Source organism: Coptis chinensis, chromosome 7 (genome assembly GCF_015680905.1).
Source record: "Coptis chinensis isolate HL-2020 chromosome 7, ASM1568090v1, whole genome shotgun sequence".
NCBI lineage: Eukaryota > Viridiplantae > Streptophyta > Magnoliopsida > Ranunculales > Ranunculaceae > Coptis > Coptis chinensis.
In genome coordinates this window covers 25,107,727-25,179,815 of record NC_141462.1, presented here as the reverse complement: position 1 = coordinate 25,179,815, position 72,089 = coordinate 25,107,727, and the positions used below count along the sequence as shown (strand labels likewise).

General features: G+C 37.5%; 4 protein-coding genes, 2 long non-coding RNA genes and 1 pseudogene across 6 annotated transcripts in view; 2 read left to right on the top strand and 5 right to left on the bottom strand.

Moving 5' to 3' along the window:
* Window positions 1-36,754: 36,754 nt before the first annotated feature.
* LOC147486777 (uncharacterized) lies at window positions 36,755-53,604 on the bottom strand. Its single transcript, XM_086574930.1, has 9 exons — window positions 53,538-53,604; window positions 52,890-52,951; window positions 42,469-42,577; window positions 42,197-42,375; window positions 41,768-42,061; window positions 41,115-41,219; window positions 40,962-41,036; window positions 40,593-40,868; window positions 36,755-37,539 (listed from the first exon to the last, which is right to left on the bottom strand). The coding sequence occupies exons 5-9, from the start codon at window positions 41,882-41,884 to the stop codon at window positions 37,276-37,278; spliced, it is 837 nt and encodes a 278-aa protein (XP_086431056.1). The 5' UTR covers window positions 41,885-42,061; window positions 42,197-42,375; window positions 42,469-42,577; window positions 52,890-52,951; window positions 53,538-53,604; the 3' UTR covers window positions 36,755-37,275.
* LOC147486779 (uncharacterized) lies at window positions 39,213-40,739 on the top strand. The gene is made up of 3 exons (XR_015202976.1): window positions 39,213-39,345; window positions 39,432-40,498; window positions 40,601-40,739. It is a non-coding gene; the product is annotated as an uncharacterized LOC147486779 (long non-coding RNA).
* On the bottom strand, window positions 42,748-43,526 carry LOC147486778 (uncharacterized). Its single transcript, XM_086573416.1, has 2 exons — window positions 42,803-43,526; window positions 42,748-42,770 (listed from the first exon to the last, which is right to left on the bottom strand). The coding sequence occupies exons 1-2, from the start codon at window positions 43,400-43,402 to the stop codon at window positions 42,765-42,767; spliced, it is 606 nt and encodes a 201-aa protein (XP_086429542.1). The 5' UTR covers window positions 43,403-43,526; the 3' UTR covers window positions 42,748-42,764.
* Window positions 53,605-54,850: 1,246 nt separating the features above from the next.
* LOC147486776 (protein FAR1-RELATED SEQUENCE 5-like) lies at window positions 54,851-55,537 on the top strand. The gene has a single exon (XM_086573849.1). It carries the CDS (start codon window positions 54,851-54,853, stop codon window positions 55,535-55,537), a length of 687 nt encoding a protein of 228 aa, XP_086429975.1.
* Window positions 55,538-58,155: 2,618 nt separating this feature from the next.
* LOC147486775 (uncharacterized) lies at window positions 58,156-60,845 on the bottom strand. The gene is made up of 2 exons (XR_015203162.1): window positions 59,896-60,845; window positions 58,156-59,282 (listed from the first exon to the last, which is right to left on the bottom strand). It is a non-coding gene; the product is annotated as an uncharacterized LOC147486775 (long non-coding RNA).
* Window positions 60,846-63,846: 3,001 nt separating this feature from the next.
* Window positions 63,847-66,675, bottom strand: LOC147486774 (eukaryotic translation initiation factor-like; annotated as a pseudogene).
* A 5,297-nt stretch (window positions 66,676-71,972) lies between these two features.
* Window positions 71,973-72,089, bottom strand: part of LOC147486773 (ATP-dependent DNA helicase PIF1-like) — a 1,596-nt gene continuing 1,479 nt past the window's right edge. Inside the window, exon 1 of the mRNA XM_086573848.1 lies at window positions 71,973-72,089. This exon is cut by the window's right edge and continues 1,479 nt beyond it. Within this exon, the coding sequence (XP_086429974.1) occupies window positions 71,973-72,089 (117 nt within the window).

Here is a 72,089-nt window from a genome sequence, read left to right as displayed (position 1 = left end):
AATAAAAACATTAACAATGAAAACATGCTCTTAATACCGAAATAGAAATTTGAAAGAGAAGTTGGAGAGTTAATCCTCCTCATGTGAAACTATCATTAGTGTTGATTTGAAAAAGGTTTTGATTCTTCCTAGACTCATAGACAAGTCCCTAACGGAAAAATAGATTTGATCCCTAGCATGCATGGCTCACTAAAGAGCTCATACATGCTAGCAAGTGAAACCAAACAATGACTTATCTCTAAGCTCATTGCTTGATTCCTAACTAAACTCTACACCAACTACCATTTTGGGGTAGGATGTAGAGTTAGTTGTTCTTCCTAAACCTACCAAACCAACAACAATTGGTTTACCCTCACATGAGTTAGATTAACTCCCCAAAAGGGAAGTTAGCTCATGATCCTTGGGACAAGGACTTATGAACTAATAAAAACACAAAAGAGAAAGAGAAAGAGAAAGAAGAAAATCCACAACCAAACTCACTTCTATTATTTTCTAGAAGAATAAGTGTTCCTCCATTAAAACTATTACAAGCTTTTTAATAAAAACCAAAACTCCTTCTCATTTTCACTAAGGAACTAAAATAATGTCATGTGAGGAAAATAAGTCAAGGGAGTAATTGGAGTGTCCCCACATTTGTCTAATTTCTTCTCCATTTTGAGAGAAATCTCATTTCCTCCCCCGTGAATTATCAAACCACATTGATTCATTTTTATCTACCACATTAAAACAAAGTGACACCTTGCCTTTTTTTCACTATTAACACCTAATCTAATTTATTACAGGCAAGGTGTCAACTTTGCACCAATAATTTGTTATCTTTGTCTTGACATGCTCCATGATTGATGACTCTCATCAATCTTGTGGCCCCCAAGATAGTGGGTCCATATGCGATCAATGGCAGTCCGGTATTTTGGGCAGTTTTACAACTTCCCGCCTATGCGTAGAGTTCATCGCCCTGATTGTCTGAGCAGCTCTCTTGTCGCATTCGGAGTCCTGGTTCGAGAGGTAGGAGCTTTGGAAGTTTGATGCTTCTACGTGGATTTGGGAGAATTCATATATACGCCGTTCCTCGTGCTTTATTGCAGGTTTAACCAATATTTCCATGTTTACTGCAAATACCTGCAAAAGTATGAAAACATATTTATTTCATGATTATTAAACACATAATGAACCAAATTTATATGTCTCAATGGGGTTTCATAATACACTTTTGGGTGCTTATCACACTACCCCCAAACAGCACTTTGCTTGTCCTCAAGCAAAGAAGAGACACTAAAATAGATAAGTGGCCAAAAATGTGTAGTCCTAAACTAATTCTCGTTTCGCAGAGTGCGATTGCATTGACCATATGCAACAAGGCCTTAAACCACTAGGAATTCCCTAGTGGACGAGTTATAGCCTCGTGAGAGTTTTCCAGAAAAGATACTCACAAACTTTATTTATACTACAACGACTCAGTGACAGAAACTTGTCTCCTAAATTAATCTCAGATATCCATACATCTCCTTAGCAGGGAACGAGGATTTATTTCTTTGAAACTCAAGTTAATATGTATTCAATAATTAAAACATCTACATATGATTATTCATGCAGTGAACTTTTCATTGAAATATACTAGCAGGGTTGTTTCTGGATCCTTTGGAGAGCATACCTAAATGGGTTCTCACAGGTATGTGTTGAAACACAATTTCACTCAAAAATTTTCCACTCAGGTTTTGTTAACTCCAGTGTACAGTGGGCACACTTTTCCTTACATCTCAATGACAGTCAGAGGAGCCGATGTCGATCAATTACGTCTACTACTTATTATCACACCACCCTACTCCTAATTGAGCTAGAGGTCTTTATTAGGTATTGTGGGGCTTAGGTGATAGTGTACAAGAAAATGGAAATAGATAATCAAAATTTACGAGTATGAGAGAATAGGGTCTTCATATATTTATACTAGAGAAATCCTTTTTTCTTTTCCTTCTTCTAACTGAGTTTTTCCAACCTTGTTCTTAAGCCTCTGGATACTAAGGATTTTTTTTTTTTTTTTTTTTTTTTTTTTTTTTTTTATAAGGCTTAAGAACATGATTCTATTTTCCTTTTCTGAAGCAAGTAACTGACTTATATTTGGGACAAGTCTTTCTCTTTATTCTTTCCACATTTCATCCTATTTCTCATACTCATCACTTAGGTAGGTTCTTTTATTTGGTTTAATAGATGGGTAAGGAATTTTTGTGGTGAAAGTGAAAGGTTTGATGAAAGGTTCAGTGGAGTGACTAGCGGTAATATTTGTAACAGGTAAGAATTTTTAGCTATGTCGATCCAAAGAAGGCCTAAATTCTCGCCTAGGGTTCGGGTGGTGATCAAGTAAGTAGATGTATAATTTCCTCTAATCGGAAAAACTACTCATCTGTGTCATCACACACAAATCACTCATATCAAGGCTTTTGGTTAGATTCTCATAGGATTTATAGTTTAAGTAACTAACCGTTGGTTTCAGAAACTTACTGCTATGTACAATCAATGATACTCAGTACATGAATATTCATGAAAAGATGTATAAACTATTGCGTACATATTATCTAAAATTTCTTAAAAACAAATCCTAATTCGGATACTAATGTGAGATTTCTAGACAATTTTCATCATTGAAAAGGAAACAAGACTTTGTCACTAAGTACAATTATTAATATGAAAATAAAAACTATATATAGGCTACAAGATGCCTAATTTTTTGCTTCTGGTATAAAGCACCCCAAAACGAGAATGATGCTTAGTCCTCGAAGGATCAATAATTAAAGAGAGAAAGTACACGAGAACCGTGGAGCAAAATTAGGGCTAGATTCTTTGGAACAGAGGTTGGAGATCATAATATATTATTCGAAAGAACAAGAAAATGTTCAATAGCACACTAAACATAGCACCACGATATAATAAACCACAAAGATATCTAAACATGAAAAACAATAGCACACCAAACAAAAGGTTTAGCTAGATATATGTACAATGGCAAACTCAAGTTTACCATCCAGCAGGACGTGAAGGTCTGGCGTCCTCTTTAAGGAAATGCATTTCCTTAGCATCACGCCAATAGATAATAGTCTGCCAAATTTCTGCCCATTCTTTGTCTCCGGATTCCCTCAAATTGGTCTTCATCTTTTCGTCCTTTGGGTAACATCGAACATGCCTCGGTATTATCGGGGGACGCTTCCATTAATGAAACCTTAATGGCGAATGATTCTGTTTCTTTGGGCACATGGAATCCACCTTGACCCAGTCATGAAAAGTAGCTGCAAACTGTGGGAAATGTGTCTTCATGATTCGGCAAGCGGTGACTGGTAAAAGTATATACTTATCCTGAAAAGTGCGAGCTCGTTTCAGGCTGGAGACAACACAACCTAAAATGTTAAATAAAGCATGACCGAAGCTAGTGCTTTGAATGAATATGACGCTGACCTCATTGGCGGTAGAAATGCCAATCTCCCATAATGTTCAGAGTACAAATAACATTGCAGTCCCCATGTTCATGGTCATGCTTGCTAATGGAATGGTGATGTTGCGCCATGGTACATGGCCATCTCCTCTCGTTTGATCTCAAGACCATCACCATAAAGAGTCGCTTGAAATGCTTGCCACTTTGAAAAAAGCGGTAAGAATTATGATAGATGTAATGCCAAGATCTGGCGAGGTTCATGATATGGAAGGTCCAAAGTTAGAGCAAGTTGTTGTTCGAAAAAAGATATGAGGTGTGTCACCAACTTTCGGATTGTGAATCCGTCTAAGTAGAAACCATGCGCATGGTTGAATGCTGGTGTGTCATCCATATTAGCATAAAAGTATGCAGCCAAACTAGGAGAATAAGTTTGGTCGGGTTGAAGAATTAGGGAAGACCACCCAATGTTTGTGATGTAATCATGGAAGAGATGGCCATAGGCATTGGAATCCATCATAGATTGAAAGGATTGCTTTCGGGGAATGAGTTTGGGAGGTACCATGGATGATGAAGATGCAATGTTTGATGAAGATGCCATAGTGGATGAAGTAAAGAAATGGGTAACGATATCGGGCGGGCTGAATGGAAAAATGAGTATGTAAGAAAATAGACCCTCCTCAAAGCACATGTTAAAATTATATTAGTCACAACGAAATGATGACAATCCTACTAAGCATTTCATACAAAATAAAACAAAAGATAAGATAAAATACATAGTATGACGGAAAACGTAATAACATATATGATTATATACTTATTGACGTTAGTAATATCATGGATTACGATATTGATCTAGGAGATGCATATTTTGCACCGCCAATTTGTTTTAGGTCATCTATTTGTTGGCGAACTGCATCTGAATGTCCCCTTGGTCGGGCAGAGAGTACAGTTTGATTTTCCATTAGGAGAGCATGATTTTGCAAGAATTGAGAATGATTTTCCAAGATCTCTTCCGTTTCAACATCATGCGTTGCTTGACGATCTTGGAAATCTGAAGAGTTATGATGATGATATTCTCGACGAGCGTGTAGTTCCCTCAAAACCGATGAAGAAGTTTAATGCCTTCCATGGGATTACTAATATTGACATGGCATTTTAGATCAAATAAATGGTCGAGAATTGGAGCTTGAGGTGTTACGCTCATCTATCGAGCATCGGGGGTCCAAAACCAACGGAGTAGTCTGTTTGAAGTACCTTTATATATGCTCTTTGAAGGGGTGTCTACGGAGATATTATTGGATAACCCAACGCGATCATAATCTGCGTAACCAAAGTGGGTAGAAGCTGGCGACCTTCTTGTTTTCTTGGTGATTACGTTCGGAGGTGTTGGATCGAGAGAAAAAACCATCTCTTTGAGTTTGCAAAATCCAAAGTAGGTGAAGTTGAGGCTTTGTGACTTCAGTTTGGTGTGATGTACCTACCACATTATGTCCCAACCGGTGGAGCACAACACGTTGATTCTGTTTCAAAAGCGTTGAAGAACCATGTGATGTGTATGTTCGACGTCGCCATGAGATCGGTAGCTCGCAGTAAAGTTTTTCTTGAGAATCGAATGATGACTCTTGAACAAAGGGACTCTGGGTTTTATTGGGATTTGAAGTATGTGGGAGATCATTTCCTTATTCAATTCAATCGTGTCCATAGGCATTGAAGTAGAATTTTCCATCTTCATAACCGCTAAATTGGTAGAACATCAAAACCAATTCGGGAATAACTAGCTCTTTGAATGATATAGAAGAGCGTCCATCCTCGGCGATGATGATTTGAGTGTCAAAATAAGGAGAAAACCGGCCTTCTTTGAAAGTTTTAGGTAGTCTTTCTCTACCGTTATTTTTTCTTGGTTGAGCCATTCTTTGAGGAAGGATAGTGAAAATTGTATGAATAAGAATGGCTTAAAAAAGAAGAGATTTATAGGCAATCTATGAGGCTATACCAATCTGGAGTCCAAGTGTATTTAATGACCCATGTGATTATGAACAGCATCATAGGGGATCCACAGTAAGTCTTTGTCATGTCAGATATCCAAATACAATTAATGAGATGGTTTAATGTTTAGAAAATACGGAGGAAAGTTTCACAGGGTAGTTAGACTTACACGTAATTTCAGAAATGATGATCATAACTCAGTAATAGAATATGGATAGAATAATCGAGCTGCATGTGTGACAAGTGTTATGTGTACCTTGTAGCATGCTCGATTTTCTCTGAACACTATGTGTATCCATTAATTATTTCGGTGAGTTCTGGATGGCCTTTCTTTGTTATGGTTTGTTTATTTATTTCCTTATTATTATTTTTTTTTTTTATTTTTTTTTTTTTATTTATATATATATTTTTTTTTTTTTTAATTTTTTTTTTTTATATATATATATATATATATATATATATATATATATATATATATATATATTTATTAGAGAGGAAAAGACAACTAATATACACAACTAATTAATCTGGAACTTCTCCATTTAATAATCGTAACCCGCATACAAATGTGTGAGAATTATTTAACACACCATACTACTATACAAAATGAAAAACAGAAAAAGGGAGGGTTACATAGATCTAGATGTTACGGATCAAGTTATGCATGAGTGACAAGAGAATAATGATAAAAACTTGTTATCACGATTAATGTGATAGCCCATTGGCGTTGCTCCTTTTCCCATCGCTCTAGTTTATTCATTATTGTCAAGAAATTGAAAATTTGTGAAGAAGAAGTTGTGAAGATTGAGAGAAGGGAATGAGTGAAAGAGGAAAGGAGAGTTGTATTTATAACTTGGTTTTCGACCGTTGGGCATGTGACCGTTTGGATCGATCCGTTGGGTTCGACCGTTGGGCTTGTGAGAGTAGGCCCAATGAATCAAGGAGCAAACTCATATTTTTGAAAGTACTATATTAAGCATAACATAAATAATTTCTCATTTAAACCGTCACGGAGATACAAAATTATGAGAAATCAACCGATATATAATAATTTAGCACTAAAAATAAAAATGCAATGCATTAGGGAAATAAATGACATAGTCATTTTTAAACCAAAGAAAAATAAGCTAGTGGGAATCCTCGGGTTAGCGAGGAAGATGAACCGGGTTTCTCGTCTTGACCCACGACGAACTTAATTTGAGTTATTTGATCAAGGGAATGTGGCCTATGATCAGCAAGCCCGATCTTGGAATTCTGGCGATTAGCCATCATCATTCTCACCGGAATTGGCCTTGGCGATTTCTCATTTCTTCTTTGGAATTCATTACGGGAAGTAATCATCTCTTCTGGCGAAGAAACATCTGCGATACTAGAATTCATGTTCCTCAAGGCATCCATAGGAGTATTGATTTAGCATGGTATCTTCATTAAAAGCGATCGGTGGTGAAGGAGGGGGAGGAGGCGTTATCATGCTCAATGTCATCTCTAGCTACTGGGTCCCAATGGTCTAAAAACACAAGTCTCAAAATTCCAAAATTCTCGAAAGACCTTGTTTCAATGAAAGGAGTAGCGATTTGGAACCCTAAGTTAAGCATGTTTGAGTAACAAATCTGACAAGAGGGTGACCTATTTGACGATGCGTCGTAAGAATATGGCCCGGAGTGGACCATCACAGAAAGTGTGCTTCCTCCTGTAGGATCCACAGCAGGTGCAAGAAAGTCTTGTTCACGTCGGGCGTCTTTGAAGTTCAATGGCGTTGTGCGCCAACCATTAGTGGCGGCTAATTGGTTACGTCGGCGAATCTTTGGTACACGCTTGATTCGAGCGTGTTGTACTCCCCTCGAGAAGCGTGTCAAACATCAAATCCCTCGTGGTCGGATACTCGACAATAACAAGGTCGGGCTATCGAGTTAATCGGAATCTGCGCGGTATTCGAAATCAACTCGGCGTGAGTTCACGTTCCATCCCATCCGCCCGTAATCAAAATTCGTCACCCGGAAACCTCCATTATTATAAAATTTCAACACCAATTCTTGAATATTGGCTGGGATTCGATGCAATAGATATTCCCTCTCTACTTTCAATTTCTCATCAAAAATGGGTGAAACATCCGGAATTATAGAGATTTGTGAAATTTCTCGGCCCGTAATTCGTCTTCGTGCTGCCATAAGCGTAAAGTATAATTTAAATTTTGATGGTGAAAATAGCAAGAGGAGGTGGAGGAGGTGGTCTTTGGAGGAAGGGGTTGAGGTTGGTGGAGTTTGGCCGCGTCTTGTGGTCGATTCAACTTCTGGTATGCAGCGTATGCCAGCGAGTGGATGGTGAGGGGACCAAGATCCGTTTTTGTGGAAGAAGAAGTGGGGGGGGTGGGCGTGGGCCCCCTTGGCGTGGGCTTTTATACCGGATCTTGGGTTTTGGGTCGGGTCAAAATTTTGGCCCAAGTACAAATGAATTACAGAAATTCCTCTTATGTCGAAAAGTTACGAAATTTCAAGCGTGGAAATTGATTCGTTTCAACTCCGAATTTAAGCGGATGAGATATCGAAGCGATCGATTATTAAAATGCCATCCACTAGAATATGAAAAATCACATTCAAACATCAATTTTTTTTTATTATTATTATTATTATTATTATTTTTTAACAATCTTTGGTTTTATTTATTTATCCTTTATATACAAATGTACAAGTCGAGAAAAAGCGTGTCAACAACACCGGAAATCCAAATAAAACAACACATCACAAACAACTTAACTTTCAGGCAACTTTCATGTCGGCTCGGGGTGAACCCAATCTAGCAGATCAGTAGCTTATCCTTTATGTTTTGGGGGCCTAGGGTTTAGGGCGGGTACCATCCTTGACCAATTGTGCAATGGTCTAATAATAATATTACCCTTAGTACATATGGTATAGCCTCAAAGGCCCGCCAAAACAGTCACATAGAAAACTGAGCGGGGTTGGTGCAGGGGAATCCATTGCCGTCTGAACTATGAAATGTCGATGGTGCATATCGACTCTCTTTGGGCACCATCTTTGGGTGCTAATAAAACAAAGCGTGTATATACATGTTGAGTCTTTTAACGTCGGATCCTCAAGACGAAAGTGAGTCTTTTAACGTCGGATCCTCAAGAGGCGAATGTGAGTCTTTTAACGTCGGATCCTCATAGCGAATGTGAGTCTTTTAACGTCCGATTCTCCAAGGCGAATCCCAACACAATGGGAACGGCGGGACTGACGGCGAAGTTTATCTGTTGCTGGTGTCGGACAATAAATATACCTTATACCGGCTCATCTCGGATAAAAGATCAAGACACAGACGAGAAAGGAGTTTGGCCGGTTCATACACCACCCCATCCTTTTTTTTCGTTGCTTTTCGAGCAAAAGTACTCTGACCATTACCAATTCGAGATGGGTGAGATTTGGACAAAATGATGAGTTGGAGTTAGCGAGGAAGAGAATAGAAAGGGAGGAGAAAGGAGTTGAAATTTTTGGTACCCATTGTTTTCCTAGAGGCGCGTTTGCTTTCGATTATCGAAGACATTTATACTTCGTTCACGAAGTAGAGTTTTCGTGGACTAAGGTTCAGCTTGCAACCACACACTCTAGGAATTTTAGAAAAGAAAATAAAGGGGCCGGCTACCCTAATGGCATACTTTTCTGTTTAAATACATGAAAAGAAGTACACCGGCGAATCTATTAGTGCGGTGTAAAGGCTGGATCATTGAAAAGAGTCTCTTCGACATCACGGAGAGCAACTCATGATAATAATTTTTAAGGCGTTGGCCATTTACTTGGAATTACCATCATTTACGTTTTCCACGAGATAGCCCCATAAGGGGTGGCCAGAGACAACGATGAAAGGACGGACCATCGAGTTTTAATTTTCCGGAAAAATGTGTAATCTTGAGTTGTACATCAAAACTTTTTGACCGACTTTGAACTCTTTTCGCAATATGTGCTTGTCATGCACTCTTTTCATGTTGGCTTTATAGGATTTGAGAGATCATAGGCATCACTCGAATTTCCTCAAGCTCGTTTAACTCCGCAATTTTCTTTTTCTTTTGCCATGTTAGTGTTATAATTGAGGCTTTTGATGGCCCATAGAGACGGTGCTCAAGTTCAACCGGCCGGATGACAAGGTTTTCCAAAAGCGAGGCGTCTGGAGACATCCACATAGGTGTCTTAAAAGTTATTCTGTATGCCCACAAGGCATCGGATAATCGTAGAACCAGTCTTTTCTAGATGGATTGTGAGTTTTTCAAAATGGATTTTATTTCTCGATTAGAGACTTTCTTGACCTTTGGTTTGAGGATGATCGGAGTTGCCATTTTGTCGTGACTCCATATTTCTTTACTAATGATTCAAAAATTTTATTGCAGAAATGTTTTCCCCGTCACTAATTATAGCTTTTTGGAACACCAAATCGAGAAAATATTTTCTTTTACAAACAAAGCGACCGATTTTATGATCGTTAATACGACATGCCAATGCCTCAATCCATTTTGACACATAGTCAACTGCTACAAGTATGTATAGGAAGCCATGAGAATTTGGAAATGGACCCATGAAGTCGATGCCCCATACATCAAAGATTTCCACAATTAGAATGGGATTTAAAGGGCATCATATTACGTTGAGTAATCGCGACCTAAGCTGGCGGCGGCGATTGCATGCTTTGCAATGCTCATGTGCATCTCTAAACAGTGTTGGCCAATAAAAACCACATTGTAGAACCTTGGCGCGGATTTTTCTTACCACTAAAATGACCACCACAAGATTGTTCATGGCGGAAGGATAACACATCGTTGTGTTCGGTCGGGAATGCAAATGGCGGATAGTTAATTGCGAACAATACTTGAAAAGGTAGGGATCATCGAAATAGAATTTCACGGTGGATAAAAACTTTTTCGGTCATTCTGAGACCAAGATAAAGGAACTTCCTCGGTAACTAAGTAATTTACTATGTCGGCATACCAAGGGGACGAAAAAATAGAGTACAAGTGTTCATCACGGAAAGAAAGGAATCCGCGGATAGGTTGATATCGGTATCAACATCAGCGACAAGTCTTGATAAATGGTGCGCAACCACATTTTCGCTACCTTTTATCTCTAATTTGAGAGTAAACTCTTGCAAAAGGAGAATCCATCGGATCAACCTTTGTTTTGCATCTTTTTAAGCTAATAGATAGCGAAGTGCGCGGTCAAGATAGACAATAGTTGGAGAACCCACTAGGTATGGACGAAACTTATCTAGCGATATACAACGGCGAGAAACTCTTTCTCGGTGGTGGTATAGTTACGTTGAGCTTCATTAAAGGGTTTTACTCAAGATAGTAAATGACAACCGGCTTATCTTCGGCGTTGCCCTGATACAGCTCCTCCTATAGCATAATTAAGCTCCGTCACACATTAATTCAAAAGGTTTAGACCAATCGGTGGTTGAATTATGGGGCCGGTAGTTAATGCGGTTTTAATACCTCAAAGGCTTGTTTGCAACTGAAACTGAAATAAAAATGGCATCTTTAGCGAGGAGATTGGTTAAAGGTCTAGCAACCTTTGAGAAATCTTGAATAAATCTCCTATAGAAACCCTCGTGTCCTAAGAATGCGTGAATGTCTCGAACTATTTTGGTATAGGAAGTGAAGCAATTTTTTCTATCTTAGCTTTGTCGAAGCGATTAGATCCTTTGAAGCGATATGTCCTAAAACTATTCCTTTAGTAACCATGAAATGACATTTTTCCCAATTAAGAACAAAGGTTTTTTTCTCTTCTGGCGTGTAAAGACCTTTTCAAGATTTGATAGGCGACTATCGAAAGAATCTCCATAAATTGAGAAGTCATCCATGAATACTTCCATAAACCGTTCAACCATATCTTTGAAAATATGAAGCATGCACGGCGTTGAAAAGTGCGGGTGCATTGCAAAGGCCAAAAGGCATTTGTCTATATGCAAATGTACCAAATGGGCAATTGAGCGTTGTCTTTTTGATGTGTGAGGTCTATGACTATCGAAAATAACTTTGAATAACCATGAAAGCGGTAATAGGCATGGCCGGCTAAGCGTTTGAGCATCGATCGATGAATGGAAGTGGAAAATGATCCTACAGTGGCGGCATTAAGTTTCGCGATAGTTGATGCATATTACGCCATTTCTTGGGATATGGCGGAAATGCATTCATCTTTATCATTTTGCAACTGTAATGCGATTTCTTTTGGAACTACGTGTATGCGGGACTCACCCAAACACTATCAAAAATAGGAATTAAATAATACCATCTAGTAATTTTAACATCTCTCTTCCGGACCACATCTTTCATGGTAGGGTTTAGGCGGCCGTAGTTCCATAGCGGCGTCTAGCATTTTTCTTCAGTGTATCGATGGGTGCACACATTAGGTTGATGCCTTTAATGTCATCGGGGATCATCTGATAGCGAGCGATGTTGTTGAATGACATTAATTAAAGCGAAAAGAGCTTCACGATCGTCGGTTAATTGTGAAGAAATAATAGCGGGTGGCGACCATGACATCAAGGCATGCGTATTTTAATTCAAAGGAAGTGGTTTTTAATTAGGGGGTGGGTGGGTATTAAAGATTCTTGAGGAAGGTCATCATACATATAGTAAACAGATTGATGATCATCAAGTTACTAGACATCCTTTGTTGAAGGGTCAAATAATGATGCGACTCTAATAACTCATTTTGCTTCTTGTGTATAATCATCGTCCTCAAACTCGGAGATAAAGCTAAAGGAAAGAAATTGGTACACTTCATGCCGGGGAAAAGAGTTTGTAAAATACTCTTGCGGAATCTTTATCAAAGCCTTATGACCTCGCGCATCGATGTCGGGCTCACGGAAGTTGTTTCATCAGCTTGAACACATTCACCTCGAATTGATTTCCGGAAGGACATGGTCATGGAACCATCTCGACGGTTAATAAGAGCATTAAGCGGTGGCGAGAACGGACTGACCTAAGATGATTGGAATGGAATCACATACAATACGTATCCAAAATAACAAAGTCTACGGGATAGAAGAAATCTTGGACTTTTACAGGGCGTTTTCCACAATTCCTTTTGGATACTTTATGGAGCGATCTGCTAATTGTAGAGTCATGGTGGTAGGTTTAAGTTCATGAAGACCTAGTTGTTTAAAATAAATAATATGGAAGTGAGTTCACCCTTTAGCTCCCAGATACAGTAGATGATGTAGTGTATTTGTCACCTAAGGTGCATGGAACCGTTAGTTACCGGGGTCCTTGTATTTTACTATACCATTGTGTTCGGTAATGGAAGCTGTTGATGAGAGCGGCTTGTTGAGAGCGTTAGTTCTTCTTTTGTAGTGCACATATCTTTCAGAAATTTTGCATGTTTTGGTAATAATTTTAAAGGTGAGAAAAGGTAAGTTTATTGTTAAATTTTGAAAAGTCGAATTCGAATTTAAGCAAAATTGTCATCCGAGGTTTATTCTTTGCCAAGCGTGCGAAGAAAGCGGTGCCTTAGAATTTGGAATTTGCAAAAGGGTCTACTTGCTTGTTTTCTACACCGAGGAGGTGTTGACTCTGTTGAATCACGGGGAATCTTCCGTAGGTTCATTCTTAGAAATAGATTCCTTGGAACCCTCTGTTCTTTTGGTTGATCATCGGCATCACGTATCGATTGCCGGCCGGTTTGCGAATCGTATTAAGTCGTGATTGCATGGACCTTTCACCTTGGGTGGGGTGCTTATACCCGGGGGCATTGAAAGTTGAGTTCAAAGTACGTGTTTCTTTGGTTTAGGGTTTGGGCTGCTTGAGGAAACCGCGCCCAACGACTCTTTTTCTTGCGTAATTGCTGAAGTGATTGTTGGATAGGCGTTAAAATTTGAAATTTGTTGGTTCGAACTCTCTAAATTAATGTAAAAGCAATCAAGGTTCCTTACTACCCATCTTCGCTTCGTAGAGTTTGAATAAGGATTCAACTAACCTAAAGCTTAGAACAACTAAAAATTAGATGTTACAATAAAGGGAAATTAAGGAGTAAGGATATAATATAAATGCTAGATTTTTCCTTCCTACACAAACATTAATAAAAACATTAACAATGAAAACATGCACTTAATAACTAAAATAGAAATTTGAAAGAGAAATTGAGAGTTAATCCTCCTCATGTGAAACTATCATTAGTGTTGATTTGAAAAGGTTTTGATTCTTCCTAGACTCATAGACAAGTCCCTAACGGAAAAATAGATTTGATCCCTAGCATGCATGGCTCACTAAAGAGCTCATACATGCTAGCAAGTGAAACCAAACAATGACTTATCTCTAAGCTCATTGCTTGATTTCTAACTAAACTCTACACCAACTACCATTTTGGGGTAGGATGTAGAGTTAGTTGTTCTTCCTAAACCTACCAAACCAACAACAATTGGTTTACCCCTCACACGAAGTTAGATTAACTCCCCAAAAGGGAAGTTAGCTCATGATCCTTGGGACAAGGACTTATGAACTAATAAAAACACAAAAGAGAAAGAGAAAGAGAAAGAAGAAAATCCACAACCAAACTCACTTCTATTATTTTCTAGAAGAATAAGTGTTCCTCCATTAAAACTATTACAAGCTTTTTAATAAAAACCAAAACTCCTTCTCATTTTCAAAAAGGAACTAAAATAATGTCATGTGAGGAAAATAAGTCAAGGGAGTAATTGGAGTGTCCCCACATTTGTCTAATTTCTTCTCCATTTGAGAGAAATCTCATTTCCTCCCACGTGAATTATCAAACCACATTGATTCATTTTTATCTACCACATTAAAACAAAGTGACACCTTGCCTTTTTTTTCACTATTAACACCTAATCTAATTTATTACATGCAAGGTGTCAACTTTGCACCAATAATTTGTTATCTTTGTCTTGACATGCTCCATGATTGATGACTCATCCAATCTTGTGGCCCCAAGATAGTGGGTCCATGTGCAGTCCAATGGCAGTCCGTATATTTTCAGCTTTTACAACTTCCCGCCTTATGCAGAGTTCATCGCCTGATTGTCCGAGCAGCTCTCTCTTGTCGATTCGAGTCCCCGGTTCGAGAGGTAGGAGCTTTGGAAGTTTGATGCTTCTAATGCGGATTTGGGAGAATTCATATATACGCCCTCCTGCTTTATCATTGCAGTTTAACCAATATTTCCATGTTTATCGCAAATACCGCAAAAGTATGAAAACATATTTATTTCATGATTATTAAACACATAATGAACCAAATTTATATGTCTCAATGGGGTTTCATAATACACTTTTGGGTGCTTATCACACTACCCCCAAAACAAAGACTTTGCTTGTCCTCGCAAAGAAGAGACACTAAAATAGATAAGTGGCCAAAATGTGTAGTCCTAAACTAATTCTCAAGCTCAAGCAGAGCGATTGCATCAATTATGCAACAAGGCTTTTTAAACCACTAGGAATTCCCTAGTGGACGAAGTTATAGCCTCGTGAGAGTTTTCCGAAAAGATACTCACAAACTTTATTTATACTACAACGACTCGAAGGATGAAACTTGTCTCCTAAATTAATCTCGTGATATCCATACATCTCCTTAGCAGGAACGAGGATTTATTTCTTTGAAACTCGCTAATATGTATTCAATAATTAAAACATCTACATATGATTATTCATGCAAAGAACTTTTCATTGAAATATACTAGCGTGGTTGTTTCGATCCTTTGGAGAGCATACCTAAATGGGTTCTCACAGTGCATGTGTTTGAAACACATATTCACTCAAAAATTTTCCACTCGTGTTTTGTTAACTCCAAAGGTGGTGGGCACACTTTTCCTTACATCTCAATGATACCGAGGAGCCGATGTCGATCAATTACGCCTACTACTTATTATCACACCACCCTACTCCTAATCGAGCTAGAGGTCTTTATTAGGTATCAGGGGCTTAGGTGATAGTGTACAAGAAAATGGAAATAGATAATCAAAATTTACGAAAGTATGAGAGAATAGGGTCTTCATATATTTATACTAGAGAAATCCTTTTTCCTTTCCTTCTTCTAACCGAAGTTTTTCCAACCTTGTTCTTAAGCCTCCTGATACTAAGGATTTTTTTTTATTTTTATATATAAGGCTTAAAGAACATGATTCTATTTTCCTTTTTTCAAGCAAGTAACCCGACTTATATTTGGGACAAGTCTTTCTCTTTATTCTTTCCACATTTCATCCTATTTCTCATACTCATCACTTAGGGTAGGTTCTTTTATTTGGTTTAATAGATGGGTAAGGAATTTTTGTGGTGAAAGTGAAAGGTTTGATGAAAGGTTCAATGGAGTGACTAGCGGTAATATTTGTAACAGGTAAGAATTTTTAGCTATGTCGATCCAAAGAAGGCCTAAATTCTCGCTTGTGGTTCTGGTGATCAAGTAAGTAGATGTATAATTTCCTCTAATCGAAAACTACTCATCCGCGGTCATCACACACAAATCACTCATATCAAGGCTTTTGGTTAGATTCTCATAGATTTATAGTTTAAGTAACTAACCGCTGGTTCCGTAAAACTTACCGCTATGTACAATCAATGATACCAAGCATACGAATATTCATGAAAAGATGTATAAACTATTACTGCATACGATTATCTAAAATTTCTTAAAACAAATCCTAATTCGATACTAATGTGAGATTTCTAGACAATTTTCATCATTGAAAAGGAAACAAGACTTTGTCACTAAGTACAATTATTAATATGAAAATAAAAAACTATATATAGGCTACAAGATGCCTAATTTTTGCTATAGGTTTAAAGCACCCCCAAACGTAATGATGCTTAGTCCTCAAGGATCAATAATTAAAGAGAGAAAGTACTGAGAACCGCGGAGCAAAATTAGGGCTAGATTGCCGAACGCAGAGGTTGAGATCATAATATATTATTCAGAAGAACAAGAAAATGTTCAATAGCACACTAAACATAGCACACCCATATAATAAACCACAAAGATACCTAAACATGAAAACAATAGCACACCAAACAAAAGGTTTAGCTAGATATATGTACAATGGCAAACTCAAGTTTACCATCCAAAGAGAGATGAAGGTCCAAGGCCCTCTTTAAGGAAATGCATTTCCTTAGCATCACGCCAATAGATAATAGTCCGCCAAATTTCTGCCCATTCTTTGTCCCCGATTCCCCAAATTGGTCTTCATCTTTTCGCCCTTTGGGTAACATCGAACATGCCTCGTATCGAAACGCCCATTGACGAAACCTTAATGAGCTTAATGATTCGCTTTTGTCGGGCACATGGAATCCACCTTTGACCCACCATGAAAAGTAGCCGCAAACCGGGGAAATGTGTCTTCATGATTCGCAAGCGGTGATCGGTAAAAGTATATACTTATCCCCGAAAAGTGCGAGCTCGCTTTCAGCCGAGACAACACAACCTAAAATGTTAAATAAAGCATGACCCGAAAGCTAGTGCAATCTAAATACGACGCAGCGCCCTCATTGGCGTAGAAAAATGCCAATCTCCCATAATGTTCGTGAGTACAAATAACATTGCAGTCCCCATGTTCATGGTCATGCTTGCTAATGGAATGGTGATGTCAGCGCCATGGTACATGGCCATCTCCTTCTCGCTTGATCTCAAGACCATCACCATAAGAGTCGCCAAATGCTTGCCACCGAAAAGAACGGTAAGAATTATGATAGATGTAATGCCAAGATGCAAAGAAGTTCATGATATGGAAGGTCCAAAGTTAGAGCAAGTTGTTGTTCAAAAAGATACGAGGTGTGTCACCAACTCGATTGTGAACCGCCTAAGTAGAAACCATGCGATGGTTGAATGCTGGTGTGTCATCCATATTAGCATAAAAGTATGCAGCCAAACTAGGAGAATAAGTTTGGTCGTTGAAGAATTAGGGAAGACCACCCAATGTTTGTGATGTAATCATGGAAGAGATGGCCATAGGCATTGGAATCCATCATAGATTGAAAGGATTGCTCGTGAATGAGTTTGGGAGGTACCATGGATGATGAAGATGCAATGTTTGATGAAGATGCCATAGTGGATGAAGTAAAGAAACGGGTAACGATATCGGGCGCCGAATGGAAAAAATGAGTATGTAAGAAAATAGACCCTCCCAGTAGCACATGTTAAAATTATATTAGTCACAACGAAATGATGACAATCCTACTAAGCATTTCATACAAAATAAAACAAAAAGATAAGATAAAAATACATAGTATGACGGAAAAACGTAAATAACATATATGATTATATACTTATTGACTTAGTAATATCATGGATTCTCGATATTGATCTAGGAGATGCATATTTTGCACCGCATCGCTTAGGTCATCTATTTGTTGGCCGAAATGCATCCGAATGTCCCCTTTACCGGGCAGAGAGTACTTTTGATTTTCCATTAGAGAGCATGATTTTGCAAGAATTGAGAATGATTTTCCAAGATCTCTTCCCTCGCTCAACATCATGCTGCTTGACGATCTTGGAAATCCCAAGAGTTGTGATGATGATATTCGACGAAGAGCAGTAGTTCCCCAAACCCCGATGAAGAAGTTTAATGCCTTCCATGGGATTAATAATATTCAAAGATGGCATTTTCATCAAATAAATGGTCAATTGAGCTTGAGGTGTTCTCGCTTCATCTATCGAGCATCGTGGGTCCAAAACCAACGGAGTAGTCCGTTTGAAGTACCTTTATATATGCTCTTTGAAGGGGTGTCTCGAGATATTATTGATAACCCCAACGATCATAATCAAGGTAACCAAAGTGGGTAGAACTCGCCGACCTTCTTGTTTTCTTGGTGATTACGCCCGCAGGTGTTGATCGCAAAAAAAGTCATCTCTTTGAGTTTGCAAAATCCAAAGTAGGTGAAGTTGAGTGCTTTGTGGACTTCAGTTTGGTGTGATGTACCTACCACATTATGTCCCAACCAGCTGAGCACAACACGCTGATTCTGCTTTCAAAGAGCGCTGAAGAACCATGTGATGTGTATGTTCGACGCCGCCATGAGATACGGTAGCTCGCAAAGAAAGTTTTTATGAATCGAATGATGACTCTTGAACAAGGGACTCCTGGTTTTTATTGGGATTTGAAGTATGTCGAGATCATTTCCTTATTCAATTCCAATCGTGTCCATAGGCATTGAAGTAGAATTTTCCATCTTCATAACCGCTTAAATTGGTAGAACATCAAAACCAATTTCTCGAATAACTAGTCACGAAATGATATAGAAGAGGCGGCCCATCCTCGACGATGATTTCAGTGTCAAAATAAGGAGAAAACCGCCTTCTTTGAAAAGTTTTAGGTAGTCTTTCTCGTTGCTATTTTTTTTCTTGGTTGAGCCATTGCCGAGGGAAGGATAGTGAAAATTGTATGAATAAGAATGGCTTAAAAAGAAGAGATTTATAGGCAATCTATGAGGCTATACCAACTGAGTCCAAGTGTATTTAATGACCCATGTGATTATGAACAAAGATCATAGGGGATCCACAGTAAGTCTTTTGTCATGTCGACATCCAAATACAATTAATGAGATGGTTTAATGTTTAGAAAATACGGAGGAAAGTTTCACAGGTAGTAGTTAAACTTACACGCAATTTCAAATGATGATCATAACTCAAGAATAGAATATGGATAGAATAATCGAAATGCATGTGTGACAAGTGTTATGTGTACCTTGTAGCATGCTCGATTTTCTCCTCAACACTATGTGTATCCATTAATTATTTCGTGAGTTTTGGATGGCCTTTCTTTGTTATGGTTTGTTTATTTATTTCCTTATTATTATTTTTTTTTTTTATTTTTTTTTTATATTTATATATTTTTTTTTTATTTTTTATTTTTTTTTTATATATATATATATATATATATATATATATATATATATATATATATATATTTAGAGAGGAAAAGACAACTAATATACACAACTAATTAATACGAACTTCTCCATTTAATAATGAACCCGCATAAAATGTGTGAGAATTATTTAACACACCATACTAATATACAAAATGAAAAACAGAAAAAGGGAGGGTTACATAGATCTAGATGTTCGATCAAGTTATGCATGAGTGACAAGAGAATAATGATAAACACCGCTATCACGATTAATGTGATAGCCCATTCATGTTCTTTTTTCCCATCGCCTAGTTTATTCATTATTGTCAAGAAATTGAAAATTTGTGAAGAAGAAGTTGTGGAAGATTGAGAGAAGGGAACGAGTGAAAAGAGGAAAGGAGAGTTGTATTTATAACTTGGTTTCCGACCGCCATTGGCATGTGACCGCTTGGATCAAATCATTGGTTCTCGATCATTGGCTTTTGTTGAGAGAGTAGGCCCAATGAATCAAGGAGCAAACTCATATTTTTGAAAGTACTATATTCGCATAACATAAATAATTTCTCATTTAAACCGTTCGAGATACAAAATTATGAGAAATCAACCGATATATAATAATTTAGCACTAAAAAATAAAATGCAATGCATTAGGGAAATAAATGACATAGTCATTTTAAACCAAAGAAAATAAACAAATATCGAATCCTCCGGTTAGCGTAAGATGAACCCGGTTTCTACGCCTTCTTCGCCACGATTTAACTTCAGCCGAAATGATCAAGGTGAATGTGGGCCTATAGATCAGAAAGAAACCGATCTTGAATTGCCGCCGATTAGCCATCATCATTCTCCTGAATTGGCCTTGGCGATTTCTCATTTCTTTGCCGAATTCATTCCGAAGTAATCATCTCTTCCCCGAAGAAACATCCCGCGATACTAGAATTCATGTTCCTCAAGGCATCCATAGGAGTATTGATTCGGGCGATGGTATCTTCATTAAAACAAATCCGGGTGAAGGCGAGGAGGAGGTACGCTATCATGCTCAATGTCATCTCTAGCTACCGGGTCCCAATGGTCTAAAACACAAGTCTCAAAAATTCCAAAATTCTCGAAAGACCTTGTTTCAATGAAAGGAGTAGCGACCGAACCCTAAGTTAAGCATAAGCCGAGTAACAAGTACAAAGAAGAGGAGTCGACCTATTTGACGCTGGGTCGTAAGAATATGGCCCGTGAAATGGACCATACGTAAAGTGTGCTTCCTCTCCCCAGTAGGATCCACAAAGCAAAGAAAGTCTTGTTCACGCCGACGCCTTTGAAGTTCCAATGACGCCAGGCGCCAAACCATTGAGTGACGGCTAATTGGTTACGCCCGAAAAGCAATGCCGGTACACGCAGTTCGAGCCCGTGTTGTACTCCCCTCGAAGCGCGTCAAACATCAAATCCCTCGTGGTCGGATACTCCGACAATAACAAGGTCGGGCTATCGAGTTAATCGAATCCGCTGTATTCAAATCAACTCCAGCCGCGGAGTTCACGCTCCATCCCATCCGCCGTATCCAAAATTCGCCACCCGAAACCTCCATTATTATAAAATTTCAACACCAATTCTTCGAATATTGAGCTGGATTCGATGCAATAGATATTCCCACTCTCTACTTTCAATTTCCTCATCAAAAAAATGGGTGAAACATCCCTAATTATAGAGATTTGTGAAATTTCTCTCGACCGTAATTGCCTTCGCGGCTGCCATAGCGCTAAGATAATTTAAATTTTGATGGTGCAAATAGCAAGAGGAGGTGGAGGAGGTGGTGCCGGAGGAAGGGGGTTGAGGTTGGTGGAGTTTGTTCGCGCGGCGCTGGCCGGTCACTCGGCCGGTATGCGCTGGGGAAAGTGGATGGTGGAGGGACCAAGATCCGCTTTTTGTGGAAAGAGAAGTGAGGGGGTGGACGCGGGTGCCCCCCCCCCGGGGCTTTGTACCCCGATCTTGGTTTTGGGTCGGGTCAAAATTTTGGCCCAAGTACAAATGAATTACAGAAATTCCTCTTATGTCCCTAAAAGTTCAAATTTCAACGGGAAATTCGATTCGCTTCAACCCGAATTTAACGGATGAGATATCAAAACGATCAAGATTAAAAATGCCATCCACTAGAATATGAAAAATCACATTCAAACATCAATTTTTTTTATTTTATTATTATTATTATTTTTTTTTTAACAATCTTTGGTTTTATTTATTTATCCTTTATATACAAATGTACAAGTCGAGAAGAACGGTCAACAACACCGAAATCCAAATAAAACAACACATCACAAACAAATTTTAACTCAGTAACTTTCATGTCGGCTCAGGTGAACCCAATCCAGCCGACCGGTGGGCTTATCCTTTATGTTTTGGGGCCTAGGGTTTAGGATCAGACGGTACCATCCCTGACCAATGTGGCAATGGTCTAATAATAATATTACCCTTAGTACATATGGTATAGCTCAAACCGCCTAAAACAAATACATAGAAAACCGAATCGGGTTGGTCTGGGGAATCCATTGCCCGCATTTAACTATGAAATGTCCGATGGTGCATATCACGACTTTTGGGCACCATGCCGGTGCTAATAAAACAAAACGAGTATATACATGTTGAGTCTTTTAACGCCGATCCTCAAGACAAAAGCGTGAGTCTTTTAACGCCGATCCTCAAGACGAATGTGAGTCTTTTAACGCCGATCCTCAAGACGAATGTGAGTCTTTTAACGCCGATTCTCAAGACGAATCCCAACCTGTGGGAGCAACGGACGACGACGAAGTTTATCCCGCTGAGCTGGTGTCGACAATAATATACCTTATACCGCTCATCTCGATAAAAGATCAAGACCTCGACGTAAAGGAGTTTGATACCATACACCACCCCATCCTTTTCGCGCCACCGCTTTCGAAAGCAAAAGTACTACGCACCATTACCAATTCGAGATGGGTGAGATTTGGACCAAATGATGAGTTGGAGTTCGCGAGGAAGAGAATAGAAAAGGGAGGAGAAAGAAGGAGTTGAAATTTTGGTACCCATTGTTTTTCCCGAGGCACGCTTGCTCGACATCGAAGACATTTATACTCACTTCTCAAGCAGAGTTTTCGTGGACTAAGGTTCCGGCCACAACCACACACTCTAGGGAATTTTAGAAAAGAAAATAGAAGAGGGCCCGGCCACCCCTAATGGCATACTTTTCCCCGCTTAAATACATGGAAAGAAGTACACCAAATAATCTATTAGTCCGTGGGTAGACCGGATCATCGAGAAGAGTCTCTTCGACATCCGAGAGCGAACTCATGATAATGTTTAAGGCCATTTACTTGAATTCGCTACCATCATTTACGCTTTTCAGAGATAGCCCCATAAGGGTGACAGCAGAGACAGAAAGAAAGGACTGCACCATCGAAGCTTTTAATTTTCCCCGAAAATGTGTAATCTTGAAGTTGTACATCAAAACTTTTGACCGACTTTGAACTCTTTTCGCAATATGTGCTTGTCATGCACTCTTTTCATGTTGGCTTTATAGATTTCGGAGAGATCATAGGCATCAATCCAATTTCCTCAAGCTCATTTAACTACAATTTTCTTTTTTCACCGCCATGTTAGTGTTATAATCGAGGCTTTTGATGGCCCATAGAGCACGGTGCTCAAGTTCAACCGCAGATGACAAGGTTTTCCAAAAACGAGGCGATACGGAGACATCCCTATAGTGTCTTAAAAGTTGCTCAGATGCCCACAAGGCATCGATAATCGTAGAGACCAGCTTTTCTAGATGGATTGACAGCTTTTTCCAAAATGGATTTTATTTCTCGATTAGAGACTTCTACTTGACCATCGGTTTGAGGATGATAATGAGTTGCCATTTTGTGCGGACTCCATATTTCTTTACTAATGATTCAAAATTTTATTGCAGAAATGTTTTCCCCGCCACTAATTATAGCTTTGGAACACCAAATCGAGAAAAATATTTTCTTTTACAAACAAAACGACCGCTTTATGATCGTTAGCACGACATGCCAATGCCTCAATCCATTTTGACACATAGTCAACTCGCTACAAGTATGTATAGGAAGCCATGAGAATTTGAAATGGACCCATGAAGTCGATGCCCCATACATCAAAGATTTCCACAATTAGAATGGGATTTAAGGGCATCATATTACGCCGAGTAATGCGACCTAATCGGCCGGCAGCAATTGATGCTTTGCAATGCTCATGTGCATCTCTAAACAAAGTTCAGCCAATAAAACCACATTGTAGAACCTTGGCCGCAGTTTTCTTACCACTAAAATGACCACCACAAGATTGTTCATGGCAGAAGGATAACACATCGCTGTTTCCTACCGGAATGCAACGGCGGATTAGTTGGTCCGAATAATACTTGAAGAGGTAGGGATCATCCCGTAAATAGAATTTCACAAAGGATAAAAACTTTTTCCGGGCCATTACGGTGACCAAGATAAAGGAACTTCCTCGGAACTAAGTAATTTACTATGTCGTAAAAGTACTCAAGGGGACTAAAAAATAGAGTACAAGTGTTCATCCGAAAGGAATCACGTGATAGGTTCAAGATCGCGATCAACATCAACGACAAGTCTTGATAAATGGTCCGCAACCACATTTTCGCTTACCTTTTTATCTCTAATTTCGAGAGTAAACTCTTGCAAAAGGAGAATCCATCGGATCAACCTTTGTTTTGCATCTTTTTCGCTAATAGATAACGGCGTCGCATGGTCAGTGTAGACAATAGTTGAGAACCCACTAGGTATGGATCGAAACTTATCTAACGATATACAACGGCGAAACTCTTTTCTCGATGGTATAGTTACGCTTGAGCTTCATTAAGGGTTTTACTTTCATAGTAAATGACAACCGGCTTATCTTCTCGGCGTTGTTCCTAGTACACTCCTATAGCATAGTCGCCACGCCACACATTAATTCAAAAGGTTTAGACCAATCGTGGTTGAATTATGGGAGCGTAGTTAATGCAGTTTTAATACCTCAAAGGCTTGTTTGCAACCTAAACTGAAAATAAAAAATGGCATCTTTAAGCAGATTGGTTAAAGGTCTAGCAACCTTTGAGAAATCTTGAATAAATCTCCTATAGAAACCCAAGGCGGTCCTAAGAATGCGCCAATGTCTCGAACTGTTTTGGTATAGGAAGTGAAGCAATTTTTTCTATCTTAGCTTTGTCGACTTCGATTCGGCCCTTTGAAACGATATGTCCTAAAACTATTCCTTTAGTAACCATGAAATGACATTTTTCCCAATTAAGAACAAGGTTTTTCTCTTCACAACGCGTAAAGACCTTTTCAAGATTTGATAGACAGCCTATCGAAAAGAATCTCCATAAATTGAGAAGTCGCCCATGAATACTTCCATAAACCGCTCAACCATATCATGAAAAATATGAAGCATGCAACAATGAAAGTACCAGTGTGCATTGCAAAGGCCAAAAGGCATTTGTCTATATGCAAATGTACCAAATGGACAGTGAACGCTTGTCTTTTTGATCGCCAGGTCTATGACTATCCGAAAATAACCTGAATAACCATCAAGAAAGCGAAGAATAGGCATGACCGGGCTAAACGCTTTGAGCATCCGATCGATGAATGGAAGTGGAAAATGATCCTTACGAGTGACGGCATTAAGTTTGCGATAGTCAATGCATATTCGCCATTTTATCGATATGAGCGAAATGCATTCATCTTTATCATTTCGCATAAACCGTAATGCCGATTTCTTTGGAACTACGGTACGTGGACTCACCCAAACACTATCAAAGATAGGGTAAATAATACCCGCATCTAGTAATTTTAACATCTCCTCTCGGACCACATCTTTCATGGTAGGGTTTAGGCGACCACTGGGTTCACGCTGACGCCCTAGCATTTTCTTCCGTGTGTATCGCGATGGGTGCACACATTAGGTTCAATGCCTTTAATGTCATCGAGGGACCATCCAATAGCGTAATCGATGTTGTTGAATGACATTAATTAAACGAGCTTCCCGATCGCCGCTTAATTGTGAAGAAATAATAACCGGGTGGCGACCATCGGCATCAAGTCAGATCGTATTTTAATTCCAAAGGAAGTGGTTTTAATTCAAAGGGGTGGTGAGTGGGTATTAAAGATTCTTGAGGAAGGTCATCATCCATGTAGTAAACAGATTGATGATCATCCAAGTTACTAGACATCACCGTTGTAGGGTCAAATAATGGTAATCGACTCTAATAACTCATTTACTTCTTGTGTATAATCATCGCCCCTCAAACTTCGAATCGCTAAAGGAAAGAAATTGGTACACTTCATCTTCGGGAAAAGAGTTTGTAAAATACTCTTATGGAATGTCAACCCCGCTGACCTCACCATCAATGTCGCTCGAAGTTGTTTCATCAACTTGAACACATTCACCTCGACCGAAGATTTCCGGCGGACATGGTCATGGAACCATCTCGACAGTTAATAAGAGCATTAGCAGTGGCGAGGAACGGACGTCCTAAGATGATTGGAATGGAATCACATGCAACTTCTGATCCAAAATAACAAAGTCTACAGGATAGAAGAAATCTTGGACTTTTAAAAGGGACGTTTTCCACAATTCCTTTTGGATACTTTATGGAACGATCTGCTAATTGTAGAGTCATGGTGGTAGGTTTAAGTTCATGAAGACCTAGTTGTTTAAATAAATAATATGGAAGTAAGTTCACACTAGCTCCTAGGTCTAGTAGAGCAGTAGTCGTGTATTTGTCACCTAAGGTGCATGGAACCGTTGGTCTACCGTGGTCCTTGTATTTTACTATACCATTGTGGTTCGGTAATGGAGGAAACCGCTCAAAATGGAACGCTTGTTGAGGAACGTTAGTTCTTCTTTTTGTGGTGCACATATCTTTCAAATTTTGCATGTTTTGGTAATAATTTTAAGGCATCGAAAAAGGTAAGTTTATTGTTAAATTTTGAAAAGTCTCTCTAATTTCAAAAAAATTGTCATCGTTTTTCTTTCTTTGCCAAGCGTCAGAAAACGGTGCCTTAGGGGGCGAATTTGGCAAAAGGGTCTACTTGCTTGTTTCCTACATTCGAGGTGTTGACTCTGTTGAATCTGGGAATCTTCCGTAGGTTCATTCTTAGAAATAGATTCCTTGGAACCCTCCCGTTCTTTTGGTTGATCATCCGCATAATGTGATCGATTGTCGGCAGGTTTTGCGGATCGTAGAGTCGTGATTGCATAGACCTCACCTTGGGTGGGGGTGCTTGTACCAGGGGCATTGGTCAGTTCAAAGGCTGTGTTTGCTGGTTTAGGGTTTGGAACTGCTTGTGTAGGAAACACGCCTTTCTGACTCCTTTCTTGCGCCAATTGCTGAAGTGATTGTTGGATAGACGTTAAAATTTGAGACTGTTGGTTCATGTAAGCCAGGAAAGTCTCATTTGTCCTATCCGTAATGGTTGGCGCAGGTTGTGCAACAGGTAGTAGTTCTCGATTATTGCTTAGAAGTTGTTGATTATAGTTAGGATTTGGATTAGCTGGAACAAGGCTGCGGTTGGTCTGATAATTAGCATTAGAATTATTTTGAAATTGACCTTGTTGGTATTGTTGATTATTTCCTTGGCGGTATGGAATAAAATTATTAGTAGGTCGGTCAATGGTTGATTAAGCGAAACCGGGAGGAGCCCCCATGTTGTTTTATTTTGGCGCCAGCGAAATTCGGATGTTGTCTCCACGGTGCATTGGGAATGTTGAATGCACATGCCTCCTCCGCTTGTTGAGTAGGGGAAGCATATAACAAGGGACAATATGCATCGATGATCGGGACTAAGACAAAGGACACAAGGAGCGGTGTCAACGCTCATGACCGGTTTTGGTAGTTGATCGCTTACTTGAACTGCAAGGGCATCTACTTTTTAGTTAGGGATTATCAAAATTTTTATTTCGGATCGGGTTTTACCTCAAAAATAGATGTGGCTTTTGTAACATTATCCTTTGATGATCTAGATGACTCGTGTTACCCCAAGTGTGTACCTTTTTTCGCTTTGTTTTTCAAGAAAAGTATAAACTTCAAGAGTTCTCCTTTGTCCATGAAGCAACCTCCGCTCATTATATCAAGAGTTTCTTTTTTGATGATCGATTGCACCATTAAAGAATGAACGAACAAGGACAGCTTTTTCTAGTTGGTGGTGAGGACATTCTAACAGAAGATCAGTAAAACGACTCCATGCTTCCGTAAAGGATTCATGAGGATTTTGACGGAAGAATTGAATTTTCTGAAGCATTTCAGTTGTTTTCTTCTGAGTGTAAAACTGAAGCATAAAAGCTTGAACTAGTTTATTCCATGTGTCTATGGATTGTGATTGTTGTCCTGCTAGCCAGATTGACGCTTTTTCCGCTAAAGTGAATGGAAACAATCGAAGCAAGAGTTGTTCCTTAGAGACTGCTGGATGATGAAATGTTGTTGCCACTTGTTGAAGCCTACGAAGATGATTGTACGGTTTTTCGTGCTCCAAACCATGATATATTGGTAACAAACTGAAGACGTTTGGTGGGATACGAAAATCACCGACAATGTCCTCAAGTTTGATGCAGGAAGAAGGTCCTTCCCAGAATGCAAAGATAGAAGTCCCGAGGGGCTTCTCTGGCGAGGTAGGATCGTCGGCCATAATAACGAAGTTGATGGCGGCGATGGCGGATTGTGATGAAGGTAATTAGCGTAAGAAGAACAATTTTTATGTGAGAACTTACGCAATTGCTTATCGTATTTTTTCGACGATAGGTTTGTTCAATTTCTTTAGTGGAACCAGGACCTTAATCTCATGCAAGCATAAAATTAGATCTAACTTACGTAAGGAATTATGAGGACTCGAATTTTATTAATATCCTGAAGCATTAGGGTGAACAACATATTGCCTAAGCTGCCGCTAACGTAGCGGGAAGCTAGGAATACGTGTGCATAAACCAAACAGCCCCGTGTCACAAGAGATATATGAGGGAGGATTTCCGTGCAAGCACGGTTCTAATTAAGTAACCTCAATCTTTCAAGTTTCCTAGACACCATTGGAATATGATTAAGATTTATGGAATTAAAATTTATGCAAAGGTGGTATTAAATTAATTTTAATTTAATTTAATTTTTTTTTTTTTTTTTTTTAAGATTTATGCAAGGTTTAAAATACAAACATACAAATACGATCTACTCATACAATACTAGGTGCAGTAGCATGTGAAGGTACTCTACTCATACGTATAGCTATACGAATAGGCAAGCTTGTGTCATCGATAAATATTTCCATACGTACAGGCAAATATACATCAGTAATACGTATATGTACGCTAATTTGTAAATCGATATTACGTAAATGTATATCAACAGTAACAGGCGAATTTGAATCACTCATACGTATCTAAATACCTTAGCATACCTAATACAAAGATACATATCATGCTAAATAGATGACAAAACTAAACATGCAAAGTATTATACCTAAACTAAAATCGACTCTTTTGTATTGCATAATAAATCGATTTCGACAATACTCATTGAGATTGCGAATGTCCTATAGAGAGCGACTTTACCCCCGTAGGTTTTAGAAACAACTTACCCAACTCAGATTTTAACCCTCGTTGGAATGTTCTCCTCTTTCTTGACAAAATCGACTTATTAAACAAGACCGTGTACGTATACATAGAGAAATATCAAACATGTAACAAGAAACATTTATACGTAGAAAGACATATACCCATGCAATATAGTACCATTAATATGTAAATATACATTCATATGCAATTCATGTCCGTGTAGTCGTATATAAATATTTACCGGTATACGAACTTGATTCATGCATAATTCTAGGCTAAAACTTAAATAATAATCCATAAATTTTTCCTAATACTATATACATGGCATACATGCAGAAAAATATAATAATAATAATAATAAAAATAAATTACAATAATACTGAAAATTGGAACCTGTAGCTTCCCGCGTTTTCGCCCTTGAACTGAAACAAACGTTTCAATTTGTCGACGCGATTAATCCCAAAGGATTATTGATATTTTCAGGTACAAGGTATGATATTTAGGCCTGGAAATGGATCAAGGTAGATCTGGAGATGCTGGTGGTTGAACAGGAGCAAAAACTGAAGAAATTCACCCGCGGACGCGGGTCCCACTCAAGACGCTGACTCTACACCACAAGACGCCGCCAGCGTCCAAGATTTTCAGAATACTTTCAAATTTTCTCAGAAGTCTTATAATCGTCTATAGTTATCTCTCCCAGTCCTAACTTTTGGTACCTGAAAGTAGAACGAAATTTTTTTTTGGATTACAGGTCAATCGCGAGGCAAAAATACGAAAAAATAACAAAAAAAACATAAACGAACGAAAATGAAAGGAATGAAGAGAATGGGGTTCCCCCTTGATGCAACTTCCGATCTTTAGCACACGTTCTATGGCTTTAGAACAGCAGCGGCGCCATTTGATATTTGCTTGGAGAACACTACTTAGAGTTTTGAACTCTCTAAATTAATGTAAAAGCAATCAAGGTTCCTTACTCACGACCTTCGTTTCGTAGAGTTTAAATAAGGATTCGAACTAACCTAAAGCTTAAAACAACTAAAAATTAGATGTTACAATAAAGGGAAATTAAGGAGTAAGGATATAATATAAATGCTAGATTTTTACTTCCTACACAAACATTAATAAAAACATTAACAATGAAAACATGCTCTTAATACCGAAATAGAAATTTGAAAGAGAAGTTGGAGAGTTAATCCTCCTCATGTGAAACTATCATTAGTGTTGATTTGAAAAATGTTTTGATTCTTCCTAGACTCATAGACAAGTCCCTAACGGAAAAATAGATTTGAACCCTAGCATGCATGGCTCACTAAAGAGCTCATACATGCTAGCAAGTGAAACCAAACAATGACTTATCTCTAAGCTCATTGCTTGATTCCTAACTAAACTCTACACCAACTACCATTTTGGGGTAGGATGTAGAGTTAGTTGTTCTTCCTAAACCTACCAAACCAACAACAATTGGTTTACCCTCACATGAGTTAGATTAACTCCCCAAAAGGGAAGTTAGCTCATGATCCTTGGGACAAGGACTTATGAACTAATAAAAACACAAAAGAGAAAGAGAAAGAGAAAGAAGAAAATCCACAACCAGACTCACTTCTATTATTTTCTAGAAGAACAAGTGTTCCTCCATTAAAACTATTACAAGCTTTTTAATAAAAACCAAAACTCCTTCTCATTTTCACTAAGGAACTAAAATAATGTCATGTGAGGAAAATAAGTCAAGGGAGTAATTGGAGTGTCCCCACATTTGTCTAATTTCTTCTCCATTTGAGAGAAATCTCATTTCCTCCCACGTGAATTATCAAACCACATTGATTCATTTTTATCTACCACATTAAAACAAAGTGACACCTTGCCTTTTTTTTCACTATTAACACCTAATCTAATTTATTACATGCAAGGTGTCAACTTTGCACCAATAATTTGTTATCTTTGTCTTGACATGCTCCATGATTGATGACTCATCCAATCTTGTGGCCCCGCATAGTGGGTCCATGTGCAGTCCAGTGGCAGTCCGGTATTTTGGGCAGTTTTACAACTTCCCTTTATCGCGTAGAGTTCATCGCATACGATTGTCCGAAAGCAGCTCTCTTGTCGCATTCGGAGTCCTGGTTTGAGAGGTAGGAGCTTTGGAAGTTTGATGCTTCTACGTGGATTTGGGAGAATTCATATATACGCCGTTCCTCATGCTTTATTGCAGGTTTAACCAATATTTCCATGTTTACTGCAAATACCTGCAAAAGTATGAAAACATATTTATTTCATGATTATTAAACACATAATGAACCAAATTTATATGTCTCAATGGGGTTTCATAATACACTTTTGGGTGCTTATCAGTGTCACTCCGTGAGGCATCACATCCAAGTAGTTGTCACCCAATTGATTAACTTAATGCTCATGCATCATCAGCATCACCTTAGTAGTTGACTCATTGACTTGATGAAATTGTTTCTCGATATCTCAAGTTGAATTTTCAAATCATGTAATGTTTAAGTGTAAAAGGAGATTCTTCTGCAAAACTAGAGACTAAATCCTCAAAGTTTCTGACTATAATTACCTAAGAAGTCAGAACAAAGAGCCACCCATAACCAGCAAAAAGGCCTTATAGCTGATGCAAGTGTCCTTCACGCCAGCTGATCAATTCTCTTCAACATATCTGATTGCGAGTTGTCCAAAATGACCACACAATTGGCCACAGGTGTGTCAAATAACCTAACCCAACCTACTTGATGGTCCTGAAATAACCTGCTTTTTCGTGAAGCTGTGAGGCACATTGTTTCTCACACTGCAATAGATATGAGGCAGCTAATGAAAATGAATTGCTGCATGTGTATGGGACATAATAGGGGCTGGGAGGAGGTAGCTTCAATGTTTTCTGGTTCCACAGTAGAATTTAAGACATGCAACGCTAATTTGCTTGAAGTTACGGGGAAGTCGTGGGAAGAGGTTAGGCGTTTATTTCTATTGAAGTGTGGTATTGTTGGTTGTTTTATCTTCATCTGTAGCATATACATTTATAGCAAAACTTATATTGTTGACTATCTAATTTTTATATGTACTATATAGATTTCTTTTTGCGGTCAGTGCGTGTAAAGCCTGATCATATAGCAAGAACAAAAACAGCCATATATTGACAACACAAAAGCATTGCCATAATACTAAATGTTTTATGGAGATTTATAGCCAAAAAATAGGTACAAATCTATGAGGGGTTGTTATCTCATTAGAATATTAGATTAAATTGAAATGTTTTTATGTTTATACCTTCAGTCTAGAGAAAGCTTGCATTACCTAATATGAGTTCATGTTATTGTGTTGAATGAAACTAACATGTCATTGACACAGACATTCACCAAAGTACATCAAATAGAAATTGATCACATTTTAGTGTTTACAAAGGAAACTTAAGGAAATTTGAGAGAGATAATGCAAGCTCACTTTGAGGTTGGTGACTTGATATTTTTTTTCTAGCATCAACTTTGATCAAAGGACAAATAACTAAATAAGTTATGGAAATATCTTTCTTAAGTATTGCAGCCGATATGTGCCGAAAACCTATTGATCACCAAAAGGTGCAAAGGATTTCGAATAGCTTGAAGCCGTGTCCTTACTTCATAATAGTAGAAAAGTTTATCATTAATACTCTGACCATAATATCAAGGTAAAGGCTCTATGTGTAGAGTGTTTGAAGGAATTAGTGTTATTCTAAATGTTTGATTATTTAGCTTCATGGTCTTATATTTCTAGGTTTAGCTAACACAGTTTGCTTTCTTTCCTACTTAGCTACAATAATATTTTTTGGTTTAACTTAACAGTGAATTTGTGACTACCTTTAAGGTTATAATGTTAAGGAGCGAGGTTGAGGTATGTCCTCTAATCATGGCCCTTATCCATATATTGTCAAGGTGTAATGAGAGATGATGCTTTCTAAGTAGTGCAGCTGCAAGATTGATAAGTAAATACTTTTGACATGTGTTTGATAAAGTGATTTAATACCGGCCTTTTCTCTACAAATTAATAAAACAACTTCGTGATCTAAAGTTTACACCATGTCGACACCATCAATGACTCTGTGCCTGTCTCTATATGTATTTTAGAATCTTAAGAAACATAAGTGGTTGAGAATTATTTGATTAGGAATATTGTGATTGAAAGTAGAGATGATACTTTGAAGCATAAAGATCAAGTTTTTGTTTTCAGTAATGTTTCGTCTGCTATTAATACCTTTCACAATGCATGCAAGGTTCCCATTCTACGATAGAGAGGACACTGTGCTATTGCTCGATCTACGTCTCTTCGACATAAGCTTCTTGGTGGACTCACTATTTGTAGGTTTACTTCTTTTTATGTGTTTATCATCGATCATGTCTTTGGCCTCTGTGATTAGATATGTATCTTTAATTTATATTGAAGGAGCTGAATTATTTTACTTTTATTTGTGTGAGTTTAGGGATTCATTTCCTTACCGGAAACTGAGAAGCAATGGATGCACACGCTTCCAGTGAAATTAGATCTTTTGTGAATGCATGAAATTAGATATTTTATAAGTGCATGCTCTCTAAAAGCAAGTGTTGGAACAAGACTTGGTAACCCCCCCAGTTGATTATATTTTTTTGTCAATGCAAGGTGTGCAACGATTTTTTTGTCAAATTTATGCAGAAGCCTACCATTGAAAGTAGTCGGATGGATCAGGATGTATGCTCCAAGGTAAATGCTGTTACTACTTTGAAATTTTTTTTACTTTCTTTTCCTTGGATTGGAATCATGTGAAGGTAGTGTTTGACTACGATGTATAGGAAAAATTATTGTATTTAATCCACACTCACCTACAAAATTTAAGTATATTTTCTTCTATATGCTCAAACTCTCCAACAAATTTATTGGTCATCCCCATTTTTGCGAAAGTTTCTCCATTTTAATAAACTGTTTAATAAAGTTTCTAAAGTGATATTATATTTTCAACATAAAAAAAACTGCTCCTGATAGAAAATAATTTAACTCACTAAGAAAAGAGAAAACATACCATCCTAAAGACTTGCAACAAAAATTTCTAAAGTGATATTACATTTTCAACATAAAAAAAACTGCTCCTGACATATTCCTGATTACTGCTAAGAGAGAAAAATGACAGGAACCATTACACTGTGATCATCATAAGCTAGAAAATAATTTAACTCACTGAAACACACAAACTTGCGAAGTATCAAGACATATTACAATTCAAAATATAAAAAATTTCCCTAAAACAAATTAACACCAACTTTCTAAATCTAACAAAACAACAATTGGGTATTTCTTAACAATATCCATAGCTAGCTCAGTAGCCAGCATGTGCTTCACCCTTGGACTTCCATTTTTGTGTTTGCAACAACTACACATTTGCCTTTTCAATCCATACTCTGACATATTACTCCTGATGCAGGTAAATCAAACATAAAATATTCAATTCAACCAAAACCGAAATTAGGAGAAAGAGAACACCCAAGTCCCCAACACATGCACATGTACAACTCAACCTATTTTGTCGCTTAAGTATCTTAAGCAATTGGACTATGTAAGGAACGATGAGGGAAGAACTTCTACACTTTCACCGAAACAAACTTCAAACATCAGAAATTCCTCTTTTTTGTGTTTGAATAATTAAATCTCAGTTCACGTGGTCTTCCAATGACAAATGAAATAAACAAAATAAACCGAAAAAACAAAATTAAAAATAAGCAGAGACCAAACCAAAATAATATAGCTCATTTCAAAACCAATTTGAAAGCTCATAGACAAGTGTTTACAATGTGTCTTATTTTCAAAACAGTAATGTTACACCGACCTACTTATTTAACATTTTAACCTACTATTTAAATCTAATGATGTGTCAAAAGTCCTAATAAGTGCAAGTTTATATATTAACAAAAAGTTCTTAATAAATAATACTCTGACCAATGACACATTTTCATTAAAAAATTTAACTTAACCACTTAAGTGGGTTAACAGACTTTATTATGGGCTATGTCTAAGTTGCACTATGGCCTTAAGAAGTGAACTATGTGTCTAAGCGATCAAATTGGACTATATGCATCAATTTAGTTCGTATTACAGATTACCAAAGACGCTTCTAACTTAAGTCCACATTTGTATACGACCACATTTAAATTTTTTTTTTTTTATATAAATGCATCTATCAAAAAGTGTATACAAAAACCACTCAATTCTTTGTGAATTTAAGGAGAACACTATCTAATTATACTAATTATTAGCGGGTAGGTGAAACTTTTTCTTGAAGTATGGATGAGATTAGAGATGAAAAAGACACTAGGATTAGTAAAAGATCATTGATCACACTTTCTTGCTTACTACTTTAACAAGTAAATTTATATGAGTGATAAATGTAATATTCATATCTCATAGCTCTACATAGTTACTAATATTTTTCATAATAATTTAATATAAAGCAAGATCAGCAAAGTTAAGATAGTTGTTAATCCTATTAAGTCAAACAACCCACCATTCGTTAGACTTGAAACCAAACTCATGCTAAGTATTTCCCGGTATAACAATGATGATTTAATTTGGCCTTGCAAAGCACTATTTATGTTTCACAAACGGGGCAATTATATGATAAAGCAGAACATGTGGATAACACTTACACAACCGAACTGGAGAAGACAAAGAACTGTTCACATAAAAAATTTAGTGAAAGCCAATATAATATTCATATCTCATAGCTTTACATAGTTACTAATAATTTTCATAATAATTTAATATACTTAACCACTCTCTTTTTCCATATTTTTTGTCATAAATCAAATTATTTATGTTTGTTGAGATATTTTTTTCTTTTATTAATATTATGTTGTAGTATTAGAGTTGACATCCAAATTTGAAATACTATAATATTCTATAGTTAAAACTTTTTGGCACATAATAGTTCATGAAAACTAGTATATATATATAGCTATATATAGCCCCGCTATTAAGCAGATGTACTTAAACGGACTTTATCTAAATATTGAAATTTCGCCGAAATAAAATTCAGGGTCCCTCAAAACCAAAAATCTCTCCCTCGATCTTTCCCTCTCTTATTCTCTTTCCCATCTATTTCTTTAGAACACTCCTCTCTCCCTCCTAGCACTCTCTTTCTTTTTATATCTCCTGTTTTTCTGTTTCTCTCCACAAGTTTGACATTACTGAAATTCTTTAAACTGATTCTCTCTTTCTTTCATCACATTTGTTTTCGTGATTCAGCGTCACGGATTTAATATATTTGATTCAGGTAAATTGAATTTTCATTGCTTTATTTATCAAAATCAATGCATGTGTATCGAGACAAAAAGCATATGAATCAACTGTTTCAAATGAAAAAGATACCACCACTAAAAAAGAAAAGACGTCCATTTATATTCAAGGGAGGGAATAAGGCTTTTAAGCCTAAAGAATAAGATTTTTTCAAATATACAGAAGTCGTCGATGACTTTCTTTTCAAAACTTCTACCTTTCCAGTTTTACAGTGGGTTTCATTAGCAAGAGACAAAAGAGAGCGAATTATTTTCTTTCCTTGTTATTTTGAAATTACATTTTCCTATAAAAGCTTATATGCAAGTGATGTACTAGATGGTATAAATTGACACTTATTGGGGAAAGTGGTGTCCTCATTAGTTTGGATTTGGATTGAGGTAACTTGTACCTTGGTTATCCGTGTAAATTGCAACGTTATTCGTACTTATTTCTACCAATGGTCTATATCAGTATTAAAGAAACAAATGCTGCAAATGAATCCGATGAGCAAAAGAGGCGAAGAGTTGCAGCTTGGGGCATAACATCTGCATGTATGGGCGTGCTTCTCCTCACCTTTGCGTCATCAGGTGCATACCTTCCTAGGTAAGGTTCACTACTAAACATTATTGGTTTATGGTTTGCGACACACTACAAAAAAACAGTCAAGAAACAACGGCCCATAGCTGTTGTTTATGAAGAAAACATGTGCTATATTCCGTTGTTACGGCCGTCACAAAAACCGCTGTAGTTTTTGAAATACAACGGCCCGGGGCACTTGTAAAGTTTAAACAACAACGACGGCTTTTAACACTTGTAAAATAACGACGGTTGTCAGCACATGTTTCCCTTTAAATTCGTCCCACCTATATTTGGAATATAACAACAGACTCAAGCCGTTGTTTATGGGATAAATGTTTCACTGGCTCTTGCTGTCATTTATTTATTTAGCATTTTTTTTTTTGGGTACCTGATAGAAACAAAATATATTCCTATAAAGCTATAACTGAAGAACAATAACAAAATATAAAACAATAACAAAAACCTAAATCACAGCAAAATATTTTCATTGGATACTTGAAACTTCAACAAAAAAATCCCATCCAACAACTTGAACAAATCCTATCCTACAACTTTGTACACAACCAAATCTTTCATATAACTTAAGAAAGTAGTTTAGATTACATTAGTAAAGGCTTTAGGCCATGTAATAGAAGATCCCATGTCAATGTCACTAAAGGTCTTTCCTCTAGCACCAAACAACTCAGCATTAAATTCTAGGATCTCGTCCACTATAATCCGATATGCATTCTCAGGTACATCCTCTCGATCACCAAGCATTCTTCCAATGGCAACCACTCTTCCCCCCATGCATTGCAGCTCACACGTTTGTGCAGAACGTGATACCATTGGTCGCCTAGATAATAAATGACCAGTCGTCTGCGATGAACAAGATATAAAGTAATAAGAAAATCTCAATACGACAAACATGTCAACTAGCAAATTCATATGTAAAATCAAGAGTTGTATAACAAATATATAGCAATATTATATATTTATAGTTGATAACTTCTTGCAGACTCAACAATGAATAAGTAGACTCAACAATGAATAAGTAAACTTGGCAGCTTTATATATAAGCAAGAGGAAATTAAAGCAAAAGAAACCAAGTCATTTACAACATCCCAAACACTAAAAGAAAAAGGAAGAAATCTAATGATTACAAAACATCAAGCAGACATCAACAAGTGGCATCTTCATGTATAAATGTGTAATGCTTCTTAATCACTGGTGCCTTGACTATAATGTCGGAACTAATACAGGATCTCTTCATTATTTCATTTGGCATTGCTCAAAGCTAAAAAAGAAGAAAAGAAACCATATTGTACTATCACGGTTCCATCTTACAAGATTTAATAGTCTAATACCAAGGAATTTGCTAAGATCATGTCCTCGTATTCTAGATGCACAATTTATATTCCTTTCTCTTGTTTATTTCTTCCTAGTCCTACTATTTTATTAGCTGTTCTATTATCTTCTCACACTTGTATCTTTATGTTATATATATACAATATACTACAACTTAGATTTTCATCTCAAAATCTTAAGCGGATAACATAAATAAGTCTTATTGAATGCTAGCTCGAGTATAATAAGATGGCATCTGTGCCCAGTAAGATCCAGTCCTCATTTCAACCAACCTTATCTTTTGGCAGTTGAATGATATAAGAGACTGCCAAGTACCAACAAAGATGTAAATAGATGATGTTGGTCAGGTATACAGACTACCAACAAAGAGTTGTGTGTTATATAAGAATTTTGTTTGATGGGCAACATATCGTGTTAGACTTAAAATAAAACAATCGTTTGGTATGGTTGACTTAGTTGATAGCACACCGAGGCATGAGTAGGGGTGGTCATCGAGTCGAGTGATCCGAGTATTGGCATGCTCAGATTCGGCTCGTGAGTTTTCGAGTCGAGTTCAAGCCGAGCTCAAACTCAAGGTCGAGCTCTACTTTGTGCTCAAACTCGAATCGTTTTGAATTACAATTAGCTCGAGCTCGACTCGGCTCGACTCGTTTTACAAAACGAGCTCGATTGAAGCTCGAGCTCGAAACTAGCTCGTGAGCTTGCATCTGGAAACAATAGCATATATACTCAAAAATCCAAAAAAAAACATTACATTTCATATTTCAGTTTTCACAATGTAAGAAGCGAATCCAAACTACCATCAACATCCAAAAGCTATTACTGACTTCCTCTCCAAAAGAAGTTGTTGAATAAGATGTGGGAGAGCCATGCCCTTCGAACACGCTCGAAAGAAGGTTTTTATTCCAGCTGAATCTATAGGAAAGTCTGAAACAAAAGGCTGCAGCTTCCGATCCACAATCTCGAACTGGGGCGAATGAGGAAAGCTGCCTTCATAAAGAAAGACAGCTGGATTGAGTTCCACAGCAACACTTGATTAAGTTCCACAAAGAACACTTCGATTCGTCCGCGGTCGATTTGTCCTATCACAAATCAAGTGCTCAAATCTAGGGTGAAAAGACCTCTCTCTCTTTGAGAAACCCAACTCATGAATTGAGAGCGGCCTCAAAGTTTTGGTGTTTTGATAGCATTCAGTTTTAAGAGTTCCTGATATTTCTCTATCGCATCACTGACCTCAATTCACAAGTACAACCTTAGAGTTGTGGCTTATTTGTCTCTATTCACCCTAAATCAGTTCCAATCGAGGTTTACGAGAAGGTATCAAACTAACCAACTGGATCATTTATGTTCCTAGGTAATAGTTACTTTGCAGGTTTACTTTATATTTTGTTTTGGGTCCACAGGTAAACCAACCAGTTCCTAACAAGCGCACTACGACCCCTAGCAGGCAATAAAAAGCTACTGCAAGTTCAAAGATTTTGGATTTACAACACCACTTAGAAAGATATATTGCTTTTCAAGTCCTTGATGCTGCTGCTAGTAACTTCAGGAATGTGACAACTTCCTCCACTGAACCAAGGCGATATCGTGCATTTGAGCGGTTTCTTCCCACAGCAAAAGAGAAGTAATTATCTCCCTAAGATCAAGCACTGAGCAATATAAAGCTGCTGCTCCATATGCCCTAGTTGAAACAATAACGGTAAAGAAGTATGGACTAGCTTTAGACCTTGTTCTAAACCATGCTGGAGAGATTCAGGAGAAGACTCGAGCTTAAAGAAGTCGGAGCTGATGAGAGGTGGACAAACCAAGAAGGTCGTAAGATCAAGGAGGCTTTAGACCTTGTTCTAAACCATGCTGGAGAGATTCAGGAGAAGACTCGAGCTTAAAGAAGTCGGAGCTGATGAGAGGTGGACAAACCAAGAAGGTCGTAAGATCAAGGAGGCTTTAGACCTTGTTCTAAACCATGCTGAAGAACTTCCAGCAGTGGAGGATGACCAAGACTCCACTTTTACAGCAACGTTAGAGATGGCAGCAGTGGAGGGCTTGCAAGGCTTGACTTATACACCACGGGGAATGACTCAGACGAGACTTAACATCCGGTTTTAGCCTAATCCACTAAAATCGTGGTCAATCTTTCTCAGGCTATCGAATCAGCCAGGGCTCGAAGAAGAGGAACAAGGATTTTTCTGCACACGGATATGACTCAAACAGAATAGCCCTTCGGGGGGTCACTTGAACCAGATGGCCACGGCGATGGAATTTGGGACGAAAGTCTCATCCAGGCCAACAACGCACAGTGGAATGGTGGTTTGGTCTCCCGCCTACCCTACCCGGAATGAGCTATGTGTAAGGGAACACAACAGCACTAAAAGTAAAAGTAATATCACTAAAAGCACTTGGGCTGAGGTGATAGGGAACACAACAGCAGGAAGAGATGAATTGAGCTATGTGCAACCAACTATAATTAACGGTAAGCCAATTATTCATATGGGATTATGTAGTGATAGCATCTTTACGATTTGCAATTTACAAGTTAAAATGGTACACTAATTTTAACCAAATACCTGATTAGATGGAGAGTTCGTAGAGATTCGCGTTGGTGCTCCCTCATTAATTCCTTGCATTGCGAGCATTGCATTCACTTGTGACTGTATCTCCATTTGTGTCCTTTTCCCATCAATCACCTGCTGCTTCAAATCATCTATTTGGCTTTGGAATTCCACCTTTGATCTCTCCGCTTCTTCGGCTTTCCTTTTATAAGGAGCTGCAGCCATAAGAGTGGTCTTGGAGACACCACTACCCAAGCCTAGTACTCGACCCCTTCCATCCTTTCCAAAGACCTACAAACTCATTTTTACCCACATTGGGATTAATTTTAGAAGAATAATTGTAAAATTAATATATAAAAAGTATATATTAAACAAGAAACACACCTCTGCAACAGGGTCATGGTCCAAATCCTTGTGTTTGCTACTCGGGTCACGAGCAACAATTTCATTGATTTTTATCTGTAAAGTGAGAACAAAAGTAAAATCAGTTAAACTTACTTCTCTTGACTATAAGAATAGTAAATATATATTTCATACCATTTTTTGTCTGACTTCCTCTGAAACAAATGTTCCATTCTTTCTAGTATGAGTCACCACGAATATATCAGTTCGGGATGGGGGATTAGCAGGATCATTAGCAACCTATGAATAAGAATATATCATCCCTTTAGTCACTTGAATAAGAGCTATTAGTTCTATAGCTCATACAAAAATGCATCCTTCTGCGAATAGAAATTTAGTAAGATAAAATAAAACACAAATTGTTCCACAACAACACTTACTACAACTGATCATAGAATACCCGTAGTTTAATCAAAACTCAGCGAGTGAATATTTTACTTTGCTTTAGTTTACTAATCAAGCATCTTCCATATAAGGACCTCCCATATAAGGACCTCTTCTCATATTTACCTCTCACAGAATCTAAGTGCATCTGTCGACTAGAGAATGAAGGAGAACATCTAGAGGCACATGTCCTAATATCCACAACTGTGACCTATATGTTTAATTGTTAAAACTTGGATCTTACCTAACTAAAAGAAAGACAAAAGGATGGTAGACAAGCAAAACAAGCAATTTGCTTATTTATGACCAAGAAATAACAAAAGAAAAAGAATGGGCTAAAGCATTTTCCGTATACCTTATTGATCATCCTTAAGGATTCATAGTAGTATTTGACTATAACTTACCATTTCTTCTACAGTCCTTGTTGATCCTCGCCTACCCGTCATGTGTGGATTCTTCATCATTTCTCTGTTTTCTTTCCCCCTTTCACGACGAAGGTATGCGAGCTCAGTTGACTCCATGTCAACAAATAGATCCCACTCTTCTTTCTTCACACCACTTTTACGATTCCGCTTTCTCTCTAGGATTGTATCATATTGGTCACAATGCTTCCGAAGACTAGACTTCTAATTCCTCCACATGTTATTTGCTTTGTGTAGTTGTTGGCTTCGATATTCTACTGGGACATCGAACCGGCTCTACCAAAACAAATTCAGAAATCAGCCATATATATATATAGTGTGGAGGACATCACTCCACACTATATAGTGTGGAGGACATCACTCCACACTGTTGAAGCAAAACAAGCAATTTCGAATGAAAGACATACTCACCAAGATACCATTCCACAAAAGATTTATCGCTTCAACAGGAACAAGGGTCCATTCAGAGTAGTGTGGAGGACAATGTTGCCTTGTAAGTTTCCCTAGTCGTGAAGCATATTTCGCTGCATTTGGTCCAACCGCCTTCCCATCAACATTGAAATGAACTTCTATTCTCACAGGAGGTGGGGCTACATAACAATATAATAGATTGTTAATTATACACATACATAAGAAATAAAATAAACTAGAGTGATAAAACTTCCAAATATTAAAAATCTCACCCTCAGGCTCAGGCTCAGGCTCATGCTCATGCTCATGCTCATGCTCATGCTCGCTAGATTGCTCCTCCGACATTAGCATTTGATCAAATGTTGGATGCGACATGTATACCTAATATCATGCTCAAAACATAGCAATTCAACTTAATATCATGCTCAAAACAAAACATCCATTTACTATTACTAATTCTAACAATCCATTCCTCCAAAAGAAACTTAGAACAAAAAAAAAAAAATATATATATATATATATATATATATATATATATATATATATATAGGTTTTTCCCAAGAACAATCTAAACCTAAAACACAACAAAAAAAAAACAATCTAAACCCAAGAACCATCTGTGGTATCTACTTCTTCCACAATGTCATTTACTAATTCTGATATCATTTCCTCTTCACTCATTCTTGCCTCAAAAACCAAAGGATCCTCAAACGCGTCCACACCTTGATTCAACCTCTTTGGAGCATCCAAGACAACATACCAATTGTCCCTTGTTGGATCCTTGCAGTAGAAAACTTGAGAAGCTTCAGATGCACAAATAAATGGCTCGTCATTTTCCTTATATTTTCCTTGGAACCTCCCAAGGTTAACAAATACTAAATTTGTTTCTGGATCAACCACACATCCATTTACTTTATCTCCAATCAGCACCCAATCGCAATAGAACACCACTTCTTTGAAATCAGAGTAATCCACTTCAAGTATTTGCCTAATGATGCCGTAATAAGTAGCTTGTTTCTCCACGAGGTTATGATCCTTCGCACTTGCTCTAAAATTAGTAAAAGCATTCATTGAAACCCCACTATTTTGGGTTGACTTGGCCGTTTCGGACCCTGCAGTACAAAACATGTATCCATTGTGCTCATATCTGTCATACGACTTGGCTTCAAAGCTCGGACCCATAGCAAGCCTTTTCAAGGTCGTCATCTTCTGATTTTGTAGTTGTTGTCTTAACCAATGAACGTATTCCAATGGCTTTTCAGTTGCTACATTCCTTTTTCGACGTCGACCCCTAGAAGGATGAGATGTATAGGGTTCAACGTATAACTGGTACTTCCTGTAATTTAAACAACTTTAGATTTGAATAAATTTACATGAAATTTGAAACTAATGAAGAAAAAAAAATCAGATTTTACTTACGCCCCCATTCAAAGATTTTGAGGACAATGTTGCAAAAGCCATTTGCGCACTTGTTCGTATTGCAAATTGGACAAAATGTACCTTGTCCCCTTTTTATTAGTAGTGAACTTTCCTCTTTTATGGCTTCCTTTTCTCGCTTTAGGCATGTACTCCATGCAATATCTTACTGATTCTTCCATAATGTGCTGTTCCGCAATACACCCTTCTACATGTGTCTTATTCATCACGTTCCCTTTGTATATTCTCATCATCCTGTTACATAAAATAAATCAGAGACACAATAATTTCATATATGAATAGCATAAAATGAGATAAATATATATCACATACCGCTCAAAATGGTACATCCATCGAAATGGAACAGGTCCATTAGTTAATGCCTCCTCCACCAAGTGCACAACAAGGTGTATCATGGGAACAAAAAATGAAGGAGGGAAATACTTTTCAAACACACATAAAGTTTCCACAACACGTTTTTTCATGATCTCGAGCGTCTCACGGTGAATAACTTTTGAGCACAAGACATTGGAATAGCGACAATTGCAAGATAGCAGCACGCAAAGGCTTATGCTTTTTGTATGCATGCATTAGTAAAACTGGGAGCAATTGTTGCATGAGGATGTGGTAATCATGTGAATTCATGCTCTTGAGTTGAAGCTCCTCCATATTCACATGATGTTTCCAGTTTGAACTATACCCTTTGGGAACTTTCAGATCAACTAGAGTTTGACATACCAACTGCTTTTTTTCGATTTCGACAAAGCGAATGGAGCTTTAGGCAAGAAAATCTTGCCATTCTCTTCAATAGGCCACAAGTTCTTCCTTATCTTCATTTCTTTAAGGTCTAGGCGAGCTGCAAGACCATCCTTATTCTTCTCTTTTGTTCCCATGATTGTCCCAAGGAGATGTTCAAAGAACATTTTTTTCTCAGATGCATCACGTCCCACATTGTGTGTAATAAATAACTCCTACATTTACACAAAACTGAAAATGTTAAAATACCTAATATATTATAATATATAACACTTGTGATGCGAAACATTTTAAACTTACCTCCCAATACGGCAAGTCAAACAATTTTGATTTCTTGGACCATGCATATGAACCATTTTCATCATCGTGTGCGGGTCTTTTCCTTTTCTTGCTTAATTTTCCGTACACTGTGGGAAATGTTTCCACCCTCATCAATACCTCAGAACCAGTCAAGCGATTGGGCTTTTTTCTATGCTCTTCTTTTCCATTAAATTGCATTTTTTGGCTCCTAAACACATGATCATCTGGTAGGAATCTTCTAGTTGCCATGTAAGCTTCCTTTTTCCCATGTAATAGTCTGATTGAGTCGGTATGTACACTACAAACTGGACAAGCATACTTTCCACCTGTTCTACTACCTGAGAGATGACCCAACGCCGGAAAATCATGTATCGCCCATAGCAAAATAGCTTTCATAGTAAATATTTTCTTGGAGTAGGCATCGTATGCTAGACTTCCAACTCTCCACAATTCAGTCAACTCTTCAATCAATGGTTGCAAATACACATCAATGTCATCTCCTGGGCTAGTTTTTCCGGGGATTAACAATGTTAACATTGTAAATTCTCGAGTCATGCAATAGGAGGGAGGAAGATTATAGGGAACCATCATGACAGGCCAACAGCTATAAGAATTGCTATTCATTCCAAAAGGATTAAATCCGTCTGTAGCTAGTCCTAGCCGGACATTGCGTGGCTCACTTGAAAATTCAGGCCACTTGCGATTAACTGATTTCCAAGCATAAGAATCAGCAGGATGGCGTATGTAATCCTCATCTCCAACTGAATTTGTGTGCCACCTCATTTTCTCTGCAATCCACGGTATTGTGTATAATCTCTTCAGCCTTGGTGTTAATGGGAACTAACTTAACACCTTCCACGGAATTTTGTTCCCTTTATTCCTAAGAACAATTGACTTCCATCTGCTTGCCTTACACACTGGACAAAACTCCCTAGTTGCATGCTCTTTCCAGTATAGAATGAAATCATTACGACACGCGTGGATCACCTCATAGTCCATTCCCAAAGATTTGATCAGTGTTTTCGCATTATAGGTGTCAATAGGTATAGTGCTCTCCTTTGGCAAAATAGCTTTTAACATTTGGAGCAACTCTGTGAAACTATTGTCCGACCATCTATTTCTAGCTTTCATACTCATCAACTCAACTGTCACGGAAAGTTTCGTTAATCCATCTTCACACGAAGGGTATAAAGGTTGTACTGCATCTTCCTTCAATTTTTTGTAGTAATCATTACCATGTATATCTTCTTCATTTTGTGTGTCACGTCCACCTCGAAGTTCTTCCATACAATCATCTAATGACTCGGGATCTATGTGGGCATTGTTAACCAAATCAACCATCCTAGGGGGGTTGCACTTGAAGAAGTGCTAGGAATCCCCTTTTAATGCCACTAGTGGGCAGTGGTTCACCATGAAAAGTCCACGCCAGGTATGTCCGATCAATACCAAGACGGATTAGATGGTCACTGACTTCAGATAGAGTCTTTTTCCCATTAACATTACGACATGCTACACATGGACAGCAGTACCATCCATCGTTTCCCGGTTTGTTTTGAGCAAATGTGAGGAACGATATGACACCATCAAGATATTCCGTAGAAGCTTGAGGTGCTTTCATCCATGCCCTGTTTGGGGGTACTGAAGACATTCCTACTATACAAAAGAATGAGAACTAAATATAATATTAGCAATAAGCACAAGTTCAAGCTAGCAACTGCTAAATACCAAGACAAAATTTAATGGTATATCATTCATAATTCAAAATACTATCAATCACTAAAACGCTATATGATCAAAAGACCTCAATATATGGGGATAACAAGACTCGTTAGAGACTGCAACTCTTTAATTTGGATGAAAAAAGAAAAGGAAAACCCTAGAAACAAAATTTGATCAGTTCTTTGTAAGTCATATCTTCTAGAAACTATATTGAAGGGCTTATTTGATCAGTTCTTTGTAAGTCATATCTTCTAGAATAATCGTCATAAATATTTTTTCTATTTCTAACTTCTGGGCTTCTCGGTTTTATTTCTTCTCCTTCTTAGATCTCGTGATGCACATTAACACAAGAAGATCACCTCCTAGTTTACAAGTGCACGTATTTACGCGGACATCGGCAAGGAAAGCAGAGGTAATAAAATATTTAGTTTTTTTTTTACTGTTCCAGTTGTTATTATTAGTGTTATTTTCCTTTTATGTATTCTGTAGATCTTCTATACAAGGATTAAGAAAGTGCCCTGTAGATTGACGCTTACTGCTGACACCCCGCTTGGAGTATGGCTGCTTCCTTACCTTAAATATTTTCACATTCCATTTTATATTAAAGTCATTATATAAGAATATATTGTTTTTAGTCTTACTAAACGGAGTGTTTGAATACCGATATTTTGCTTATATAAACACACACATATATACAGGGGCCCCTATATATAAAGACTGAACCACTTTATTGAGTTACTTTTACTTTGTTGTGAATCATTTAAGTTCACAAGCTAATATTAGCCAAAATAGAGAACACCCAAACAATTCCGTAAGTGAAGAAGCACTACTAAGTAGTGTACTTGAGTTGATTGAGGTCGAAGAGAGGTGCCATGAAAAGAAATGGTCGCGAAGAGTGAGAAATCCATTGTTGCCATGAGGATGAAGCGTAACCTCGTGATTTTTCAGTATGGGTCGCAGTTTACAAACACAGATTCATGAGTGAAACAAACTTATTGAATATCTTAACACTACTAGGAAGCCGCTTTAACTAACAACTAGAATATTTGGAAAAATGAAAAGAAGAAATGCTCATCAAAACATATGCCCTTTGATCGTTCAACCGTAAATGGCTGTCAACGAACTTCAGCCTGTTTTTGTTATTTCAAATTTGATAAAAATCCAACAATTATACAATAAATACTTATTTTGATTAGTCACAAGGTTACGTCTTTAAGAATGTAACACCGTTTTTAATGTCAACAAATTTCAAACAAGTTCATGTATATATTTTGCAGGAGGTTTTAATTGTTTGGGGGGAGCAGGATAAAATATTTCCCTTAAAGAATACCTTGGAGCTGAAGGAGTAAGTGAACAACTGAAATGACTCTTAATTTACCAATATCGCTTAATTACAACGATCTACTCTCTTTTTTCAGGCTTTTGGGAGACAAGGCAAGATTGGAAGTGATCAAGAACACATCACACATTCCTCAAACTGAGGGTCCAAACCACTTCAATGACATTGCAATGAAATTCTTGTGTGGTTCACTGTGATTCTCTATTGTTAAACTGAATCTAAATCCAGTATCTTTATAGTTTACATGTTTGTATAAACGATGCTTTATGGGTAATTAAGTGAGTAGCCGATGGTGAATTTGAACTGACAAGTTCTTTCAATTATGAGGTTTTTTAGAGTGGAAGACTTGTATCAACCTAAAATTTCTCAAAGATAGATGCGAGAATCATTCTCACAAATCAAACACACCTTTGATTAACAAAATTGTGAAACTTGACAATATCAAATTCACGAAATATGCTAAGTGTGTATCAACTACATAGAGAGAGGGGCCTTATTCGTAGCTAGATTAGAATTTAAAATCAGCTAGTTTTTTTAAATTTAGCCTTGTCATCTGTACCAATGATATTCATTATTGACTTTCGTTATTGTAACGAACTTGTTTTAAAAACCTTCAGAGGGGGAAACTGGAAATCACATGGTATTAGATACCCGAGACCTTGGTCATGTGAAAACAGGTCATATTATGTATGCTTTGCTTATGTGAATACATTGTTGAATGTGATGGATTCTTTAACTTATCAGTATATTAGATTGGATTGGACTGTGGGTTCACAAGTTGACTGTGGAGTGAGTTAAAACATAAAAGAAGGCACGATTAAAGGTAGCAAGTAGGAGCTGTTATAGAGTGTGGCACATGGTTGAATGACATGTCAAGGCATGTTTTATTATATGGATATTTGATATAGTAGGTAGCATTTTTTCCATGATTGTATTTTTTTTACCTTTCTTTTGTTCTTCTCATAACTTCTTACTTACCGTTGCATATATTAGTGTCAAGGGTTATTTTTGTGACTATTTAAAGAACTTGGGCATTGTACCTGATGAGTTAGAACATTTAGAATTACCATCAATAGTAGAAGTTATGAAAGAAAGAGTTGAGTTTTTACAAAAGATTGGATTGACCATTGATGATATTAATGAGTATCCATTAATGTTAGGGTGTAAGGTTAGGAAAAATATTATTCCTGTTTTAGGCTATTGAGAGAAAATTGGGATTAAAAGGTCAAATATGGGTGAGTTTGTTAAGAACTATCCACAAATTTTACATGCTAGTGTGGTTGTTGAACTTGTTCCTGTTGTTAAGTTTCTTCGAGGTCTTGATGTCGATAGGCAGGATATTGGTTATGTTTTACTGAATCCCCGAGAGCTTTTAGGGTTTAAGCTCGAGGGTAATACGATGAGTACTTCGGTTCGCCATATCTTGTGAGTATTGGTGTTAGTCCTAGGGATATTGGCCCGATGGTCACGCAATATCCTTATTTGCTTGGAATGAGAGTGGGGACTGTCATTAAGCCGATTGTGGATTACTTGGTTTCTTTAGGGATTCCAAAGAAGATTTTGGCTCAGATGTTTGAGAAATGAGCTTATGTTCTCGGGTATGATTTAGAAGAAACTATTAAACCAAATGTGGATTGTTTGAGAAGGCTTTCATGGCAACAAAGTCTTCAACCTTCTTTATTAGTCATCATAGTTGGCGTGGTCTTAGCTATAACCATTCAAATGAACGCTTGCCCACTTCTTCTCCTCGGTTAATACTCACTTCTTGCAAGATGCGGCAGAGAAATTTGAGGTACTTGTTTTTTTATTTATTTTGTTGCAATTAAAGATTTGTTTTTGATTGATTGTAATAAGCAATGGGGCTGTTTTGTTTTGTGCATTTGGTAGTTTGAAATTGTTGATTGAATGTTATATACTTTATACACAATGGGTTAATAGGCATTCTTTGTTTTTGTTAGAAATCTATTGGTTCTTTTTGTACTTTAGTCTCAAGAACTTAATGGGGTTGTTATTAGTACTCAAAGTGATTAAAAGTGAACTGAAAATACTTGTGTTCCTATGTGGAATTGCAGAATTTATCTTTTAGGTATGCTTTTTACTTGATAAAAGTGGTCATTATCAGTTATGAACAGATTTTAGCAGAAATCCCGACTGCATCCTAAACTTAAGAGCATAATGGTTCCATGGTTTTGTAAAATGTGACGTTTCCGTGTTTCTTTATTACGGTTCAAGTGGGATGAATTTGGGATACAAATTTGCCTTGTACAATGTCTAACATTGGTACTGGTAGGAACTCTTTCACTATATCATTCAGGAACTTGTGGTGTCTCTCATCAGATCTGTTTTAAGTTTAGAGATCTCGACTATGCGGTACATTGTTCACTTTGGAGGTGCTTTGGTTACCTACTCGCGCATCCCCGATGACAAAATCATCACCGAGAAGCTAGTATTTGACAAATCTCCTGCCAGGGTAGACCACATCCGCACTGAGCCACACAAGAATGTGGTGACAGAGAATAACAGCCAGGATGATAGGAAGCCCAAGGGTGATAAACTTAAAGTAGCCTTCTGCTGAGTTAGGAGCCCGAAATCTATTTTACTTGTAATCCGGACTCAACCCAAGCATGGGCAACTACCTTGTTAAACAAACACTTTCGACCGCCCCTCGGAACTTAAGATAAGAGGAAAGCGGTCGATTCGCGAAAGATAAATCATACGATCTTACCTTCATGCAACCCTTCAACCAGTATGAGGTGCGGGTTGATCGAAAGTTCCATCTTGTGGGATTTTACTTACGATCGACATACACTAATCATTCGCGGACGGCGTAGTGCCCGCTTTCATTGTTGGCGTTAGGAATAGCGAATACTCTTCCCGCACCTTAAAACCCGGCGACCGGTCGAATACATTGTCAATAGATAGTCATCCGGAGGTCTCATACGAATCTTTGACATACAAAACAACTAACTATAAGTCACAGACCAAGATCTGAAACGCATACGATGAAGCGAACCTAGATTAAGTATTATGTAGTAATTGATTTACTGAATACGAGTAAGAAGCTTCTTCCTCGGAAAGAGGGTCAATCTCTCGGAAGGAAAGAAATAGCTAAATCATCGAACAATGTATTGCGAGGACCATTCTAACATATCGGTAGAAAAAAAAGGTCCACGCTCGGATAAACGAAGCCTCCTCATCATACCAAAATCCCAAGTCTTTCCGACAGCTTTTTTAGGCATTCTTGCTAATTCAAGATGGGCGCATGACGATAGAGACAGGCACCGCTCTGCAACAAGCCATTCTGCTGTTGCACTCTAAGCATAAGACCTTAACTGCACTCTGGGATCCTTAAGGAAGGTTGCTTACCTTGAGTTAGACAACCAAAATCCGGTTTCAGGCGATTGGTTGTATCTTACTCCCCGATCTTCCTTCCTCGCTTTCGGTTCTCTAAGGCACTTTATCTTTCCCGCCTTTCTAGTAGCTCCCGTCGCTATGGTAGCTAGGGGAAGAGCTGAGTAGAGATATCTATATTAGGGTAAATACTTGCCATTAACTTCCTTCAAGTGCTTTTAGTTTAGTATGGCGGCCTCTAAGAAAAAAAAGGGACCTATGTTCCTCCTTGCTTTCTATTTTTTACGAAAGGTTCTTTCCGGTTAGAAGAGATTAGGCGGGGTAGGAATGTATTATATGGTATTTATCTTGTTTCCTTTGTTAGTATGGTTATATCCATCCCAGCTAGATTTTCATAGATTCTCCCTATGGAAGAAGCTCTTCTTTCGGAACTCAACGCACTCACCTATCTATTCTATTATGTCATTCTCTTATGGATTCACATCCCAATATTGTGTTATCTTAAGTAGTGACAGAAAACCTTTCGGAGAAGCCGCAGAGGGAGCGCAATAAGCCCCAAGCGGCCTACCCTAGCCCTAAGTGAGGATGTTGATTCTCGCTCTGAGTTTTCTTTTGGATTCATTAGTGATAAAATAATTTCGATTGGCTTTCTTTGTTTGGTTTCCCCGAACCGAATCTAATCTTTCTGCCCATAATAAAATTGGGTTTTTCGGTGAAAACTTAGGTGTTGAAGCATGGGCGGTGGCTTGAGGCCCATTCCGAATGACCCGGAAACAACGTTTTTTGCTTAAGAGAGGGGCCAAACTCAAGAGCCGTTGAGCCAGCTTTGCCAGATTGGACCGCGTTTGTCTTAGAGCACCAGTCAAGCTCATCACTAGGTAACGAACGAGTCGAAATAGATGGTGATCAGAGGTGGACATCTAGCCAAGCTCTAGCTGGTGGAGCAAGGGCTGAGGCTGTAGTTTCAAATCCAACAAAGTATTAAGCAGAATCAAGGGCTGGATAGAGGTTGCCAACCGGGATTTAGTATCCGACTAACTAATAAAAAAGGGTTTGTTGCCCTCTCTAAACTAAAGGAATTTTAGCTTACTTTGGGGGCTCCTCGGGGATAATAAGGTATAAAGAGCTGAGATATGGGCTAGAGACCCTACTCTAAAATCAGTGTATGAAAGATTGAAAGGTCCCTAAAGAAGGGGATCGATCTTGGGAACGGGGCTAAACGAAACTCCCTCGAGAAGGGAAATAGAAGAGCTTTTAAGCCACATTGAGAATGGTCGGTGGGGTCAGTTAAAGGTATGTAAGCCGACACATTAATCGCCGCAGACACATATGTTGTTGTTCAAGAATCAAGAATAGGATTTCCTCCCTTTCGAGAGGTGATCCGCCAATACTTTTTCAACCTAAAGGTTTACTGGGACGAAGTTTGGTCAAAATGTAGTCGTTGAAGCCTTTCTTTCAGCAACATCTTCTGTCTATGGACAACTCAAGTCTCGCTCTAAACACTTCAAGTCTCTACATCCAAGTATCCTAAGATTTGTATGGTTTAGCCATACACAACTACATGTTCATAAATTTTAAGTGTTTCCATTCAATTAAAACAGATACAAAACTCAACCATCCACTACACATATCCTCTAAAACACACCACGTCAAGGTGCCAATCGCAAGAAATTCTATCCCCACATGGTTATGAAACATATTGCATATCTCAGTTTCTCACATATACTTTAACCATTCAAATTGCTTTAACATTTTTCTTCATATACTTATAACTAATAAATTTACATATCATCAACAAAAACAATTTTATACCTTAGTCCTCTTAAACACAGCCTCAATATCCAGATCCAGCTCAATCAAAACCTTAATCCTCCCTGGCGTAGCAATAATAACATGAGGCCTACTCATCAACACTTTCCCTTGCTCAATCATATCCATTCCACCAACAATAACACTACACCTCAAACTCAAACTAGACCCAAGTGCTTTAAACTGGCCAGCTAACTGAAACGCCAATTCACGCGTAGGCGTTATAACTAACGCGTAAACACCGTAATGATTCTTAGCTAACTTTTGTAATATAGGTAGCACGAATGCAGCAGTTTTGCCACTACCAGTTTCAGCTAGTCCTAAAACATCTCGTTAAGATGGAATGCTATGCTTATGATACCACGTATACCCAAGGATTAACTAAGAGGACGTTGAAAGGTATCCTAGTTGTATGCGTTACTACCACTGAATTTTTTTTTTAGCAACCCAACTGATTTTTTACAGTGACTTAACATTAAATTTGTAATCTTTGCGGAAAAATTCAACCTTTTAAAAAAAAATTGTAATCTTTGAAGAAAAATTCAACCTTTTAAAAATAAATTGCAATTGGTTTAATATAACAACAACAAATTCAATTTTTCGACTAATAACAGATATTAATCAAAGAATTAAGATCAAAATATGTAGTACCTGCTAATTGGATGATCGAGCAAAGCACATTCCACCAAAACCCCCCAAATTGAAATCGAAAAACTGATGGGAAAACAAATAAAATAATTGAAATCTGAAGAATTTATACAAAAAAATAAAAATAAAGGGTTAATTGTTGCAAATGAGATTATATGATTACCTGAAACTAAGCTGTTGATGGTGAGAGAACGAGATGAAAACAACAATCAAGATTTCCAAACGAACCTCAATATCTATTTTTCTCTCACACTTTGTTTTGACGAAGGCGAATTCTCTCTCTCTGCTATATTTTTCTTATTTGCCCAATCGAAATTTAGCCGCGAAGTCTAATTTTTCGCGAAATAGTAGAGCGGGAATTAGCTCGTCAAAGCTCCAAATTCTATTATAAGAGGACGACGGCTATTGAGTTAGACAACAACGGCTATGGGCTCAAGTTTTATTACGTGGGCTATTAACCGTCGTTTACGGCCAAATACACCTGTTGTTTTTTGGCCAATTTGGTGTAGTGACAATTCTCCCCACTTTTCGATTTTTCAAGTAAGTAGCCCTTCATGGATCTCAAGCATGAAGAATAAGATTCTTTCAAATATACAGAAGTAGTCGATGACTAAAAGGCAAGTCCGACGGCAAGGGGTGTTGTCTAGTATAGAACCAGAACAAGGGCAGAGGGAGTTGTTTTCCAGTAGCAGGTCTTGCAGAGCCTAGTTGTAAGGTCTATAAACCCATAGAGGGGTGGCTGGCTGAGTAGTTTCTCAAATCCCGATAAGGGTGGTGGATGGGAATAGATAAGTAAGGATGCGAGTACATTGTTTCAGACGCTGAATACGTTAAATCACCCACCGAACAATCAAGAAAATTCAGTAGACTCTTTTCTAGGAACTACATTTTGGTCTATTTGCTATTTGCTCAAATTTTAAGTACTACAATAATAAAGCACTTAGCATAAAATATATTGGTGGGATGCCCAGTGTAGGTGTTTGACGTCCATGTCATATGGCTACCACATGAGCAGTCGGATGCTGCATCATTACCCCTGGATCGGGAAGAGCTCGTCCTTGTGATAGGTCCGCGAAACGAGTGTGGTGCTGTCTTGGTGCTTCTTACATGATATTCAATTTTACAGATAAAAAACTATCGCTATATTAGCTTTACATATTGGTCCTGTCATTTTCGGTCATGTAATTATTCTATTCCTACATTGTTTTATGCGTTGCTTGTCGATGTCGACAATTTTTTTTATAATTTCAATTGTTCTGTTATCCGCTTATTCAAACTTGGGTTTGTTATATATTTTTTTTCTAGGTTATATTGAGATGGAAAATGAGGATTTCGAAATTGAGAGTGGGAGTGTAGGTGGGAAACCCAATCACATTTACAATCCCCAAGTATCAAATGATACCAAACCTAGAAAAGAACAGGAGTTTGAATCACTTGATGATGTCTATAGTTTCTACAATAATTATGCCAAAGCCGTTGGATTTAGTGTTCGTAGTTGGTCTGAAAGGAAGAAAGATGGTGAATGTGTAAGAAATGAATATGTGTGTTACAAGCAAGGAAAAAGTTCAGAAATAGCGGACGTTGATACAAAAAGGCGTCGGGGTAATGTAAAAGAAGATTGTAAAGCAAAAGTTGCTGTGACGAAGTCAAACTCTAATACATTTGTTGTTACTATATTTGTTGAAGGGCATTCTAACCCGTTGTCGACCCCGCGAAGAGTACATCTTCTAAGATCTCACCGTGGTGTTTCCAGTGCCCAAAAATGTTTAACACAACAACTTGGCATGGTAAATATACCACAACATCAGCAGTTCAATCTTCTTGGAGTTCAGTCAGGAGGGATAGAAAATATTGGTTTCACACATAAAGATTTAAATAACCAGGAAATGGACAAGCGTAATAAGATGAAAGGCCATGATGGAGATATGCTTTATGCGTTTTTAGAATTGGAACAAGGGAGGAATCCTTCTTTCACTTTTAAAATTGAGACAAACGATGAATAGAGAATTACACGTTGTTTTTGGGCTGATGCAACCTCGAGACGAGCATACAAATTTTATGGAGATGTGGTTATCTTTGATACTACCTACAACACTAATCGATATGGCTTGATTCTTGCACTTCTGTTTGGGGTTAATAATCATAGTCAGACAGTTGTTTTTGCTTGTTCATTTTTATGTGATGAGACCACAGAATCATTTATTTGGTTGTTGAACCAATTTTTAGAAGCTATGCCAGGCAATCCCCCAAAGATGATTATTACAGATCAAGATCCAGCAATGACAAAAGCCATTTCTCAAACTCTTCCAACCACTTTTCACAGGTTTCTTATTTATTTATTTATTTTTATAATTAATTTGCAGACGTTATTTTTTTTATTTGTTTTACATGCTAAAGTTTTAAGTACTCTATCAACAGGTATTGCAGTTGGCACATACTGATGAAATTTTCAATGAAAATAGATTCAGTTATATATAGTAAGTACTACACTGAGTTTTCAAACTGCATTTGGGGATCTGAGATGAAAGATGAGTTTGACTTGAAGTGGAATGGTATTCTTCAGAGGAGTGGTTTACATGAGAACAAGTGGTTGGAGTCAATGTACGAAATCCGATCACAATGGGTGCCCGCACATGTGAATCACATCTTCTCTGCAGGTATGTCAAGTAGTCAACGAGCGGAAAGTGCTCATTCATTTTTCAAAATGTATGTTTCAAAAGAAAATTCTCTGGTAGATTTTATGGTTCAGTTTGGTAGGGGACTTGTGCGCCAACGTCATGAAAAATTAATGGTAGATAACAAAGATATGATTGAGAAACCAAAAATGAAAATGCCCCATAGCTTTTTGGTACACATGGTTGATGTTTATACACATGAGTTATTCTTTAAATTTCAAGATGAGTTATGGGAGAGCTTGAATTATAGATTTGTACTTGTTAGTGAGAATGAAAAGTGTTGCGTTTATAAGGTTCATAGAAAAATGGCGGCCGAAAAGTCTAGAGTCTTGGGGAAATTTCTTATCAAAAAGATCTAGATTTTGCTTCATGCACTTGTAAAAAGTTGAGAGCTTAGGGGTCCCTTTGTAGGCATATTTTAGCTTATTTGAATAAGATGTATGATTTTGATAAGTTCTTTGAATCAATACATTTTGAAGAGATGGTGTAAAACTGCAAAAGTCGTGGGCATTGATGATGATGGTGGAATAGAGGTTCAAGATGATAAATTATACATCATGAAGCGGAATGAATTGATTCAAATGTCAACACTTGTAGTTGATAAATCCCTCGAAAGTGAAGAAGTAACTAAAGTGTTTACAGATGCTTTAAGTGGTGCACTTGAAAAAATTAGTAAGTTGGTTGGTTGTGATACAAGTGTAGCAACACCACATGAGAAAAGTAGTTAAGTGTTTGGTTGTGATACAAGTGTAGGAGTTTTTGGAGCAAAGAGTTCTAATTTGGCAATTAATTATCATGAACCGAGTCAAGCAAGACCAAAAGGATGTGGAAAAAGACTTAAAGGAGATAAAGAAAAAGCACTCAAAAAGGCACAAAAATATAAAAAGAGACGGTGCAATGGATGTAACAAGGTTGGAATGTCACACGATAAAAGGAATTGTCCGGAGCTTAAGAAGAAGGGTAAAGAAGAGCTAAACAATGAAGAAGAGCTAAACAATGGGTAAGAAATGCAAATTTTTTCTTCCTTTCTTTTTATTCCTATTAAAGTATTCACAAATTATTTTCTTATGTTAATTGATTTGCAGTGAAAAAACTTGCTTGTACGACGAGGACGCAACTTTGGGTTCTACCACAGATGATGATTCTTATTCATCTTCGGGTAAATATACATTTTTAATTTTTTTTTATGTATGTTTATTGTATTTTCATAGCTTTGAATATTCATATGTTTTTGTGTAGGAATGTCGCTTGATTAAAAAAGTTGCAGAGTAGTGTTAGCTTACACTGGAGCTAGTAGTCCAAGGTCTGTCATGTATCACAAACTTCTGGTCTGCAAGGGTGTCAGAAGCTACAACTACTGAAGGTGGAAGTGGCCTCGGATTCTATGAGGGCTGTTGATATCTTGAAGAAACAAGAAAGGGAATTATGGGACTGCAGAATGATCATACGTTACATATTGCTGTTAACATTTCTTTATTTTTTGTAATCCAACGTATTTACTACAAACATTTCAACCACTTTATACTTTATACGTTACATACTTAATGAATTTACATAAACCTCCCTAGTTCCATCTATGTGTAACACTAGATTTAGTTTCTGTTATCTGTGGTAGTAACCGTAGTATATATTGCTTTGAGAAGTTGACAAATGTTTTAATGTTGGATATACTACGTGGTTGGAGAGCTATGTTCGACCGAAGAGCCAAACGTTTGGGAAAGTTTATGTAAAACTCGAATTTGTGAAGGTATTGGAAGCGTGTATGGTAGAATCAACTTTTTCTAATAGTCGGGGTTTCCATCGTTTCAATCTTACTCTTAAAGTGAGCGATAAGGACGAGTGAAAGTGTAAGATCTTCAAAACAAGCGTGGGGAGGTATTTTTTCATGAGGTCAACAGAGAATCGGCACATCAATATTCAGCAAGTTTTTTCAAGGCAACGAGGAGTACTTAGTTTGGGCCCTTCATATATCAGTAACAAACTACAGAGAGTGCACACTGCATAACCATTGGCTAATTTAGGACAGTTTTAAAACGTAGTATCACAACAAGAACTTAAGCACTGACACAGACATTCACACACCAACATTATACAAGAACTTAAACACTGACATAGACATTCACACACCAACATTATACATAAATCATCGGTGTTTGAAGTGCGGTGTGGTGTATAGCTTTTGTAGTTGTTGTTGCCGCTGCTTTGGCGGTTCTTGCTGTTGTCATCGCCGTCTTCATTGAAACAAAGCTCCATGTAGATAGAACACAGGATACAGACAAACATTTTTCCCTGCTTTACCAAAAAACACTTCCAATCACTAGACTAATCACTACCTCCAAATCCAAAAACTTTACAAGCTGTTAACTGAATTGACCCTCCAATCTACAGCTGACAAAAATTTGCACATCCATACAAAGGACTACAGTTAGAGGATGACTAGGGATGATGCAAGCACCTCCAGTCCTTGTTTGAGCCTGCTGTGAAGATCTATGGGAATTAATGTTGTTGGAAATGAGTATCTGGAGTTGCTGAGAAACACTAAAAGGTGGCGCTGTATGTGGTGGTGGTGATGCAGCTTGAACCGATTGAGTTGGCCGAACCATATACTTGCTAAGAGCAGCAGAATAAGCCTGACCAGATAGAGCTCCTCTCATTCGACCAGCAGGCCTCCAGTTCTGATCTGATGGCAATGCGTTCAAGACATTAGATCTTGCAACATGTGCTGTATTTACCCCCTTATGCCCGTCGAGAATCATTGGAAAAGATGATCCAGGTGCTTGGAGTTGAACAGGTACGGCGGGTGGTGATCTTGTAACATGGGCAGAACGGTTAGCTGCGGCTCTAAGACGATTATGCAAGTTACTTGCACCTCCCACTTCCTGACCACCAACACCTAGTGGTCCTCCTTGATGAACTTGCAGGGGATGATAATGAGAAGATGTATGTACTGCTGCTGGTGGCGGAAGCCCAGAAGAATCTTTGTAAGAACCTGGAACTTGACTCGGGGCTGATAAAGGCCAACAACCTGTTGCAATGGACTTGGAATGTACGGGCGGCCTTGATGATCCCAATTCTGCCAACAAAACCCAAGTATTCTATAAATTGCAGTAGAACACATCTCAATGCATATATCAAACAAAGAAAATAATTAACATCTTTCGAGTAGCAGATAATTTACAACATCCTTACCGAAGAATTGCTATAAAAACAAGACTGAAGTCATTCAGCCCTGCTAAATATAAATGTGTATTCATATATGACAAGCTGGTAACAATGTGACTACCAGTACATGTTTTTTTACTCATACGTTTGAACTTAGCACTCCGAAATGTATTCATTCTATTATTAGGCCAAATGTTCTGAAGAGCTTCTGTAGATCTCCTCAGCGCGAGAAGTTGTCACATAAACTGCATTTCGCAGCGAGCTGTGGGTTCTTCCATAAAATAGATAGACAAATATTCCAATAATCATCCAGATGGAAACACGAATCCATGTGCCAGCTCTGAGTTTAGGATAAATGTTTTAGAAGTTTACATGTGATTAGACCTTACTGACTGGTAGGGTACAACACGGTACTAAATCCAAAACATTCACGGAAAATGAAGGACGCTTGCTAGTCTACATGAAGAGAAGAAAATAAATTAAAACAACACACGACCGGAGAATAGAAAGTACTCACAACTCACCCAAGATTCTATACGGACTTGAGCGGACTTACCAAAAGAATGGGTTTCTCTTAAAGATTCCTTACAAAGTGGTGATTATATTTACTCTCTCTCTCTCTAGTAGATTTTTTACGCAGGTTTTAAACCATTCTTCAGTTCTTCTCCAACATTTCGTCTCTCCAGTCCCCACACCATATCAAATCCTTCTCTCCCAACAATATCATTTGGATTAGCAATAACTTTAGTGTCATTTGGGAAAATGAAATCAAATACCGAAAATTTTAATCGTGGTGTTCTTTTAGTTTAATAAAAATATTTGAGAAATTGAGTGGTGTTGAATCCGTGCGGAAGAACAAACTTGTTTCTGTGATTATTATCTTCAATAACACCAGCAAAGAATTATTGTGCTGGAGATAGTGCTTTGACACCACCAATTTAGAAGCAGAAGACTTGGGCTTTGATTCTTCTTATGCGATGAACATCATATATAGTCTTCAATATGTTTGTCTACATTCAAAATTCAATAGGATTACAAGTTCTTTTTTTTTTTTTTTTTTTTTTTTGGTAAACAAGATGAGATAATCAACCAGATGAGAAATCATCTTACTTATTAGCCTTTGATGAGCAAGTGGTAATCAACCAAAACAAATATGAAGAAGAAATGGAGACAAAACCAATTTCAAGAAGGAAAACTATATTTTTTTTTCTCTCTCCTTTACTGAGTAGTGAGCACAATTTGGATTTGTGAAATTATTTGGATGAGAAATTCGAATTTCAACAATTGAAGATTCAGTAAGTATTAATGTGATAGGGAGATAGAACTTGCAGAGAAAAGGAGAGGACGAGACGAGGAGAGAGAGTTTTCTCACCTTTCTAGATTTCATACGAGACAAGATTTTCTCAGCTTTTAGTTTTGACTATATCTGGGACCCACTTTTCACTCAAATGTGAGAAACCAATTCTTTAGGTAAGTCCGCTCAAGTCCGTATAGAATGAGTCCGCTTAAGAGCCGACCTCTATATATATATATATAGCCATTTGGCCCGGCCTATGGCCAGACTTGCTACATAGATAGTTAAAGACTCAAAAGCCTAAAATCCACTTGAATAAATAATATATTTATATTAATAGAACATGATGATGTGGCTTCTTGGGAGCATTCTCAATTACTCAGTATTAATGACCAATAAAACAAAAATATATATATAATAAATAAATAAACTAACTCCCAAAATAGCATTTCATCTAAAACAAAATCAATCTACCTAGACAAAAAGAGGTATTTTGTGGCTTCAATAAGGGTCTTGTCCAACCATATCTACCCCCTAAATCAGCTTTGAGATTTTACCTCCCTAAATTTTCTATAATCTTCGGCTAGCTGTTGTAGACTGTAATAGGGTACCTGACTTCCATCTAGCAATTAGAACAAAAGACATTTTCTAACCACTAAAGGCAAGCATCTTAGGCTTGAAATATGTTTCGGTCCATAACTTGCACTAATTTTTGCATAACAACATTCTCCATTCTTGTATACTGTAAAAAACAAATATTAGATACAAAAGTGGGTTGAAAACTTGAAGCCAACTGAAGGAAAGCATGCTACCAGTGCATACGTTCCTAAAAGTCTAAAGAATTAAAATGTAAATATTATATTTTTATAGCTACCAACTCACCTCCATTGCTATTGAAGAAGGTGTGAGACCCGATACTCAACATTTATGTCCTCATAAAGAGTAATAGATGTAAAGCATCACAAAGATGATGAAACTTGATGAAAACCATTGTTCATTCAAATAAATTCTCTTTCGGGTGATCGCGTTAACGATATGTGCAGTTTGTGCACTCTTCTTTTCCTGTTTACATGTGACCCTCCCAAGTAAAAGATTAGCGCTTGCTTGATTTGAGAGTAAGAATGTTCAGAGAGGCTTTGAATGTGTTTTCTTGTGTCATTAGAACATTTACACGAAACGTTTCTCAGAGTTTTCTTCGCCTCATTTTTCACATGGATATAGTAGGATTTGAGTTGCAAACTACTAACTAAATAATGATTACATCATTAAATTCGTATCTTAAAAGCACACATATTATTGATCTTTGGGATCAATTAGGTTCAATCCTTCACTGATCAAGACTCAACTAACTGTGAAGGAAACTTAAGTATCTTAGTTTGACTAAGCATTTTATCTCCACTGAAAATGGCCAAAGAAAGGTTCAACAACTAAAGAGACGGAGAAGAATAAATCTGCACACCCAAATGACCAGTACATCAATAATCTTTCACTAATATCGGTTCGGAAGAGGTGAGCTTCCCACAATCAAAGTCAGATTTCTTGAGTAACAAACCAGCTAGAGGTACGGCGACAAAAACTTGTCTCTAAAGAAGTTCATGATCTTCCCATTGCTCTGTTGTAACATACCGACAATATAAGATGTAGCAATGAGCTCAAAACTTCCCCACTTTTTTTTCTCAGCAAACTTCTTAATACCTTTCCTGATCTTCTTATATTCTTCTTCATCATCTGTTTTTTCTTCAGTTTGCTTTCTCAGAAAGACATCTTGCTAAAACAACACCATCTTCTAAGGCCGCACAACCCCCTTGGCCAATATCAGGAATCATAGGATGCAAAGCATCCCCTGCTACACATACATTTTCTTTGTAGATAGCACTTGGCCATAGTACATTCAATGGTTGCCCGGATCTTAATGGAGCTGAGATAATGCTTTCCAAACCGGTTTTTTCTATGACACCCAGTACTTCTTTGGGAACTTTACCAAGATTTTGTAGCACGAATTGTTTTATTTGGCTAAGGTCATTGAACCTTGGTAATAATTGTGATGATTTCCTTTTTTTTATTGTCAAAGCTTTCTTCTCTTCTTTGTTGTTAATATCATATCTTTCCAACTGCTTTTCTCCTTTTCTTTCATCTCTTTAATTGTTTCCTTCAACTCAAAGATCTTGTCTTTGTTTTCTTTGTCTTGAATCATACAATCTAGCATAACGTTTTTGAGGGTGTCAAACTAAATTTGTTTTTTTTCAACTTCTTTTCTTTTCTTCAAGAATTCTTTGAAATTGAAGTCTTCAATTTCTATTTCACGTTTATCTTTTATAAATTTTATTGCATTAAAAGCAGCCGAATTTTGTGCCTTTTCTAAAGAATATGTAGGGCTTCCAGAGAATTCTTTAACTATGACGTCTTCATTGTTAAAGAATATGTCTTTTGGTACCTGTACTGTTACATTGCTAATTACTACCTTGAGAATGCAACATCATTATCCAATGTATTCATTGATCTCGACTATTCAAGGGGTAAATTGGATGACAGACATTCTCTACTTGCTATAAGTCTATATGAAAACTAACCTTGCTAGACTTAAATGAAGTCTGCTAATACATCATATTAAATTGAATAATTCATATCTAAATCAATTTGAGATGATATTTATAATCGTTTAAACTGGTTTATATACATAAAATCACCAAATAGGATCTTGTAAAGCTTTCTAATAATTAAAAAGAGTGATTAAAAGAGTTGTGCTTCTACGCACGAGAGAACTCCCATGAGAACAATTTGTTCTTCTTTGTTTGATTAAAAAATGTGTTCTCTGTTGGGGTTGCAATACATTTCGGGGCTCCAGTAACTAAAATACTTGTCATGTAGTTCTTTCTAATGGCATTTAAATCCCATCGAATGATGTATTTTATTAAACCCATCTGATGGATCTATTCTGAGTATGAACATTTATTTCGAAATTGCAACATACCTTTTTCTTATTGTCTACTCAACATGCCATTCTTGAAATCTTAAACAATATCAACTTCTCAAAATTATTTATTCAATCAGATATGAGCTACACAAATCATCAGCTAGGAGGGCATATTTGATGGCAGATACGGAAACCATATGTAACAATGCACCACTGCCTCACTGAAGATGGTTTACTCTAGGATGTATGTTTACAGGTGCACCATCAGAGAGATTCATTTAAAAAGCCTTAATTTTACAACATCCGAGTGGAATTCCGTAGCATTCAGTTCGAGCTTTCAGCTCCTCCACACATTGTAGAGCTTCATATAGAATGCGAATGCCAAAGTATTTCTTGAGAAGAGAGACTGTTTTCTTACGAAGTTCATCTGGGTTTATTTTTGCAACTGGAGCTGGTCGTTTCTCTGCCGGCAATAAAGGTGCTACTGAAGTGACAGGCTTAGTAGGAGGACTGTATGCTACATGATCAATAGTAGTAGCTATATTGGAAGGACTACCAGGCGAACCTGCACCACTACCTTGCAACAATAGACTTGTTCTCCCAATTATTACGCCACCACAACCCTGAGTTAGAAGCTTTGAGTTGACGGTTGTTGGCTTGTTGGTAAAGGGAGCCTGGACACGCACAACAGACTGCATAGCTGAAAGATCACCCCTTGGCATCGAACGACTGCGCTGGACCTCCCAATTGTCATTATTATCAATTCCTGGCATCCTGGGCATCTTCCTCGCTCTAGGCATTCCTGGCATTATACCCCCTGCGCCAGGTCGGTTGGGGAAACCCCTGGGCTCAAACCCCCAATTGCATCCACGCCAGTACCACAATTAACCCTCATGCTAGCGGTTGCACCTAGACGCAACCCAAGAGTACGTCTTTTCTGTGTCCGAATGAATTTCAGTGATGGTCTTAGCTTTGATATGTCAAAACAAATTGGGGAGAATAAGTAAAGAAAGATGGACTCAAGTATGTAAGACTTTCATGAAGAAAGGGAATTGAGGAAGTATACCTCCTTGTGGCTGGGGACCCACTTGTTTGCTCACAGATTTAGAACATCACGAACCATGAATTTCAGCCGTTGTGCCAGTTGGGGGTGCGTGGTGAGATCCTTCATTCGGTTGAAGTAGGCATCATTAACACGCCGAGACTTGGGGCTTTCATCCAGCTGCTTGCCAATGGTGTTGAGAAACTGACACAGTCTCAACATTTCCCTCATCCAACAAATCTTAGGATCTTGTCCCAACAACTCCTGTAATCAATCATCAGAACAGCTTAAGAAACTTACACATAAAACACAGCATAAAAAAATAAAAAAATAAAAAAATAAAAAAATAAAAAAATAAAAAATTAAAAAATAAAATGGAAAAAGGGGAGTTTAAAATGTAGAGGGTTTTGATAACAACCTGAACAATGTGGTGTATAATCTTCTCGGGCACCATCTTACGTTTTAAAAGTTCACCTATATGACATGACGGATGTTTCCAAGAGTCTTGCACTTCGATTTTCAGCACCTTCAAATGCTTCTTGACAATTATTCAAGAGGACACTCTTGAAAGTTATATCCTTCTCACCGGGCTCATCGAAGGGAATGGAGAAAACTTCGCGAAAATGAAAGGGTCTTACCGATAGATAAGACGCTCCCATTCCTCGAGTCAGATCAATGTAGAGATGTCTCCCTAAAATGTTGACTTGAACTCGATGTATAAGGTGAGTACCGTCATTGCCCATAATGACACTTTGCAATCTCGTGAAATCTAGTAAAACAACACGAAAAAAACAAAAGCAACTTAAATGAGCTAGAAAACCAAGTGCAGATAATGTAAACCAGGCAATGTTGTGTAATAGCCAAGTGGGTGTTCATACTTAGAATTTTCAGATTTTCCCATATCTCAATCTTCTCCAAAGATGTCAGTGTATCCTTTTCTAGCTTTAATCTATCAGTCAACTGTGAATGATCTAATTCATCAGATACCCGATTCCACAAATAGTACATAGCATAAGGTAACGTTGTCAAATCAACTATTCTCTGAATGCTCTCAAAATGAGCTTGCAGCCTATCAAACCAAAAACAACAAATAAATTTCACTACTAAACAAAATGAAACTTTAAAAAAAGTCCAAGAGTGTTATACCGAAACAAAATGTGTCGTCGTGACTCGTGAAGCTTCAACAAACGAAACTCTTCGGAGTAACAAACGTTTGGATTTATATTCAGTAAAGAAAGTCTAGTGTAATAATCATCATCATGTATCAGTCCAAATGCATAAAGACAAATAATACATGAATAGGATCACCCACGAAACTCTCACAACCGACAAACCGCTTTATCTTTACATGCATATTTTTTTTTCTATCTACTAAGAGCCGTTTCTCTCTTATTTAGTCTTGGATGATCACCGCCTTTTAGTGATATATAATGTATGCGTTTAGGTTTAATTACCAACAATAACCAAAACAAAAGTAAAGTCCTCTCCGGCCTCCACTTACTTAATGTCGCCTTCCTTGTGCATAAACTTCCAACGGCTTCCTTCCAATACATGCGAACCTCATGAACGAAATGTATCCATGCTATTCACAGTCATTCCAAAAGAAAAGTCACCAACTCTAATTATCACAAAGCCCTCTGCTCTGCTTGGACCCCAACAACGACCACACAATGTTAATTCTAGTCTTCATTTGTGCATCATCGATAACACTTATTCATATATGTACACATTTATCAGTTCTTGGATATATCTTCCAAATTCGGCTTCCCGTCCCTTCTTCATTGATTATCTTCATAGAGTGCACCGATACACACACGCACACATACACATAAATCCATATATATATATGTTTAGGGACTTGAAACAACTATCTTGCTTGCTCATCATCTTCATTTCTCTACCTGCTTCATGCATATAAATTATATATAGGCAGCTAGCTAGCTCACCAAATTTCCCCTTATCCTTCAATTCCCCAAAGAATCCAAGTACCCGGCCATGTCTCGCAGTGTTGCATATTTCTTTTTGGCTTCGGCTGTCTTGTTTCTCTTCATCATAGCTTTGCTACCGCAACTCGACCGAAAGTAACATTGGATGGAAGGTGGACATAATAAGAAGGAATCTCTTGAACAATGGCCCGGTCGCACACACCTCAAATGGGGTAACTTTATAAAAAGTCCAAGAGTGTTATTAACTAACTGTGCTTTATATCACTTCTTCTGTATATGGATTTATATACTTTCACGCGAGTCGGCATAAAGCTTCTTTCACGATCTACAACAATGGTAGTCTGTAAATTTGTTCCGCTACAGGTTAATGGAGAAGCTCTATTGGAAGCGATGCCAATCTGTGGTGTTCATATCGGTTTCTCATACATGATACAATTGATAATATACTGATGGAGAGACTCGGATTAAGTAGCATTTTACTAAGAGAAAAAGGTAAAGAGCTTAATCGAGAATACATTGAAATCGATACATTGGTAATTGAAGCCAATCGGTCTCTATTGGTCAAGATCGGATCTGAATTTTGAATTGGACCGGGGTTCTTCTTGAAAGCGAGAATTTGTAGTTTTGAAACATGTGAGTCAAATGATCTTGAACTAATTAAATTATAGTTTAAGACTTTAATTTCTAAAATTAAGTCTACTGGGTCTCATAACATGCAATACCATTACCCACTGAATTTGCAAAGAAAGGCATCATAGGTTGGATTGCACTCCAAACATCGGTACCGTTACAAGCGATGCAAACATACCTTTGTTTTACTGCGGTAAACTTCTGAAACCATGAATTGAGTTTTCATGATAGTACTTCGCATGATATTATAGTATCTCAATTACTTTCTTACTTCAAAGAGAATTTAAAGTATAAGCTTTGTCATCAAAGAAGCAATGTCTTGTTTGAAGTTGAGAATTCCACACCCATTCGAAAAGCATGGTGAAGATTGCGATTCTCCGAGCTTGACCACAAATCGGGGACTTCTAATGGAGGTCGTGGCACTTGAAAAAGTTAAGTTGCAAGCTGAGCAAGATGAAAATGATGGAGAGGCCAAGTACATAGATCACATGATTTGTCTTGTCACACTCATGCACGACCTTCTTGTGAAAATAAAACGGACCCGAGCACTACTTCGGTTCAATTCCTCCCGATTTCTCTTGTCCTCTCTCCCTTGAACTCATGAGAGATCCAAGTAATAGTTGCCTCTGGACAAACTTATGAGAGGACTTACATAAGAAAATGGCTTGATCTTGGTCTCACGGTTTGCCCCAAGACCCGCCAGACTCTGTCTCACACAAATCTTATCCCCAATTACACTGTAAAGGCTTTGATTGCAAACTGGTGTGAGACAAACAATGTGAATATTCCTGATCCTGTCAAGTCTATGAACTTAAATCAGACTATGAACACTGTATAACTAAGATATGCATATCTTATGGGCATAATTTAAAAAACAGAAGATTGCATAAAGCACACGTATCATTCAAAAAATTAAGTAAATGGAAAATATCAAAAGCATAATACTACCACGATATGCAAAAGACGAACTTCAGATCAGATGGTTTGAGCTTCCGAACTGCTTCATATTTCACAATGGTAAGACATTTTTTCCTCTTAGGTTCCTTCATGGTTGCACCTTTTGAAGTTTTCTGCATAGGAATGCAGCCTATTGAGAAAGACTGAAAGAGTAGTACCTAATCCCTTTGATTGGTCGGGTTTCCGTTTCCACCTCCAATATGTCTTCAATCTAGAGCACCGATTTATTGTTTGTTTTATCATCAAATAGGTTGAACAGTTTCTTTTAATGTTTACTCCCACGGTCCCGTCGCCGATGTACTTGAACAATCAATGGGAATAGCAAGTATCTTTAGCGATGGAAATGAGCTCGCTTTAGAAGAACATCACGCCAAAACCTAAAAGCGATCTCCCCGAGAAGCCCGATGGAAGAGACCAATTTAAAATCCTCTAAGACTGGTTCCGGATCCTACGGCCAGCTCAAATGAGAAACCCGTACAACTTGACTTATTGGCAAAGAAGCGGTTGTCCCTTCCAAACAACGGTGCGTGCATTTTTCACATGCTAAGGCACGAATCGCGTACTGCCTTCTTTTTACCTTTCTAATTAAACTATTACTTGGAAGTTCGCGACTCTTGTCTTTTCGATAGTTTAAGTGTTAAGTTTTAGGCTTAAAAATCAAAGCAGATTTGGAATGAAGTCTAGTTTATATCTGAAACATGAATTAAGAAATTGGCATCACACAAAAATTGGTCACTTTCGGTTCCGTATTGTCTAAGAACACTTCGTTTGAAGAAATTAGTAACAATGGGGTATGGTTCAAGCTCCCTCTAAATCCAAAAGCCTCTGTCTATGTCCATTATAAAGCTTATACAAAACATACCCACTCCCTAAAAAGTCCTACACACAAAGAAATGAATAAAGCTACAAAACGGTAATAAGTTATATCGAAAAACAATATATAAAATGAAAATTACCTAATGGAAATTACCTCTAAAAAAAGCTTGTCACAAATCTTCTCTCATATGATGTTGTAGTGAACATACTTTCACGTCTGCCCATTACAACTCTCATTCGAATCAAGTACACTTGTAAACTATGGCTAGATATTATCACCGATGATCCTTTGTTTCCTGAGTTGCACTTTTCGCTTGGTGTCAAGAATCCTGGTCATGTATATGGAATTCGAGGTAATCTATGTTTTGTCGAAAAGCCAAAAGATACAACCGTTGGCATAAAACTCCATGATGTGTGGCCAACAAACAAAAACCAAAAATATTACTTGCAAAACGATTGTTACCTTTCTACATGTCGTAGTTTGATGTGTTATCTTACCATGAGAGATAAGTTTATTCACATATGCAATCCAATTACTCAGAATCACATTAAAAGTACCCATCCCGTGAGCGGTAGGATCTCCCGTGAGGATATTTAAAGCCGGCTATGCTCCACAGAGCAAGAAATATAAATACGTCACGGTTTTATCTGAGAAAACTAAACAACAGTTTGACCGCAATGTTTTCACTTTGGGTGGTGAATCTTGGAGAGTTGGAGCATGTTCCATATCCTCCTCGCCTTGGGCCTGTTTCTTGTAATGGAGTTTTATATTGGTCACGGACTCAAAGTTGGACCGTATTTTGTTCTTTCCTTCCGACCTTGAGGCGAAGAATTCCAAAAAGGAGGGTTTTTTCCTCTTGGTACCACCTATGATAGAATTGTGGGGTTAAGTATCTCGTTGTACTTTCGGAGAGAATGTATCTTTGGTGCGAGATCTCCCACCGATTATCTGGAAGTGTGGACACCGATGGATGAAAAGAATAACATTTGGGTCAAGAAATATCATCTTAAGTAGAACTCCTAAGTTGAGCCATCTTGGTTTCAAGTTATCCGGGCTTTGGATGAACGGGGATCTATATGGGATGAGAACAATCAAGAAGAAAGATGGCACCATCATTGAAGAGACTTTATTCGCATAACGCAGAAGTCGAGAAATACACCGCCATTAAGCTCCCTACCCTTCATGAAGAACATGAATGCAGAAAACATTTTACCTTCCCTAGTCCTGAATCATGTTGGAAGTCTAATACACCCTGTTCCTCTTGTATGGTTTTTGGTGATGTGTTGAGAAAAGACTCTTTCATGGTTGCTTTCATTCTTAAGGTCGGACTCACAGCACCATATTGGGGGTCTGGATTAATTCCTTTTGTTTAATAAAAGAGATAAGATTTAAGAAAAGAGATAAGATTTAAGAAAAAGGTTTTTATTTATTTTGGGTTACCCCCGAACAATTGAAATCACCAAAAAAGAGCGTAGAATTGATTTTTTGAAGAAAAATCTGATGTGTCAGTTTGAGAGAAAAAAAGAGGGGCGACGGGTCAACGTGGGTCAGTGTAGCATTCATTTATTTGGCTCTCCTTTTATATATATATATGAGTGTATATATATCATTTATTTGGCTCTCCTTTTATATATATATATATATATATATAAATTATATTTATTTAATTATTTCCACGGCTTGTCTCTCAATTTGCCTATTGATTTCTATATATCTCGCACTAATAAGAGGAGTTTTATACTTGTATACATTCCCACGTTAACCTCACTAACAATTTCTTGATATTTTAATCCCAAGAAAAAAAATGTGTTTTTTTCCCAAACAATTTAATTTGTGAAACAGCATTGTGGGCTGTCTAACTGCATTTTTACTTGCGCAAGATTAATATAGTTTCCTATGACTTCCAGGAAATGGTAAGAAAATGTTACAACCTGAATATGCTCCTAGGAAATAACAACTTTTAAAACCATAGAATAACTAATGTACTATTCCAGCTAAGTAATTGGTCTGCAAATATATGCCCAAAAACATATCAAGCACCTCTAGCTAGTACACAATTACAAAAGGAAAAAAAAACATGTTGCAAATACAACCATTTCTACAAATTTAAGAAAAAAGTTCAATCAAAGGTTTACTTAAGAGTTCACATACGCATCAATGTGTTTGGATCATAATCAATATCATGGCCGAAAACCAAAAGTAATATTGAAACAATTTTATTGATAGATAAAGCTCAGTCAAAGAAATCCATGATCAGCAACTTCTAAAGATCCAATAATACAGCAAAGAAAATCAAAACACACAACCCTGAACTACAAATATAAATGTCATAAAAAATTGAGCAACAAAGAGGCCAAAACGATGCCGACACTAACTAAGTTTGATATTACAACTTAAGGAAAACAACAGTCGTGTATTAACATGTGTAACGCTTTAGCACGTACACAGAATTATCTATCATAACACATATTTTACAAATGAAAATTTCGACAGAGTCTCCTTTGTATTTTCAATATTAAATCATAAAAAATCTGTCATATCTAGAAATCATTAAACCTGTCATATGACCAGAAGAACCAAAGTAACAACATCGAACCAAAGTAACAACATCCCAAAGGTTCTAAACTACTATACATATAAAAAGTTGCACAGTTATTTATATACAAACTGCTCAACTCAACTCAAAAGACAAAGAGAGAGGTGTTTGCAAAAGTCCAAACAACTATAATATCAAAGGCAGTAGGTAAAGGGACAAAATCCATCTGCACCAACCATAAAAATATGTCCTCCTATACATTATTTGTGGAAGAACCTACATAAATCCAAAGAACAAAATTAGGCATGATAACGACATTAGATATTCATTTATGAGAAATATAAAACATTATGATGAAGTGAATTTGCAAACAATATAAATAGAAATAAAGGTAGAGAGATGAATACTACATACCAAGATAAAAACAATAAATTAACATTTGAACGATTAGATTTTCTTAGAACATCAAATGGTTGAACCAGACAAGTGCAACAAACGATTCTCCTCTTGCAATCGGCCTCTAAGACCTACACATTTTCCAATCTTTTGAAGTCTTTCCAAAGAGAACATAGGGCTAAATGC

Bases quoted from the DNA above. Each gene is read 5' to 3' on its own strand.
- LOC147486777 (XM_086574930.1), bottom strand. From the start codon at position 41,884: ATGGAGTCAACTGAGCTCGCATACCTTCGTCGTGAAAGGGGGAAAGAA. The intron at 41,220-41,767 runs GTAAGTTATAGT...TCTTATTCATAG, and splicing joins CAAGGACTGTAGAAGAAATG to GTTGCTAATGATCCTGCTAA. The intron at 41,037-41,114 runs GTATGAAATATA...CTCACTTTACAG, and splicing joins AGGAAGTCAGACAAAAAATG to ATAAAAATCAATGAAATTGT.
- LOC147486778 (XM_086573416.1), bottom strand. From the start codon at position 43,402: ATGACGACCTTGAAAAGGCTTGCTATGGGTCCGAGCTTTGAAGCCAAG.
- LOC147486776 (XM_086573849.1), top strand. From the start codon at position 54,851: ATGGAAAATGAGGATTTCGAAATTGAGAGTGGGAGTGTAGGTGGGAAA.